Source organism: Camelus bactrianus, chromosome 11 (assembly GCF_048773025.1).
Source record: "Camelus bactrianus isolate YW-2024 breed Bactrian camel chromosome 11, ASM4877302v1, whole genome shotgun sequence".
Lineage (NCBI taxonomy): Eukaryota > Metazoa > Chordata > Mammalia > Artiodactyla > Camelidae > Camelus > Camelus bactrianus.
Genome location: NC_133549.1, coordinates 24,434,437 through 24,505,460, shown reverse-complemented (window position 1 = coordinate 24,505,460; position 71,024 = coordinate 24,434,437). Strand labels below are relative to the sequence as shown.

Here is a 71,024-nt window from a genome sequence, read left to right as displayed (position 1 = left end):
TCTAAGAGCAAGTTAGTATAAAGGATGCCAAGTGTGTGAGATGTGCCTTTTTTGTCTATTTTAACACAGAGAGGCTCCAGCCTCCCTCCTGTGTGGGAGACATGCTGGTGGCCGAGTGAGGATGACAGGGTGGGGATCAGGTCTTGATTAGAAGAGACGGGAGCCCTCAGCAGGACTGTGACAATTCGAGGTGCACTTTGCCCACAGGAGGTGGAGATGGACGCCTCTCTCCCCTCTGCTGGGCCTGGAGGCCAAGCTGGGGTTGCGGGGCCCCATCTGACAGGGATGCGGAGGGTGAAACTGGAGTGGCATCACACACTCCTGTCTGGGCCCCTCACTTGACACAGTGGCTGTTGCCCAAGGAAACATTCCACAGGGTTGTCTCTGTTGTGATGCTTGAGGGGCCTGAAGGACAGTGGCTCCTGAGCCCAAAGTCCTGCCTGGACTTCCCTGGATCCCAGGAGATGAGGCAGTCACCTGCAGCCCAGGTGCATGGGAAGTCCTCTGGTGGAGGTGGGAGGGTCTTGGGTGACCATCCTTTTTTTTAGAATGATGACTCTCCTTCCCTGTGGCACCAGGCCTGGAATGTCTCATGAGCAAAGCTGTGAGACTGTGTGCAGGCCCAGGTCGGGGAGGCTGCCTGCAGGAGGGACCATGATTCCAAACGTTGATGTCTGCCTTTCCTTCTGCCCCAATAGCCTCAGCTGTAATGAAGATTATATGGAAATCCAAGACGGACTGCCAGGGTCTAGGAGCTATGGGAAGATCTGTGGAGGTTATGGCCTCTCCTATTGTTCTTCTTCCAACGTCATGACCATCAAGTACTACAGAAAATCCAACTACCCAGCATCTAAGTTTAATGTATATTTCTACGGTGAAACGAAAGGTAGATAGGATGGGCAGGGCGCCTCCTCTTGCTCTGTCTCCTGTCCGTGCGTGGCTGTGTGGCGAGTTGGACATGCGGCTATTTACATGAATGTTGAAATCAGGTTGAATCAAAGTTCTACTTGACCATCACTGAGTGGGCGAGAGTCACTGTGACCCAGCGAGCCTCTCCGGAAGCATCCACCAGCTCTGTTCCAACATTTCTGCATCCCTAGATCTTGGGGTTGGGAAAACCCAAACTGAAAATTGTCTTACAAATTTTACCTTTCCATTCGATTGTGTCCATATTGTTCTCAAATATAAAATTTCCCTCTCTTGGTCTTATAAAATCTTAGACGTTTTTAGTGTATTTATTTAAAATGTGTAATACACATAGTATTATACACATAGTACATACACAAAACACACATATTTAGCAGATATGTAGGTGTGTAGCAGATACATAGTATACAGAAGAATGTGTATATGGACCGTATACTACATGAAATGTGTATTATGTGTGCTATGCAAGTATTTATGCACACAAATATATATGTGTATCCATATATATGCATATGTGTATATATGTAAAACCTAGGGCAAACCAGACAGTCCCTCAAAATTGTTTCTTTTATGTCATCAATGATCAGGTGAACTCTCCCCCTACTTATTAACTGGAGGAGAATACTTGTGAAATTTGACTTAACTAAACTCTAGTTAAGCTGCTTGCCATTCCACAGAGGATTAGTCTTGGCCTCCAGCCTAAGGGTGTACAAGAATTGCAAATGAGAACAATCTTCCTTGGAGACTCTTCTGGAATCAGCTGACTATGGGGAGAGACATCTCCTGGTCACCTGTCAGATCACCCCTGCTCAGCCCATCCCTCCCCTCCGTACTTTTCAGCCTCTGTCTCTTCCTGCAAAGGAAGATCTCTTACTCCTGAGTTTCAGATGTTTGCCAATCTTGTGGTCGGATCATTCTACTTACTGCTAGAATCATTTTGAATAAATCCTCTTTACCTGAGCCTGGATTTTTTTTTTTATTTGTTTGTTTTTAGTTTGAAAGTTCTCATTTCACAGGGTTGGAGCCTCATGTATCAGTGAGACTGATTGAAACTCCTCTGAAGATCTTTAAATGAGAAGGATTCTCATTTGTCTGAGGTCTGTCTTGGGACAGGAGTGCTGTCTATTTGCTATTTCTCTCACCAGCACAAGAAAAAGCTCTATAAACACAGAGTAGAGATGTTGGCCTGACTTTCTGCTAAAGCTTCTGGCCATGTGGTTGATGATAAACAATATTTGATGAGATGTGTTAAATTTCTTCTGATTCCCTCTAGCCAACTATAAATTGTATCTCATCGGGAACGCTTAAAAAGTTCTGAAAAGAGTAAACACAAAGCTCACATTTTGGGATCCTCAGACTCAGGTTTTCTATGTTGCACTTTATCTGAGGCCGGGATGTTAGGAGGATCACAAAACATAATGTCCCCCGAATGACGCAATTCCATAGGCCTGGGAAGACCCTGATCTGCCTCCATGTCGTTTTGTTCTCTTTGGAAAGTTCGGGAAATAGAGGGTGTCTTCACAGACTTTGGGCAGGGTCATCGACTCCTCAGGAACGAGGCTACCTCCGTCTGGACCATGCTGATGAGGCCAACTCAGGATGTCACGATGGGATCTCCTTCTCTCAAGTGAGTTCTCTGGAGGTGGATTTTCTTTGCTGATGGTGAAGATTCTAGGAAAGATTCCATCCTGGTCTGTCCCAGTTCACCCTCTACCATCCAGCACCGGCATCTAAAACACAGTCAGACTCCGTATCCACTTCCTGCTGAAAGCCCTTCTATGCATCCCTGCCTCCAGGATAAAGTTTTATTTTTTAACTAAAATCTTTCCTGATCTGCTTCCCTCCCTTCTAACTTCTTCTGCCCTCTGCCCCTTCTCATTGATAAACCACCACACACTGAGCTGTGGACCCTGCAGACGTTGTGCAGCTCCGTGCCTGTGCTCGCACTGTCCCCTCTGCCAGGAATGCATCGTTCCAGCCCTTCCAGACTCACCTGTCCACCCCGAGGGTCCCCTGTTACATATGATGGTTCAGGTGAAGGGTTACCTCTACCTTAACATCCTCCTGATCCCTCCCAGGTGAGCAGATCTCTCTCCTTTTCCCCATCACTAACTTCGTGTAAATCTCTAAGTTGCTTAAATTTTCAGTATCATTTGTTTGTAAATTGGAAGGGTGTACCATGGTAGAACTCTAATTTTAAGGTTCCAAGTCGTAATTTTTAAGTGAATGAATCAGTGAATAAGTGATAGGACTGATGCAGGAAAACATATGTGGGGCATGAGGAGGGCCATGTCCCAGGTCTCGGCTGAGCCCCTGGGACGTGCCCCACCACGTGTGGGTCCTTGGCTTCACGCAGGAAAGAATTCAAGTGTGAGCCACCGTTGAGTAAAGGTGGATTTATTTAGAGAGGTACATACTGCATAGAGTGTAAGGAAAGAGGTGTGGGAATTGGGTGCTCAGGTTAAAGTAAAAGTAGGTACACACTCCATAGACAGGGTGCAGGCCATCTCCAAAGAGGAGGGAGTGAAAAGGGCCACCAGGCGTGCTGTTGTCAGTTTTTATGGGCTCAGTAGCTTCACAGGTCTACAGGTGGGATCATTGCAACTGCCCTGGGGAAGGGGCTGAGATTACCAGGAATTGGGCCACCCATTCTTTGGCCTTTTGCATTTAGACTTGGGGCTGTCATGGCGCCTGCGGGCATGTTATTTGATCACGCTGTTACAATGAGCACATAATGCAGCTCGAGGTCTACTAGAAGACAAACCTCTTAATCCTCAAGGCCAACTAGGAGGTGAATCTTCCACCGTTTTGGTGAATCTTCCACCATTTTAGTGTTAAATTGCTGTCATTCCTTGAGTGGCTGCGCCCTGCCTGCTTCCCTCCTGTCTCAGGACCACAGATACATTTTTAATGTTCCGGTTAGGTACTGCGTTTCTCTCCCAGACAGTCTTCAACAATGTTAACATGGGAGTCACATTTCTTTCAACTATAGGCTAAGTCAAATGCCAGCCATTAAGGTAGGTGATGTAATCTCTGCAGTGAAGAGCCTCTGTCCCTCCAGACCTGCTGTGGGGTAAGAATCTTCACTACATTACTTGGATTTTGCCCTAGGATGATGGGCACCTTGCTGATGGCTGCCTCAAAAACTGGGCTTTGGCTGTCTACTCAGACTTTGCTTCTGTAAGCTTGAAAAAGACAGTATGGTCAAGAATCAAGAAAGAGACAGAAAGAGAAAAAGACTGAGGACATTTCCCATGGGTCATATGATTTCTCAAGGGTTCGGACGATGGACTGCTCTTAGAAGACGACTGCACTGACCCCTTGTCCTTTGCAAAGACTTTTGGCTCTTCCTGTCCTTGCCTCTGAGAAAGCTCAGCTTGGGCAACAGTAAAACTAGTGCAGAAAGTCCTCATGCATGTGTCCCTTCTGGGTGTCTCCCCTTTGTCTTGCTGTATCCCCTAGAGCATCTAGCCTGTCTCCTATGAGCAGGGAACGTGCTCGTGGCTGAGTGAGGTTGAAGGAGGGAGATGAGATGTTAAGAGTAGAGGGGCTTTGAGGACCTGAGAGAGAAGAGGAGGGACAACCCTCCCCAGCAGTAGGAAATGCTACATGCTCTTAGTCACACGCTAGACAGAGATGAACATGACATTGCCCATTGCCTCTGCCTTGAGTCTCACAGGACAAGCTTGGCTTTTGGAGCCGTGCAGTCCCACCTCCCTGTTATCTGCTGGGGAGGGGCAAGCAGAAACCACGGAGTGGCGTCTACATTCCTGTCAGAAAACTCAGTGGCTGGTGGGACATTTCTGGCTGTTCAATGAAGATCCAAGAGAGCCTCAAATTCATGCATGTTGCTTGCCCTCTTGGGCTCTCAGGCAACTGGCTGTAGCTCCAGGCAAAGGACATGCTCTTCAAGGGAGTCTAGATCAGTCATTGTCCCTACAGGTCATTGTCCTGGGCCAGGTCTAGCCATGCTTTAGGGATGGATCCTGTAGGCTAGCCATGGATGGGACTATCTTGTGCCACGAGTCCCCACTAGTGACAGTATCCTGATTAGCCCTGAGGGTGATGAATGAAAGAAACCAGAGTCAAGGCAGTTTGGAGGTCCTGGACTAGGCTCCTGGGGGCACCGTGTGAGAGGACAGTGGAATCTGTGTGAAGTGATGGAGTGTGCAGGAGGCTGGACTGTGGCTGGACCACAGCGACCCAGGAAATGCCTGGTTCTGTCAACATGAAGGGCAGATTTCCTGGATGAGGTGAAGTTCAGGCACCAGCCCTCCCTGTGGATGCGCGTCCACAATGACTGGCTCTCCCATGATCGTGTCCATGGAAGGTGCAAATGTCATCTGCTCAGGTGTGCTTCCAAGACATTGGACCTCTGTGTTAGCGTGTGGTTTTCTCCAGGAAAGAGTTCTTCTTTGCCCTGGGCTCTCATCACCCTGAGCTTCTCTGAAAGATGGGTGGTTTCCTTTTTAACATCACCAATAGCAGCTGGTCCCTGAATTTCCTGTGTCTGCTACAGCACTTTCCTTAGGGAGACAAGGGGTGTAACGTAATACAATATGACGACGCTAAGGTTGTAAGAATGAATTCCCCCAAAACCTTTCTTTTTTTTGTGGAGACTAACATCTGAGGTTGACATTTAATATTCAGCTCTTCTGGACAAGTCCCAGATCACCCTTCTCCAGCCAGGGAGGGGCGGGCCCTCAGCATCTCTCTCAGGAGCCTGAAGGGTTCACTGCAGCACATCCTGGGCGTCCAGGCTGACCCTGCGTCCTCCTTCTTGCAGCTTCGCAAATCAATCCTACCTTCGGAGGTGCATCCCTGCAGAGCAACCCAGCAAGATTCCTCTCTGCAATCCCCCCTCTCAGTTCCCAGAAGGAGAAGGAGGAGGGCAGGCCCCTCCTGGGGAGGGGTGTCCCTGGGAGGACTCTGGAATTTGTTTCGGTGACCAGCTGAGTTCCCAGGACCCTGGCTGTCACTCAGCTCTGCCTGGAGGGCCCCTCTGGTCTCCTGTCATCACCTGCTGCCTCTGCTTCTGTGGGGGAACAGGATTTGTTCCCCTGGTCATTTTGGCTGACAATAACTATCCCGGTCGTCCCATGGAGCACTGTGACCATGTTACTGATGTGGCCAAGTAGCACTCCTACAAACGTTTGTCTGTTAAAGGATTCCCTCGCATTGAGAGCAATCCCCAAAATGATCTTCATGGCACAGCGAACATATCTGGTGCCAAATATGTTGGGAAGTGCTGTGTACTCCAGCCCATTTGGACCATCACAGTGTAAGTGGGAAAGGTCAAGGCTCTGAGAAGTCCTGCAAAGGAGAAGGATTTACTTTCTCTATAGTACTAAGGACCATGGAACTAAAATTTATCACATAATTTCCTTAAAATGCTTATTTTTATTAATAGACTTGTGGGATCCATCAATTCCAGTCACAAAGGGTAAGTGTCACGTTTTCCCACTTAAACCGCAGGACATGAGTTTCTTATCCCCAGGCTTGGCTATCTGTGCAGGACTTTTGGAGACTGTCCTTAGCTCAGGTCAGTGTCTGGTCCGTTTTTTTATTTTGGTCCCTAGGGTCAAAGAACAGATTCGGTTTGGCTGTAGGGGAGGCAAAAGTTGTCTTCACCTTCTCAGGGTTTTGTGTGGCTGGACCTGCGACTTCAGTTCATAGAAGACGACTCAACAGGAGAAAAGCACACAGGTTTACTTAATGCAAGTTCACGTGACATGGGAGACTCCATAAGGAAAGAAACCCCCTCAAACCTACTTGCTTTCAGATGTGGTTCAACAAGGAGAGGCAGCTGTGGAAAAGTAAGCACACTCTGTGGGAGGGAGAAGGTAAGAATTATTCCATCAGGATCTGTGCGTACAGAATTTTCTAGATATCAGTTCCTAGTCCTGGTGATAAGAATCTTCCTTCCTTCTGGCACAGAGAGGACAGGTTTCCATGGCATTTTCACCTCCTTATTTTAAGAAATGGAAAAAAGGTCAGAAAGTTACTCTTGGACTTGCTCTTTTTCATTCTCTTTTAATTCCAAATCGTCAGTGACGCCTGAGCCTACTGGGGTGGCATGTTCCAAAGTGCCTCAGGGCAAAAGGTAAAAACAGGTTCAAGGTTTAAAATGGCTTAGATGTTTTAGAATCTTAGTAATTTTCAAGCCTGAGAACCACTCAGGAGCTTTTGGTTGGCCGGGTGGAAGTGGTGGGGGGGTGGTGACAGTGGGGAATTAGCTACTTCAAGAAACACTCTTTTGACTTTAGGTGAAGAGGCTGCAGTGAGTTCCTGCTGGAAAAATCTCCCTGGCATTTGACACAAAGAATATGGATAACATAGAAAAAACACAAAAAGTTCACATGGGTTTAAATACAATAGTGTTTCCACAGTCCAGAAACGTTGATGAAACAAAGATGGCCAGTGCTGTAAAACTCTGGGGCCACGTGAGACCTGGGACCCCTGTGTCTCCCACTGACAGGACGTGTTGCAAGGGCCAGGAGCCAGCCAACCAGGCAGGGGCTTAAGTACATAGACCCACCCAGCGACCACCCGCTAAGGGAGGCTGATGGAAATCTTCTGCTGGACCTGGGGCCACTGCCATGGGAGGCGGAAGACAGACCCAGCCCAGGCGCTCCTGGGTCTCTGACTAGATCTCTGACTAGATCTGCCCTTTCCCCAGTATCTCTGTAGGAGGTTCAGATGGTTTTGGGCTCTGGGCCCAGGAAAGAGCCACGTGGAGGCAACTGTCAAACCAGTAAGACCAGGAGAGGAGAGCGCGGGGGTGGAGCACGGGGCCAGGGCCAGGGGAGGGGGTCAGAGAGACACAGAGATTCATTAAAACATCCCACTCCAAACGGACCTGTCAAACTAAATTACAACACGTGAATGAAATGCTAAGCATGTTGCCAGCGAAAGCAAAAACTGGAACAGAAATTCACTCTGAATTAGTTTGTTCGGGGAAATTTTTCTAACAAAATGAAATGTACATAACATAAAATGAACCATTTTAAACTGTACTTCAGTGGAATTTGGTATAAGCACCATGTTGTGCAACCACCACCTCTATCTAGTGCCAATGCCTCTTCACCAGCCCTAAATGAAGCCCCCACTACCCTAAATGGCCGTCTCCTTTCCCCTCCACCCCCAGCCCCTTGCCACCACCAGTCTGCTTCTGTCTTGGTGGGTTTACTTTGTCACTTCACACTAATTCTAAGAACAGTCTTGCAAAGACTGAAATAAGAACCTTGATGGTAGCCAATGGTGTCATTGAAGGTATAACTTGTTATTTTTTCTTAAATAATTTACTGTGAAATATTTTCAAACTCACAGAAGAGATGTAAGTATCACACAAAGGACTCTCGCATCTCCCTAAAGCAGGTCCCCTAACTAGCCCCTCACTGCATTTGCTCCATCATCCTGTCTCCATCTCTATTTATTCTTGTTGTCATTAGTAATTTTCTAAACCATTTGAGAGTAAGCTATCGACAAGATGCCCCATTACTCCTCAATAAGTCAGAACAAAGTCGCCTTTCTGCATCATCACCAATTCAAGAAATCAGTGCTGGTAAGAGCCTCTCGTCCAGGCCACAGAACTCATTAGGATTTTACCAACTGTCCCCTGAACGTTGGTTTCATTTTCAGCTGAGGCACCACCCAGCAGCACATACAGCATTCAGGGCTCATGTCTCTTAAGTATCTGCCAATCTGACAGATTCCCTCGTCCTCGCCTGCCTTTCATGTCCTTGATGGTTTTCAAGATGCAGGACTTGCAGGCTACAGAGTGGCTCTCCGTCTGGGTCAGAAGATGTTTCTTAGCAAGATTATCACAGGAGTGGTGCTCTGCTCCTTCAGTGCATCACATCAGGGGACACATCAGGCTCACCCATACCCCCCACAGTGACCTTGACCTTGTGTGTCCGCTCATGTCGGCAGCTGTCTGGTTTCTCCAGGGCAAGGCCACATCTTTGCCTTTGTATTTGCTTACCATTTTGTGGAAAGGTGAGTTGAGATTTTTTTTACTATGCTTCTTCTGTTTAAATCTCTCTCAGTAGTATTGGTTTCTACTGACAACTCCTGCTTGAATTCGGACAACAGGTGTCTGAAATCCAAGAAAACTAAGATCGTTATGAAATGATTTTTTTATTTACATCACTTCCTCCACAATTATTCCTTGGCCTTTTACTCTAAGGGAGCGTTTCCCCTTTCTGCTTTCTTATTTATTGTTAATTTTCTGCTTAATACCGATATGCACTCATTATCTTCTGTTTTATCTATGGTTTTACTTCGTTATTATCATTATCTATTTTGATATTCATGTTGTATCATATTTGACCATGGGGGCTGCTTCTAGCTGGCTCCTGAGTCCTTTGAACATATCCCCATCATTCTTTGTGCATTGCTTTATTTTCTAATAGAAGATGATGTCCAGGTTCGTCTTGAACTTCCCCTACCTCAGCCCTTGCAATGAGCCATTTCTCCAAGGAGTAGTGATTCCTTTAAGCAGGGCACACTTTTTAGAAACCAAATTGTGGTGCTTGGCGTGCTCATTGCTACTGGGATCATTACTTCTAGGTCCTCTCAGAGGGCAGAGCTGGGAAATATACTTATGTACATTTGTATCTTCACACACATCATATACATACATCTATAACTCCTTCTATATCAGTGTTTCTATACATACATCCGCATATATGTATCACTATGATGACATATGCTAATTTCAATTTTATTTCAAACATCTTAGATCTGTCTATGATTTCTACATTTATGTTTGTAAATACCTTTGGTTTTCCCTAATATCAACATACTTACTTACTCAGCTTACTAATTTGCTCAGTTTTACAGTCCCCAAACAATGCCAGTTTCTTCAGCTGCCATCACCTTCCCACCACAGCCTCAGCGTCCTATGAACTTGAGCCAGCAGGCACGCTGCCTCCGCGCCTCACTGCTCCTCCTTCTCCTTCAGCACTCTGTGTCCCCAGGCACTGCTGGACACAATGCTGAGGTGCATCTCTGTGGCACCCCTCCCAGTCACCTCTGACTGTCCTGACTACTGCACACCAGGAAGAAATGAGAAGCAAAGAATGGGTAGGAAGAACAAAGGTGCTGTAAGTTTTATTCTAAGAGAAAAAAATTAGTTGCTGCACATCAGCAAGAGAACAGGTGGCTGAGCAAAGAAATTAATTAGAAATGTCAGGAATGAAAAGTATAGTCATGGAAATAAAAACTGGAATACACGGGATACAGTATAGGCGGTACATGGTCCAAGATCAAATGAACGATTCAGAGGAAATTTTGGGATTAATGTACTGCTACAAGAGAAGATAAAGAGTTTCTTTTAATGAAAGAAATATGGAGGATGGGCTGAGAGACATCAGAATTCATTCTATAGCAACTCACAGGGAAGAGGGGGATGGAATTCAGATAAGAGATACTTGATGAGTTTTGGCAAAATTTTCTAGAGTAGATGGAAATTATGAATCCTCAGACTGGAGAGGCTCTGAGTAAGATCGATTCAGAAATAAAAATAAATGTCCTAAGAGATGCACTGCATTATAACTCTAAAAGTTCAGATTAGAGATACAGATAGTATACAAAGAAATGGCAGCTAAACAGTTAGCTTCTCATTGGCAATCACAGGAGCCAGAAGACAAAGAAACATCACCTTCAAAGGGCAAGAAAAAATAACCAGAACGCTAGAACTTCAAACCCAACCAGAGTGACACGACCAAAGACAAAATGTGCTCACCATCCACTGACTTCACTAGGAGAATTATTAAAAAATAGCATTCTGAAAGAGGGAAAGTTCAGAGAGAATATAAGAACAATAGTGAGCATAAAATTTAAGACAATAGCTTATCTTTAATTATGCATTGACTGCCCAAAGACTAACTTTGATGGGTTAAATGATCAGTTTAAAAAATCTCAACATGGTAACAAGACGGGAGTTACTCAGTGAGTGGCTATTGCGTGCTCAATTCTGTGTATTTTGAAGGACACTCTAGATGTGAAATAACTGTAGGCTTTACTAGAAAAAAACTATAATATGATAGTGTTTTTTAAATTATTAATGTAACCACTAAAAATGTAAAATTCTCTCCAAATCATTAAAAGAAAATAAAGAAAAACAGAACTCTTTAACAAGTTAAGAGAAGGCATGAAGAGGACAAAAAAGAATTTAAGGAAAAGATTTAAAAAAAAAACACAAGAATGTAGGCAAAGTTCAAAATATGTATGTGATCATAAAAAATGGATTTTACTAAAATATAAACTTAAATACATAATTCAATATTAAAATATAAAATTAAAATGCAGATTATTATGTATAAGTGTTGGGAGGATGAATTGGTATAATCACTTTGGAAAACTGTTAGATAATATCTGTTAAAGTATAAGAGTGTGTATTATAATTCTTCTCACTATACAGCAAATAGAAATGCTTTCATGGGGTCACTCAATAACAGGTATTAGAACACTTACAGTAGCACCATTAAGCAGAATACTGAGCCAACCCAAATTCCCACCAGATCAATATGGTGGAAAATACTGTACATTCACATAAAGGAATACTATTCAACAACGAGAACAAATGGTTTGTGCTACACACAAAAAAAGCATCAATGAATCTCAGAAACATGATATAGAATGAAAAAAGCCAGATATAAAGGATACATCCTGAAGGGTTTTGTGTATATGAAGCTCAGAACACACAAGGCTAATTCATACTGCGCAAAGCCAGGGTAATGGCTAACTTGGGGGAGGTGCTTCAATGACTGGGAGTGGTCATTATGGGATTTCTTGGATGCTGAAAATTAGCTGCACACTTAAGATATATACACGTTTATATGTATGTATGCATGTAAATATTACACTGTAATAAAAATTTAAAGACAAATTAATTAAATAGAAAATATTTAAAAATCTAAATATATTCTACATTCCAAGAGGCATTCCCATAACAAAAGCACAGAAAGGTTTAAAATTGTGATGAGAATGAGAAACCATCTCTCCAAAGATATGATGAATTTGAAATATTAATACCAAATAATATAATGTTTAATGCACAGACAAATTATAAAGATACTAATAATAATGAAAACAATACTACATCAAGAAGCTATAAGAATCATAAACTGCGTGCCTAACATAATAACTACAAAGCAATATGATGGCACTAAGAGGAAAAAAAGGAATATGGTGGGGTAAAGGAGGAAAAATTTCTTTTCTTCCTTCATAGAATCTTCCACTGGGTCTAACAATTAAAGTGACATAAGACAGATTAACAGGAGAAAGCTTACAAATTTCATTTTATACCTACATGGGAGTCTCTGTAAGAAAGTGAAAGCCAAAAAAAATGGCCAGTCCCGAGTGCTTATGTACTAGGTGAGAAACAGTGTCAAGGGTAGAAAAGTAACTGAAATATAAGAGGAGACCAAAGGCAAGTAAGAGGCATTTTAACAAGGTCTGTTTGTACAGATTTCTCTCACTCTCAACTCCCTGTCTGATGAGAAGACTTCCCTTCCTCCAGGTAGGGGCAGGGCATCATTGTCATAGGATTTTCATCTTGTGCTTTCAAGAAGAGAAAGGAAAGTCTGAGTGCTTTTTGCATCTGCTCTTTCCCAAATTCCTTTAGTTCAAAATATTTAACATGTCAAAGCAGCATATTCTGGGGTAACACTTCCTGAAGTCCTTCATTTCTCCCATCTCAAACTTCCCCAGAAGTTTATTAAAAACTAAGTTGGGATCAATTGGGAGTTTGAGATATTTGCAGATACTAACTGATATATATAAAACAGATAAACAAGTCCATACTGTATAGCACAGGGAACTATATTCAATATCGTGTAGTAACCTATGGTGAAAAAGAATATGAAAACAAATATATGTATGTTCATGTATGACTGAAGCTTTATGCTGTACACCAGAAGTTGACACAACATTGTAAACTGACTATACTTCAATAAAAAATACACACACACACACATATATGTAATTGAGTTGGTAGCTGTGGAAAGAGATTCAGATTAGAATGTTAAAGTAAGAGATCAGTAAAAGGGAGAGACAAACATAGATTGGAATGAGAAGACAACAAATTATAGCACACCGTCCCAAAACTTACTGAATCATTCTCAGTCCCTAGAATGAGTCAGTCAGCTAGGCAGTTCTGTCTTATTTTAAGAGGTGGTGGTGCAGGTGAGAGTAGGGTGCCCCTCTAAGTTAGGGCTCCATGCGGGGTGAATAAAAGAGTAAAGAGATTGATTTCTCTAAAAGTAAGTCTTTTATCATCAATCCGTTCATTGGTTCTTTGACTCCATAAATATTTATTGTTTGCCTAAAAAATTAAATTAGTAATGAAAAGGTTTCTTCTCAAAAAGATGATAGTTCCAGACAGTTTGACAAGGAAATATCACTATCTTCAATGACTTTTAACTTATTGGAACTATCTTAGAGGAAGTGCAAAAGCTACCGAACTCACTGTATAGATTAAGAATAATCCGATATGGCTATAATCTGATCCTAGTAATGGACAAGAACAGTACAGGAAAAAACTGTAGGCAACCTAATTTTAAAGCATAGATGCAAAAATATGATTAAAAAATAGAATAGAGTATAATTTTTGAAATTGCATTTGGTAGTGTAAAAAGTACTCCTAAAACAAATTTAACAAAATTCAGTAACTATTAATGATATTAAGTAAAATTCTTAGAAATCAGTCCCTGAAGGGAACAAGCTTAATGTCATGTGCAACCATAAAAAACTTGCAGCAAATGATCTAATTTACTGGGAAGACTTCAGAGGAAATTCCACTTAAGTTCAGAGCAAGACAGAACGGCTGTCATCAACTTTAGTCAATCGTGCATTGGAAGCTTCAGTCATTTTCCGTTTTACGCCACGAGAAGCACAGAGATGGAGCAGGATTGCTCAGCTTGCAGGGGAAAGGGGCTCAAACAGAACATAGACTGTTCCTCTTTTAAGTCTCTCTAAGGAACCTTTTAGAATCGCTATCTGTCCTTGGATTAAAGGACCTTGAAGGACTGAGGATGTTTGTGCTGCATGTGACAGAAACCCCATCTCACATGCCTTACAGAACAGAGCAGGGGATGACCCTGCAGCTGGGAGAGTGCAGGCTGTGGGGGTGAAGGTGCCCGGTGGCTCTGGACTGGCATCCCCACCATCCTCTTGCTCTGCCTCCCTTGTGAGCTGGCTTCACTCTCAGCGGGCAGGAAGCGGAGAGCAGACATCTCCACCTTCCCCTGCAGCCAGACCTTTCCTTCACTTCACTGGCCTGTTTGGGGGACATGCTCCTTCCTGCACCATCACTGAGCAGGACAGGGAGCCTCCTGGTGGCGCTCACACCACCTCCTCCACCACTGAGGCCAGTTCTCAGAGCTGGGTCTGGGCTCAGCTTCTCCCAAGGCCCATGGGACAGGCAGGCGGGAACAGAAACTGAATGAAATTGTGGTTCTCTGTCAACACGGAGGGAATCCATGCTCGGGGGCAGCTTACACACTGCCCAACACACCCTTCAGTCCTTCCGTGAGAGTGAGAGCCTGGTGCTGGGGAGGAGAGAACACCCATCCATGGGACGGTGCAGAGAGAGAGTGACTGGAAAGCTCTGACGGGATGGAGGACACTCAGGGGCAAAGTGGAGACAACTGCTGCATCTCACGGAGGAGAGGAAAGAGGGGCAGGGGCCGTGCGCAAGGGACGAGCCTAGAAGGGGAGAAACCGGGCTGGTTCAGGGCCCTCAGAATCTAGGTGCAAATTTAAGGGACAAACATCCAAGGGACACAAAATCTCAAAATCTGCTGTTGACCTGTAAGTGTCCTCCAGAGGATGTTGTGACTTTAGGAACCTAGGACGTTGATTCCTGAGTGTCCCCTGGCAAAGGGACTGTGCCTGCTTTTTCTCCCCAGGTGGCCACAGCCCTGCTGGGACGCTGCTGGGAGGAGCAGGCCTGACACGCTGGAGCTGCAGGCAGGCTCCTTGGGCTGGGATGGAGGATGAGGAGCTGCCTTCTCCCCGTGGTTCCCCTGTTTGCTCCATCCGGGCATTTACCCAACTGGGGAGACCCTTTGTCCTCCCCGCAGACCAGGGCCAGGGAGTGTTTTGAGGGTAAGGGACTGTAAGGAGATCTTGCAAAGATTAGGAAAGGGAGATTCTAAATTGAAGGGGAACTGTGAGGAAATATGACATATTCTAGTAGTAATAAGCAGGGAGCTTAACCGCTGAAGCAGAATTAGCCTTGTATTCTGAGAGGGAAAAACTTCCAATTTGCTTCCTCCTTTATTCATCAGCCAGGGGAGCTTTGAGTGACGAGATGGCTCAAGGCAGCTTCCCTGTGTTCTAATTGAGCTGGAATCTTCTTCACACTGTGAACCCATTAGGGCCTCTGTAAAGAAAGATATGGGTTGGAGAGGACAGGAAGTCCTCCATAATCTGTAAGAAAAAGCTCAGTGATGCAATAATAATAGAAAGTTGGCCAAAAGATATGGATAAATCGGCATTTCACGAAAGAGCTGCAGTTGGACTAGAAACAGGAAAAGTGGCCAAGTCCGTTGGCACCTGGAGAAACGCGTATTCTTAAAAAAGATAATATTTCAAGTATTTTTAATCAGCAAGATGTTTTGAAAGAATCAGTAAAACCCAGAGTTGTTTAGATTTAGATTTCAGAAAAATGGACTCCCGTGTGCTGCTGGTTGCTGTGTGACTGGCAATGCTCCTTGGAAGGCAGTTGGGCTGTCATTGCTTTTTATAGATGAATGACTTCCATTGTATGGACGGAACATGGTTTATGTATCCATCCATTAGTGGATGGTCATTTGAGTTGCTTCTCTCTTTGACTCTGATGAATAAAGCTGCTATGAATATTCATGCACAAGTATCTCTTATGGACATATATTTTCATTTCCTTGGGTAAATACTTAGTGAAATGCTGGGCTTATGGAAACTCTTTTTAACCAGTTGGGAAACTTCAACTCTGTCTTCAACAGGGGCCTGAACGGATCATGCGGTCTTGTTATTTTAAAGAGGAAAGTCGACTGTGTACACGTGTCATCCTCGTGGATACACCCACTACGGCTGCCCCCTCAGCTCTGACTCCCACCCAGAGCAGACGGGGGCTGTTTATGTGCTTTTGCCCCGAGTGACACAGGAGGGCTCCCAGAGACACCAGGCAGCCAGGAGGTCAGACCTCATCCTGGTTCTGTCACTGTCACCCTGTGACGTGGGCCTGTCCCTTGGTCTCTGGGTCCCCGTTCCTCCCCTGTCCAAGCTGTTGTGAGGCTTACGCAGGTTCATAGAGGTGGAAGTGCTGGACCTTAACCCCAGGCGGGAGGGTCCCCAAACAGGAGGGCCCGGTGGCCTGTGGCCAACTTGTCACCCTTCACCCAGGACCACAGAAAGAGGAGAGGAGGAGAAGAAACTGGCCACGCTTCCCAGTCCAGGTGAGAGAGGACACAGGGAGAGTCTGAGGGAGACGAGTGGTGACAGCAGGTCCCGCCCTTCCCTCTGAAACCAGGGCTCCCGCGGGGCCCTGAGCTCCTGCAGCACTGCTGGCCTGGGCCCCGGGGGGAGGGGCGGGGACCAGGTGGCAGCAGCTGTCTATATAGCCTGGGCCCAGGGCCAGGCTCCCTCCTGGGGCTGCTGCCAGGCCTGCTGAGATGAAGCTGTCCCGCGCCATCCCTTGGGCCTTGCTGCTCAGTACAGGTAAAGCCTGGCCCCGAGTCCCTGGGTCCTGGGCCCCTCTCTGCTTCCTGTCCAGCCTAGGGATTCTGTAGAAATTGATTGATGCTGACAAAGAAGCTCTGGGAGTGATAGTCTTCAAAATACTCCACTCCAACAAACTGCCTCCCTCACCCTGGGCAGCGGGGGAGGGGCCAGCAGGATGCCCAGGATCCAGGGGCTGAGGCCACCAGGTCTTATAAATATTTTCTGAGCTCCCCTGTCCCTGTTTGGATATTTGTTTCATGGGCCTCCCTGGCTCCCTGCTTCCCTCCTGCCTTAAGCAAAGGCACCCTGGGATGTCCTGTGGGGCAGCGGGGCACAGATCAGACAGGGATGAGGTCAATCAGATGTGGCTTTGCTGTGGAGGTGTTTTCTGAGGTGTGACTGGGTGGGTGCTGGAGTGGGGACCCTGGCTTGAACTGAGTTGGAGGGGTCACCTTAGGGGGACATGGGGTCCCTGGAGAAGCCCCACAGCAGATGGGATCTCTCTGCCTCTGTCCCCAAGGACTGAGACATGGCGGCAAAGCAGGTTCAGGGATGAACAGCAGGAAACAGCAGCTCCCAGCAGGGGCTGAGGGTGTCCTGGTGTTATGGAAATGACAGGCCAGCCAAGAAACAAGCACCACTCAGAGGGCTGGAGTACTCAGATTTATTACGCCTGCGGGCTCAGAGGGGCTTCTGCTCCGAAGCTCTGAGCACCTCCAAGACGTGCACATGAGGTTTTATAGGGTTAATTACAAATATGGGGCTATTAGGCAATAAGGCTCAAACAACAAAAAGCAAGGAATCAGTACACTGGAGCTTATCAATTTGGAACAGATCACGTTACTGACACTTGTTGAGCTTGGATTTACGAGTTAGCTTGTTAGCCCAGTAAACTGACACTAAACTTCAGATTTATGAGTTAGCCCGGCAGAACTTAGATCAGTAAACCAACCCTTATCACACTTAGATTTGTGACTCAGCTTGTTAGCCCAGCTGGGCTTTTCCTTCACACTGGCAGGAGAGGCACTCGCCCTACAGAGAGCTGGGTGCTGGGACTGCAGTGAATTCAGCAGGGGGACCAGCTCTGATTCCGGATGCTGGGAGGGAAAAAGGCGTCCATTTCTTCAGGGAAACCTTGATCTCTTTCTCCCTCGTTCGCTCTCTCTGTCCTGTTCTGTCCTTCTTTTCTTCCTTCCCCCTTTTCTCTCCTGCTCCTTCTTTCGTCCTCTTCTCACTCATCTGCTGTCCCTGCTCCCCTCACCCTCCCCTCTCCTCCACTCCTCTACCCACCTGGCCAGATACATTCAAAACCCAGTGCCCTCCTCTGTCTGCCCTCCTTGGTGAAGGCTATTAGCCAGATGGGGAGGACCGTCACCTGTCCCTCCCAGATAGCAGCTTAAAGGCTTTGGTGCAGATCAGCGCAATCCAAGGGGCCTCCAAACCACAGACCACGGCGCCCTGACGCCGTGGCTGGAGGCAATCACACATGCTTTATTGTTTCGGGTGAGGTCAGCAGCAATGGGCAGCTTGCTAAGAAGTAGGGGGGACTGGCTCGCAGCCTGAGAGACTCAACGCTGTGCGACCTGATGAAGTCCCCGGGCTCTCTGAGCCTCTGCTGAGGGCTGACAGCGCCCTGGGGGCCGCTGGGCGGGCTGCCAGAGCCCTGAGAGGCCCGTGGATATACACCGTGTGCAAACGTGGGGGCGCTCACGGCGGAAGCAGGAGTGTCCCCTGAGGGGACTCACAGCCTGAAGGGGGGTTTGGCTGTTAATCTGAGCTGCAGGGGAGGAAAAAGCTCTCCTCCTCCCTCTCAGGGTCTCTGCGGAGCCTAAGAATTAAGGTGACTTAGTAGCACAGGAGAAGAGCGCACATTGTACCAAGTCTTTCCTTGTCCCTGGGCCCGGGGTCTTCACAAACCAGGAAGAGCTGGAGAAGCGACCAGAGTAGGAACCCTTATGCCTTTTAGACATTTGGGAAGAAGATGACGGACAAAGGGCTGGGGCTGGGGGCGGTCGGCTGTGGGCGGTGAGGGCTGTGCGGGGGGCCGAGAGGAGGAAAGGGGGAGGCGGGCGGGGCGTGAGCGCAGACCCCGTCAGCCGCCCGCGGGCTCCTGCGTCCTCCCCCGCTGGTGCAGGCCGGCCGCCGCGCCCCCGCTCCCGGGAGAGGCCATGCGCGGCTTGCCGGTGGAAGCGGTGCGTCACAGCCCTTCCTGCATCTGCTGTGTTTCAAGTGCCTTCTGACAAATCGTCAGTACGCGAAGGTGGCACGTTGTGGGGTCCCACAAGGGGCCTCATGTTCTCCTTGTTTCAAAGCCTGGACGTCAGATTCCAGATCAAAGGAGTTCCCCGTAGATGAGGGTCCAGGACGCAAACATCCCGGGAAGTGACACGGGTGTTTGGATTCTTCCCGTGAGGTCTGCCTTCACGCAAACCTCTGTTTATATCTTTCCAAGTAATATTGATGGACACCCTGGGGTGGGGAGGTTTCACTGGGCCCCCCAGTCCAAAGCTACCTCAGGGTCCAGGAAGGGCAGCTGGAGAGGCACTTCCAGTGTCCTGGTTGACATTCATGGTCAAAGAGTTTCCAGAGCATTTGTTGATTCCTATTTACTGAGGAAAGAAGTATCTGGTTGGGGGAGGAAATGATTGTCATGAAGCGCTGACAGTGGCGGGTAACTTAGCGAGAACGTCCCCGGGCTGGGCACGGAGCCAAGTACGTATGGATTATCCTCCAGAACCTAGCAGGGCAGTTACTATTAAATTCCCATTTTACAGATGAATGGACTGAGGCTTAGGGAGAGTAAATAAATTGTCCAAAGCCATCTAGCTCTCGTGGCCACAGGGCTGTGACCCAGGGCCCTCTGATTCCTGAGCTGTGCTGTGTCCACTGGTCAGTTCAGGACAAGCCTCATGGTATGTCAACCCTGGTAGGGGTGTGATTGTCATCGGGGTCTTGATCCAAGCACCTGACTCAGGTCCCTGATACAGTGAAACTTTCTTACATTAAGATGGTTCATTCCTCTTCAGCTGAAAATTTTATTCAATTCATTGTATCCATCACCAAGTTGATCATTGATCTAAATAAAGAATTTACATGAAAAGTTCAGGTTAATTAGGGTGATCAAACGTCTTGCTTTGGTCAGGACTGAGAGGTTTCTCAGGAGAGGGGACTTACAACACTCAAACTGGGAAATTCTGGGGAAAACTGGGACTCGTTAATCTCCCTCCTCAGAGCCGACTTCTGACTTGGCTCCAGACTGAACCATTGCAGTAGACTCAGTGGGGTTGGAGAAATGAGGAGAAAGGAGTCAATTGAGCGAGTCCTTGACGGCTGAGCGCCAGACCCTCTTCCTGCCCTTCCCCTGTGGGACCAGGTTCTTCTGGGCTGGAGGACAGCCACGCTCTCTCCTCCCGGTCTCAGCCCCATCCCTTGAAACTCAGCCCCTCCTCACAGCTTGGGCATGGTCTGTGCTCAAGCCTTGATTCATCAGTAACTTCCAACTTTTCTTTTTGTTCTTCTCTTTTGATGTCTTTTCAGCCACAGCGATTTCAAATGACTGGTACCCCAGTAAGTGCAGACACACTATTTCACCATTTCCTGCTTCCCACACAGAGATGTGCTTTGGGACTGAAGTTCAAATGACTCTCCTGGAAGCGCGAGTATCTGCTGGCCTTTTTGGTCAAGAGAACTTGGTGTTTCTGAACCTGACCGTGTGCTCCACTCTTCTCAATCCCTAAAGTTCCCTCTCCCCTGACTTCTCAGGGCTTCCACCCTCCCCTTCCCCCCCCCACCACACCTCCTCCGCAGCCCAGGGGGCCTCCTCTGCCCTCCTGCCCACGGCCTCACCAGGCAGGGAAAGGAGCCACCTCTCCACGGAGCAGGTGTCACAGGAGGATGGAGCCTCCTCCAGATGGCTGGAGTCTGGTGGGGGCTGAAGGGCGTCACATCTTCAGTGTCAGGACTGAGCGCATAGACTGGAGAGGGAGTGAGTGCAGAGGAGGGATGCTGGCCAGAGGGGAAAGGTTTCCTCCTAATGTGGGTGCCTTTTCAATAAACTGACTGATTTACATCATGATCTGCAGGTCGAGGCATAAACATGAACTCATTTGATCCTAAACACCCCGGAGGAACCTGCTGCTTTTATCCTCAATTGATGAAACTTATTTTTTGATGAGGTGTTCAGTTCTTCCATTTTCAGCTGTCAAAACAAAGTGTACTAATGAATATGGGTCCCTTTAAGATTCTGAAAAGAACAAATATGAGAAAAGAAGAGAAAACCATATTCTGTGGATTATCGGGCTTGGATCTTGGATGCTGGGTTGTGATCAGGGGACTGGGAAGTTAGGATGACCCCCAGGGGTGCGGGCCCCAGGGGTGGCACGGTCCCCCATGGGCTTGGTTCTGCTCCCGGGCGCCCAAGATCCTTCCTTCCATCGTAGATTACCATGACTGTGGGGGCCACCTCAGAGGCCAGTACGGCACAATCTCCACCTATGAGGGGCCGGAAACTGAGTGTGTCTGGACCATCCAGGTGGACCCAGGTTACCAGCTTCTCGTGATAATACCCTTTCTCAAGTGAGTGTTCAGGTGTATGAGTTTTCTCTTCTGATGTTATAGTTTTACGGGAAGGTGTCCCTCCTGGCCTCTTCCAGTTGCCCCCGTACCATCCAGCACACACATCTAAACACATCCTGGCACCATCTCACTCTCCGATGAAAACCCCTCGATGGCCCTGTGCTATCTAAATAAGTTTTAGTCTTCTTACATGGCATTCAAATCCCTTCCTGATACAGCTGGAACTCCCCTCCCTTCTAACCTCTTTTCCCCTCTGCCTGGAACGCATCCTTCTACGTCTTCCAGACTCACCTGCTGCTGCATAGGGGCCTCATTTGGTATTTCATGATTTAGCTTGAGGATGGACTTTTCCATAACATGTGAAATTCCTTTTTTGACCGTGCCCACATGTGGGCAGATCTTTCTCTGATTTTTCCCCCATCCGTTACCCCATGCAGATTCTGGGTGGAATTTACAGCATAACATCACTCCTGCCTACATCTGAGTTTCATGTACAAGAAAGGGGGTGTATTTTTTTTAACTAATAAGTAAATAAATAAATAAAAGAATGAATAAATATTCAAAAGAGTGAATGAGGTGATACAGGCACAGAAGGCAGTTCTGACGGAGCAGTGAGTGGCAGCATTTCTACAGCAGATTAGTCTTCATAGATTTTAACACCGGAGCCCCATTTTGGTAAATTGCAGACCAGGTGGCACACATCCCACAGTGGGGTTGGCATGGGTGATGCTATCTTGTGAGGAAGGGGCTGCTGCGCCTCCAGAACTTTCGCTATGTCAGGACTTCCACCAGTTCAAGAGCTGCTCTGTGGGAGGAGGGCAACCTAGAGGTGCCTGCCTCACAGTAGGGTTTGGACCCTCTACCCAAACCACAGCCCAGGGGTGAAGAATTTGGGCATTTCCTGCATCACCATTTCTAAGTTCTTCTGTAATCTCCCCATTTTGTCTCTTTGACCTTTACAAAGATCAGTTTTGCATCTGACTGTCCTTGGCACCAGGGAAGGAATCAGTCTGGCCCAGAGTAAGCTAGTGTTAAGGGTCTCAGGTGTGTCCTGGTGAGATATCCCTCCTTTGTCTTGTTTTCAACCAGAGAGGACTGGTGCTCCCTCCTGTGTGGGAGACATGCTGGTGGCCGAGTGAGGATGACAGGCTGGGGACCAGGTCTTGATGAGGAGAAGGAAGAGATGGGAATCCTCAGCAGGACTGTGACAATCCAAGGTGCACTTTGCCCACAGGAGGTGGAGAGCGACACTCCTCTCCCCTCTGCTGGGCCTGGAGGCCAAGCTGGGGTTGCGGGGCCCCATCTGACAGGAATGCAGAGGGTGAAACTGGAGTGGCATCACACACTCCTGTCTGGGCCCCTCACCTGACACAGTGGCTGTTGCCCAAGGAAACATTCCACAGGGTTGTCTCTGTTGTGATGCTTGAGGGGCCTGAAGGACAGTGGCTCCTGAGCCCAAAGTCCTGCCTGGACTTCCCTGGATCCCAGGAGATGAGGCAGTCACCTGCAGCCCAGGTGCATGGGAAGTCCTCTGGTGGAGGTGGGAGGGTCTTGGATGACCATCATTTTTTTCAGAATGATGACTCTCCTTCCCTGTGGCACCAGGCCTGGAATGTCTCATGAGCAAAGCTGTGAGACTGTGTGCAGGCCCAGGTCGGGGAGGCTGCCTGCAGGAAGGACCATGATTCCAAACGTTGATGTCTGCCTTTCCTTCTGCCCCAATAGCCTCGACTGTGGTAAAGAGTACGTGGAAATTCTAGACGGACCACCAGGATCTGAGAGCTTTGGGAAGTTTTGTCAAGGTTTAAGCATCACCAATCGTGGTTCTTCTACAAACATGACGGTCAAGTACAGCAGAAATCCCAACCATCCAGCCTCTTCCTATAAGATAGTGTTCCTTCGTGATCCACTAGGTGGGTAACAGGGGACAGGAACCTGGTGCTGTGCGCTCTTGCCTGGGCACAGCTATGTGGGAGTTGGGCATGTGGCTGTTCCCATAACTCTTGAAATAAGCTTGACCAGCGCAGGGTGAGCGAGAGTCAGTGTGGTGCAGTGAGCCTCTCCAGAAACATCCGCCAGTTCGAGCTCAGCATTTCTGCATCCCCAGATTTTGCCGTTAGAAAGACCTGATTTGCAATTCTTTTACTATTTTATTTTATTTTATTTTATTTTTACAAATTTTATTTTTCATCTAGATGATGTGGCAATTTCCTCTCAAATATAAAATTTCTCTTCTTGATTTTATTATACCCCTTTGGCATTTTCCAGTGTATTCATTTTAAATGTGTTGTACACGTAGTATACTACACAAAATGTATATGTATATCACATATGTAGTTACATAGCAATTATATAGGTTATATATAGAGAAAGAGAATAATGTATAAATATAGTATACTAGAGGAAATTTATATTATGTTTGCTATATAAATAATCCTGCACACAAATATATGTATGTAACCTAGAACAAACCAGACACAGTCCCTAAACATTGTTTGTTTGTTTGTTTGTTTGTTTCCTCATTAGTGACTACCTGAAATTTTCCCACACTTATCAAGTAGAAGAAAATGCTTTTTAAATCGACTTAACTAAGCTCTGGTTAAGCTGTCCTCCATCCCGCAGGCTAGCAATTGTTGCCTCAAGCTTAAGGTATACAAGCATTGCCAATGAGAACAATCTTCCTTGAAGACTCTTCTGGAATCAGCTGACCTCGAGGAGAGACATCTCCTGGTCACCTGTCTGATCACACCTGCTCAGCCCCTCCTGCCTCTGCATCCTTTCCAGCCTCCGTCTCTTCCTGCAAAGAAGAATTTCTTGCTCCTGAGCTTTAGATACTTGCCAGTCTTGTGTTTGGATCATTCTACTTACTGCTATGACTATTTTGAATAAAGTCTCTTTACCTGGGTCTGGATTTGTTTTTTTCAGTGTGAAAGTCCTCATTTCACAGGGTTGGTGCCTCCGGCATCACTGACAGTGACTGAAACCTCTTCTGAAGACCTTTGAATAAGAAGGATTCTCATTTGTCTGCAGCCTGTCTTGGGATGGGATCTTGCCAATATGTGATTTCTCTCATTTGCACAGGAAAAATCTCCACAGACACAGAACTGAGACGTTGGCCCGGCTCTCTGCTAAAATTTCTTGCAATAGATAAAGCATATTAAGTGAGGATGTGTTAAGTTTATTCTAATTCCCACTAACCAACTATAAATTGCACTACATCAGAATCTCTTTTAAAGTTCTGAGAAGAGTGACACGTGAAGCCCACACGGTTTGTGGGGTCGTCAGACTCAGGTGATGCTGCCTTTATCAGACCAGGAGTTAGGAGGATCCGAAGTCACAGTGGTCCCTGTGCGTCACAGCCCCTCATAGGCCTGGCACAGCCTCCATGTCCTTTATTCTGTTTCAAGAATAGGGGGGAGGTGGGGTCTCTCCGCAGACTTCGGGCAGGGTCAGAGGGTGGCTTGGGAACAGCACTACCTGTGTCTGGACCACCCTGGTGAGGTCAGCTCAGCAAGCCACACTGGGATTTCCTTTCCTCAGGTGAGTTCTCTGCAGGAGGGTTCTCTTTGCTGATGTTGCAGATTCGGGGAAAATTCCATGCTGGTCTTACCCGCCTGGCCTTCCTCTCCCTTCTCATCTCTTCTCCCCTCTGCTCCCTCTCAGTGCTGGGCCATCACACACTGAGCTTTAGACACAGCAGACTGCTAGGCAGCTCTGGGCCTCTGCGCACACTGTCCACTTGCCATGAAAGCATCATTCCAACCCTTCTAGTCTCACCTGCCCATGGCTGAGGGTCCCCTGTTAGTATATCCTGGTCCAGGTGATGGGCTGCCTCGACCGTCACAGCTTCCTGACCCCTCCCAGGTGGACAGATCTCCCTCCTTCATCCCATTATCTACGTCCTGTAACCCTCTAGGTTATCTAACTGCTGAGTATCACGTGTTTGTTAATTCGATGGGTCTACCATTAAAAGACTCTTAACTTCAGGGTCCAAGTTGTAATCCTTAATGAATGAGTGGATGAGTGACAGCCACAGATGAGTTTTCAAAGTTCCAGTAAGGTGCTGCATTGCCATCCAGACAATTGTCATTGATGTTAACATGGGAGTCACATATCCTTGAACTGCAGGCTAAGTCAAACACAGCCCATAAAAGTGGATGACGTAATTTGTGTGTGTGAGGGTCCCTGTCCCTCCGGGCCAGGTGGTCCAGACACAGGTAGTGCTGCTCCCAAGCCACCCTCTGACCCTGCCCGAAGTCTGCGGAGAGACCCCACCTCCCCCCTATTCTTGAAACAGAATAAAGGACATGGAGGCTGTGCCAGGCCTATGAGGGGCTGTGACACACAGGGACCACTGTGACTTCGGATCCTCCTAACTCCTGTTCTGATAAAGGCAGCATCATCTGAGTCTGACGACCCCACAAACCGTGTGGGCTTCACGTGTCACTCTTCTCAGAACTTTTACTTTTAAAGTGATTCTGATGTGGTGCAATTTATAGCTGGTTAGTGGGAATTAGAATAAATTTAACACACCCTCACTTAATGTTCTTTATCATCAACCACAGTGCCACAAAGTTTAGCAGAGAACTGGGCCAGTGTCTCCCGTGTCTGTAAAGGTTTTTCCTTCACAGGAGAGGGAAACAGTAAAGAGACAACAACCCCATCCCAAGACAAGCCGCAGACAAGTGCAATTCCTTCTGATTTCAAAGACCTTCAGAAAGGGTTTCAACCATTCTCAGTGATGCCTGAGGTCCCAGCACAGTGAAATGAGGACCTCCAAACTAAAACAAACAAGCAAAAAAACAAATCCAGACTCAGGTAAAGAGACTTTATTCAAAATGGTTATAGCAGTAAGTAGAATGATCCAAACACAAGACTGGCAAGTGTCTAAAGCTTAGGAGTAAGAAATTTTTCTTGGTAAGGGAGGGACAGAGGCCGGAATGGATGGAGGGGAGGGACGGGATGAGCAGGTGTGATCAGACAGGTGACCAGGAGATGTCTCTCCTCATGTCTGCTGATTCCAGAACAGTCTTCAAGGAATGTTGTTCCCACTGGCAGTGCACCCTTAGGCGTGAGGCAGAGATCGCTAACCTGTGGGATGGAGAGCAGCTTAAATAGCGTTTGGTTAAGTCAATTTAACAAGCATTCTCTTCTGATTGCTATGTGGGGGACAATTTCCGCTAGTCATTAACGAGGGAAAAAAATTCACTTTTGAGGGACTGTGTCTGGTTTGTTCTCACTTACATTATATACATGCATTCATATGTATGTTTGTATCATTAATATTTTTATAGTGAATGTAATATAAACTTCCGATAGTGTACTACATTTATGTATTCTGTATATCTATACATATATCTGCTATATAGCCACCTACTTCCTATATACCTACATGTGTGACACATACATACATTTTGTACAGTATACAATGTGTAATACACATTCTAAATAAATATACTGGGAAATACCAAGGGGATTTTAATAAGATCAAGAAGGGATATTTTATATTTGAGAGGAAACTGTCACTTCATCAAGATGTAAAGTCAAATTTGTGAAAGAATTTTCATTTCAGATCTTCCCATCCCCAAGATGTGAGGATGCAGAAATGCTGGGTTAGCAATGGTGGGTGTTTCTGGAGAGGCTCCCTGGGTCACAATGACACGCTCACCTAGTGATGGTCAACCTTATTTCAAGAGTCATGTAGACAGACTCAGCTCCAACACAGCCATGCGGACAGGGGAGGGCACGTCAGTGGAATGCTGCCCCCTCCTACCTACCTTGTGGATTCTTAAAGAAAATGATCTCATAGGAGGAAGCTGGGTGGTCAGATTGTCTGCTGTACTTGACTGTCATGACATTGGAAGAAGATCTATACTCCAAGTTTAGACCTTTACAAATCTTCCCATAGCTGTTAGATTCTGGTGGTCCATCTAGAATTTCCACATACTCTTTATTACAAGTGAGGCTGTTGGGGCAGAGGAAAGGCAGGTGTCACCTTTTGGAATCATGGTCCTTCCTGCAGGTGGCCTCCTCGACCTGGGCCTGGACACAAGCTCACAGCTTTGTTCACGAGACATTCCAGGCCTGGTGTCCCCACGGAAGGAGAGTCATTTTCTGAGGAAATAACAGTCACCCAGGACCCTCCCACTTCCACAACAGGACTTCCCCTCCACCTGGGCTGCAGGTGACTTCCCCATGTCCTGGGAAGCCCTCTTTAGGGGTCAGGGAAGTCCAGGCAGGACTCTGGGATCAGGAGCCACTGTCGTTCTGGCCCCTTGAGCATCAAAATACAGCCAATCCTGTGGAACGTTTCCTTGGGCAACAACCACTGTGTCAGGTGAGGGGCCCAGACAGGAGTGTGTGATGCCACTCCTGTTTCACCCTCCACATCCCTGTCAGGTGGGGCCCCACAACCCCAGCTTGGCCTCCAGGCCCAGCAGAGGGGAGAGAGGCGTCCATCTCCACCTCCTGTGGGCAAAGTGCACCTTGGATTGAACAGTCCTATTGAGGGCTCCCATCTCTTCCTTCTCCTCATCAAGACCTGATCCCCAGCCTGTCATCCTCACTCAGCCACCAGCATGTCTCCCACACAGGAGGGAGCACCAGTCCTCTCTGGTTGAAAACAAGACAGGGGGGACAGCTTACCGGGTCACACACCTGGCACTCTTAATACTAGCTTGCTCTGGGCCAGACTGATTCCTTCCTTGGTGCTAAAAATACTGAGACTTGAAATCATCTTTGAAGAGTTCCAAAGGACAATGAGAGGAAATTTTCAGAAGAATCCGTCCTCAGAAATGCCTGATTCCTTCACCCCTGGGCTGTGGTTTGGGTAGATGGTCTAAGCCCTATTGTGAGGCAGGCATCTCTAGGTAGTCCTCATCCACTGAGCAGCTCCTGAACCTCGTGGGAGTCCTGACCCCGTGGAAGGTTTGAAGGGGAAGGGGCCCTTAGTCACAAGATAACATCACTTGTCACAGCCACCACCATGAGCTGTGTCACTTGATCAGCAACTGATGGGAGTCTAGCTCTCCTGTTCAAATATATGAAGACTAAATTGTTATAGAAATGTTGTAATTTATTGCTACATTGGAAATGCCTCCAATGGCGGTATCACTTCATTCACTTTTTCCATCATCATTCATTCATTCATTAGTTTAAAAAAATTACTTGACTCCCCCAAAGAGAAGACTCCCTTTATCATACACACAAACTCAGACATAGGCAGGAGTGATGTTATGCTGTAAATTCCACCTGCAGTTTTGCATGGGTTAATGGATGGCACACAAATCAGAGAAAATCTGTTCACCTATTGAGAGAGTCAGAAAATGTGTTATGGAAAAGTTCATCTTCAGGTGAAATCATGATACAAAATGAGGCCCCTATGCAGCAGCAGGTGAGTCGGGTGGAGGTGGAAGGATGCATTTCAAGCAGAGGGCAGTGTGGGCAAAGGCTTGGAGCTGCCCAGGGGCCTGGTGGGTCCACAGCTCCGTGTGTGATGGCTCAGCTCAGAGATGTGGCAGAGGGGAGAAGAGATTAGAAGGGAGGGGAGACTCAGCTGTATCATGAAGGAATCTGAATGCCACACAAGGAGACTAAAGTTTATTTAGATAGCACAGGGACATTGAGGGGTTTTCAGCAGCGAGTGATATGGAGTCAGGATGTGTCTAGACGTGTGTACCAGATGGTACAGGGAGAACTGGAAGAGACCAAGATGGACACCTTCCCATAAAACTATAGCATCAGCAAAGAAAACTCACAGCCTCAGCACTCACCGGAGATGTGGTATGTCCACAGCAACTTGGAATTCTGGGTCCATCTCGATGGTCCAGACACATTCAGTGTTTGGTCCGTAATAGGTGGCAATAATTCCATATTCTGTTTTGATGACTCCCCCACAGTCACGATGTCCTCCAAAACAAGAAAGGACTCAGGTGCCCGGAAGCAGCACCAGGGCCACGAGGACCTGTGCCATCCCTGGGCCCCGCAACCCTGCTGATCATCCTCACTCTCTAGTTCCCGCCACCACAACCCAACACCCACCATCCAAGTCTGGTGACGCACAAAAAGGTAGTTTTCATGTTTCACTGTTTTCAGAGTCTTAAAGGGACCCAGATTCATCACTACACTGTTTTGACAGCTGTAAAATGGAAGAATTGAACACTTCTTCAAATACATTTTTTAACGAATGAGGATTAGACAGTATTTCCTCTGGAGTGTTTAGGATCAAATGAGTTCATGTTTATGCCTCGACCTGCAGATCATGATGTAAATCAGTCAGTTTATTGAAAAGGCACCCACATTAGGAGGAAACCTTTCCCCTCTGGCCAGCATCCCTCCTCTGCACTCACTCCCTCTCCAGTCTATGCGCTCAGTCCTGACACTGAAGATGTGACGCCCTTCAGCCCCCACCAGACTCCAGCCATCTGGAGGAGGCTCCATCCTCCTGTGACACCTGCTCCGTGGAGAGGTGGCTCCTTTCCCTGCCTGGTGAGGCTGTGGGCAGGACGGCAGAGGAGGCCCCCTGGGCTGCGGAGGAGGTGTGGTGGGGGGGGAAGGGGAGGGTGGAAGCCCTGAGAAGTCAGGGGAGAGGGAACTTTAGGGATTGAGAAGAGTGGAGCACACGGTCAGGTTCAGAAACACCAAGTTCTCTTGACCAAAAAGGCCAGCAGATACTCGCGCTTCCAGGAGAGTCATTTGAACTTCAGTCCCAAAGCACATCTCTGTGTGGGAAGCAGGAACTGGTGAAATAGTGTGTCTGCACTTACTGGGGTACCAGTCATTTGAAATCGCTGTGGCTGAAAAGACATCAAAAGAGAAGAACAAAAAGAAAAGTTGGAAGTTACTGATGAATCAAGGCTTGAGCACAGACCATGCCCAAGCTGTGAGGAGGGGCTGAGTTTCAAGGGATGGGGCTGAGACCGGGAGGAGAGAGCGTGGCTGTCCTCCAGCCCAGAAGAACCTGGTCCCACAGGGGAAGGGCAGGAAGAGGGTCTGGCGCTCAGCCGTCAAGGACTCGCTCAATTGACTCCTTTCTCCTCATTTCTCCAACCCCACTGAGTCTACTGCAATGGTTCAGTCTGGAGCCAAGTCAGAAGTCGGCTCTGAGGAGGGAGATTAACGAGTCCCAGTTTTCCCCAGAATTTCCCAGTTTGAGTGTTGTAAGTCCCCTCTCCTGAGAAACCTCTCAGTCCTGACCAAAGCAAGACGTTTGATCACCCTAATTAACCTGAACTTTTCATGTAAATTCTTTATTTAGATCAATGATCAACTTGGTGATGGATACAATGAATTGAATAAAATTTTCAGCTGAAGAGGAATGAACCATCTTAATGTAAGAAAGTTTCACTGTATCAGGGACCTGAGTCAGGTGCTTGGATCAAGACCCCGATGACAATCACACCCCTACCAGGGTTGACGTACCATGAGGCTTGTCCTCCTGAACTGACCAGTGGACACAGCACAGCTCAGGAATCAGAGGGCCCTGGGTCACAGCCCTGTGGCCACGAGAGCTAGATGGCTTTGGACAATTTATTTACTCTCCCTAAGCCTCAGTCCATTCATCTGTAAAATGGGAATTTAATAGTAACTGCCCTGCTAGGTTCTGGAGGATAATCCATACGTACTTGGCTCCGTGCCCAGCCCGGGGACGTTCTCGCTAAGTTACCCGCCACTGTCAGCGCTTCATGACAATCATTTCCTCCCCCAACCAGATACTTCTTTCCTCAGTAAATGGGAATCAACAAATGCTCTGGAAACTCTTTGACCATGAATGTCAACCAGGACACTGGAGGTGCCTCTCCAGCTGCCCTTCCTGGACCCTGAGGTAGCTTTGGTCTGGGGGGCCCAGTGAAACCTCCCCACCCCAGGGTGTCCATCAGTATTACTTGGAAAGATATAAACAGAGGTTTGCGTGAAGGCAGACCTCACGGGAAGAATCCAAACACCCGTGTCACTTCCCGGGATGTTTGCGTCCTGGACCCTCATCTACGGGGAACTCCTCTGATCTGGAATCTGACGTCCAGGCTTTGAAACAAGGAGAACATGAGGCCCCTTGTGGGACCCCACAACGTGCCACCTTCGCGTACTGACGATTTGTCAGAAGGCACTTGAAACACAGCAGATGCAGGAAGGGCTGTGACGCACCGCTTCCACCGGCAAGCCGCACACGGCCTCTCCCGGGAGCGGGGGCGCGGCGGCCCGCCTGCACCAGCGGGGGAGGACGCAGGAGCCCGCGGGCGGCTGACGGGGTCTGCGCTCACGCCCCGCCCGCCTCCCCCTTTCCTCCTCTCGGCCCCCCGCACAGCCCTCACCGCCCACAGCCGACCGCCCCCAGCCCCAGCCCTTTGTCCGTCATCTTCTTCCCAAATGTCTAAAAGGCATAAGGGTTCCTACTCTGGTCGCTTCTCCAGCTCTTCCTGGTTTGTGAAGACCCCGGGCCCAGGGACAAGGAAAGACTTGGCACAATGTGTGCTCCTCTCCTGTGCTACTAAGTCACCTTAATTCTTAGGCTCCGCAGAGACCCTGAGAGGGAGGAGGAGAGCTTTTTCCTCCCCTGCAGCTCAGATTAACAGCCAAACCCCGCTTCAGGCTGTGAGTCCCCTCAGGGGACACTCCTGCTTCCGCCGTGAGCGCCCCCACGTTTGCACACGGTGTATATCCACGGGCCTCTCAGGGCTCTGGCAGCCCGCCCAGCGGCCCCCAGGGCGCTGTCAGCCCTCAGCAGAGGCTCAGAGAGCCCGGGGACTTCATCAGGTCGCACAGCGTTGAGTCTCTCAGGCTGCGAGCCAGTCCCCCCTACTTCTTAGCAAGCTGCCCATTGCTGCTGACCTCACCCGAAACAATAAAGCATGTGTGATTGCCTCCAGCCACGGCGTCAGGGCGCCGTGGTCTGTGGTTTGGAGGCCCCTTGGATTGCGCTGATCTGCACCAAAGCCTTTAAGCTGCTATCTGGGAGGGACAGGTGACGGTCCTCCCCATCTGGCTAATAGCCTTCACCAAGGAGGGCAGACAGAGGAGGGCACTGGGTTTTGAATGTATCTGGCCAGGTGGGTAGAGGAGTGGAGGAGAGGGGAGGGTGAGGGGAGCAGGGACAGCAGATGAGTGAGAAGAGGACGAAAGAAGGAGCAGGAGAGAAAAGGGGGAAGGAAGAAAAGAAGGACAGAACAGGACAGAGAGAGCGAACGAGGGAGAAAGAGATCAAGGTTTCCCTGAAGAAATGGACGCCTTTTTCCCTCCCAGCATCCGGAATCAGAGCTGGTCCCCCTGCTGAATTCACTGCAGTCCCAGCACCCAGCTCTCTGTAGGGCGAGTGCCTCTCCTGCCAGTGTGAAGGAAAAGCCCAGCTGGGCTAACAAGCTGAGTCACAAATCTAAGTGTGATAAGGGTTGGTTTACTGATCTAAGTTCTGCCGGGCTAACTCATAAATCTGAAGTTTAGTGTCAGTTTACTGGGCTAACAAGCTAACTCGTAAATCCAAGCTCAACAAGTGTCAGTAACGTGATCTGTTCCAAATTGATAAGCTCCAGTGTACTGATTCCTTGCTTTTTGTTGTTTGAGCCTTATTGCCTAATAGCCCCATATTTGTAATTAACCCTGTAAAACCTCATGTGCACGTCTTGGAGGTGCTCAGAGCTTCGGAGCAGAAGCCCCTCTGAGCCCGCAGGCGTAATAAATCTGAGTACTCCAGCCCTCTGAGTGGTGCTTGTTTCTTGGCTGGCCTGTCATTTCCATAACACCAGGACACCCTCAGCCCCTGCTGGGAGCTGCTGTTTCCTGCTGTTCATCCCTGAACCTGCTTTGCCGCCATGTCTCAGTCCTAGGGGACAGAGGCAGAGAGATCCCATCTGCTGTGGGGCTTCTCCAGGGACCCCATGTCCCCCTAAGGTGACCCCTCCAACTCAGTTCAAGCCAGGGTCCCCCCTCCAGCACCCACCCAGTCACACCTCAGAAAACACCTCCACAGCAAAGCCACATCTGATTGACCTCATCCCTGTCTGATCTGTGCCCCGCTGCCCCACAGGACATCCCAGGGTGCGTTTGCTTAAGGCAGGAGGGAAGCAGGGAGCCAGGGAGGCCCATGAAACAAATATCCAAACAGGGACAGGGGAGCTCAGAAAATATTTATAAGACCTGGTGGCCTCAGCCCCTGGATCCTGGGCATCCTGCTGGCCCCTCCCCCGCTGCCCAGGGTGAGGGAGGCAGTTTGTTGGAGGGGAGTATTTTGAAGACTATCACTCCCAGAGCTTCTTTGTCAGCATCAATCAATTTCTACAGAATCCCTAGGCTGGACAGGAAGCAGAGAGGGGCCCAGGACCCAGGGACTCGGGGCCAGGCTTTACCTGTACTGAGCAGCAAGGCCCAAGGGATGGCGCGGGACAGCTCCATCTCAGCAGGCCTGGCAGCAGCCCCAGGAGCGAGCCTGGCCCTGGGCCCAGGCTATATAGACAGCTGCTGCCACCTGGTCCCCGCCCCTCCCCCCTGGGGCCCAGGCCAGCAGCGCTGCAGGAGCTCAGGGCCCCGCGGGAGCCCTGGTTTCAGAGGGAAGGGCGGGACCTGCTGTCACCACTCATCTCCCTCAGACTCTCCCTGTTCCTCTCTCACCTGGACTGGGAAGCGTGGCCAGTTTCTTCTCCTCCTCTCCTCTTTCTGTGGTCCTGGGTGAAGGGTGACAAGTTGGCCACAGGCCACCGGGCCCTCCTGTTTGGGGACCCTCCCGCCTGGGGTTAAGGTCCAGCACTTCCACCTCTATGAACCTGCGTAAGCCTCACAACAGCTTGGACAGGGGAGGAACGGGGACCCAGAGACCAAGGGACAGGCCCACGTCACAGGGTGACAGTGACAGAACCAGGATGAGGTCTGACCTCCTGGCTGCCTGGTGTCTCTGGGAGCCCTCCTGTGTCACTCAGGGCGAAGGCACATGAACAGCCCCCCGTCTGCTCCGGGTGAGAGTCAGCACTGGAGGGGCAGCTGTGGTACATATCAGCCCGTGTGTGGTGTGTCCCCAGGTAGGACATGCGTACGTATTTGCTCTATACTTAAAATATTGAGACCACAAGGCTCATTGCACAGAGTGTCACACACACTTATAACCCAGCAGAACTGCCTGTGGCAACAGTCTGGCAGATTTTCAACAGTTTACACAACACTCTCCGTGCTGCTCCGTGTTCCAGTAGGTGTCTACCCAAGGAAATGAAAACGTATGCCCACGCAGAAACTTCTGCATAAATATTCATAACAGATTTATTTATAAGAGACAAAGAGTGGAAACAACCCAAACATCCATCCACTGATGAATGGATACATAAAAGGTGGTCTGTCCATACAGTGGAAGTCACTCAGCATAAAAAGGAAAGGCGACCTAATTGTCTTGCAAGGAGCATTACGAATCACACCCACCGGGAGTAGGTGAGTGTCCCTGTTCCTGACATTAAAGAAGTCTGAATTTTACCAAATCTTTCAAAACTCCTTGCTGATTAAAAATGCTTCAAATATTTTTTTAATGGACGTTTCTCCATTTGCCAGTGGACTTGGTCTCTCCCTACATTTCTAGTCCCTCTGCAGCTCTTTGTGAAATGCCTGTTCATCCAAATCTTTTGGCCAACTTTCTGTTGTTACTGCATCACTCAGCTTTTTCATACAGATTTTGGAGGACTTCCTGTCCTCTCCAACCCACATCTTTATTACAGAGACCCTAATGGGTTCACAACATGAAGGAGATTCTGGCTCAAGCAGAACACAGGGAAGCTGCCTTGAGCCATCTGGTCACTCAGAGCTCTCCTGGCGGATGAATAAAGGAGGAAGCAAATTAGAACATTTTCTTCCACTGAGAATACAATGTTAACTCTACCTTAGTGGTTAAAGTCCCTGGTTATTACTACTGCAAAATGCAATAGTTCCTTGTAGTTCTCCTTTGATCTAGAATCTCCCTTTTCTGATGTTTCCAGGCACTTCTTACAGTCCCTTGCCCTCAAAACACTCCCTGGCCCTGGCCTGCGGGGAGGACAAAGGGTCTCCCCAGTTGGGTAAATGTCCAGATGGAGCAAACAGGGGAACCACGGGGAGAAGGCAGCTCCTCATCCTCCATCCCAGCCCAAGGAGCCTGCCTTCAGCTCCAGCGTGTCAGGCCTGCTCCTCCCAGCAGCGCCCGAGCAGGGCTGTGGCCACCTGGGGAGAAAAAGCAGGCACAGTCCCTTTGCCAGGGGACACTCAGGAATCAACGTCCTAGGTTCCTAAAGTCACAACATCCTCTGGAGGACACTTATAGGTCAACAGCAGATTTTGAGATTTTGTGTCCCTTGGATGTTTGTCCCTAAATGTCACACTAGTTTCTGAGGGCCCTGAACCAGCCCGGTTTCTCCCCTTCTAGGCTCCTCCCTGTGCACGGCCCCTGCCCCTCTTTCCTCTCCTCCGTGAGATGCAGCAGTTGTCTCCACTTTGCCCCTGAGTGTCCTCCATCCCGTCAGAGCTTCCCAGCCACTCTCTCTCTGCACCGTCCCCTGGATTGGTGTTCTCTCCCCCCAGCACCAGGCTCTCACTCTCACGGAAGGACTGAAGGGTGTGTTGGGCAGTGTGTAAGCTGCCCCCCAGCATGGATTCCCTCCGTGTTGACAGGGAACCACAATTTCATTCAGTTTCTGTTCCCGCCTGCCTGTCCCGTGGGCCTTGGGAGAAGCTGAGCCCAGACCCAGCTCTGAGAACTGGCCTCAGTGGTGGAGGAGGTGCTGTGAGTGCCACCAGGAGGCTCCCCATCCTGGTCAGTAATGGTACAGGAAGGAGCATGTCCCCCAAACAGGCCAGTGAAGTGAAGGAAAGGTCTGGCTGCAGGGGAGCGGGGACATGTCTGCTCTCCACTTCCTACCAGCTGAGAGTGAAGCCAGCTCACAAGGGAGGCAGAGCAAGAGGATGGCGGGGATGCCAGTCCAGAGCCACCGGGCACCTTCACCCCCAAAGCCTGCACTCTCCCAGCTGCAGGGTCATCCCCTGGCCTTGATGTTTAAGGCATTTGAGACGGGGTTTCAGTCACATGCAGCGCAAAACATCCTTACTCCTTCCAGGTCCCATGTATCCAAGAACAGAGAGGACATCAGAGAGTCATTAGAGAGACTTTAGAAAGAACACTCTATCTTTTGTTGGAGCCCCCCAAGCTGAGCAAATCTGCTCTTGCTCTGACTTTCTTGTGGAGAAAAATCTGAAATGAAAAAAGCCTCCAATACAGTGTTGACTAAAGGTGACGACAGACATTCTGTCTCGCTCTTAGCTTTAATAAAATTCTTCCTGAAGTCTTCACAGTAAATTAGACCTTTTGCTGGGTGTTTTTTATAGTTGCACCTATGGCATGAAGCTTGTTCCCTGCAGTGACTGGTTTCTATCCGTTTTTTTTTTTAAATATCCATAATAGCTATTGAATTTTATTGGTTCTCTTTTTAATCCATTGAAACCTTAATATAGATTTCATGTTTATTCTGTTAATTTAACACATTACTCGTAAGTGATTTTTTTATTTTGAATTATTTCTGTACTCGGGATAAATCCTTACTTCTTAAGGACATTTTTTACACTACTAAGTGTAATTTCAAAAATTGTATTTTATTTGATGTTATGTTTGTTCTATGTTCTTAAATTTAATTGCCCCCAATTTTCTGTCCTGTCCTGTACTTGCTCATTATTTATATCACATTATCTTTATATCAGATTATTCTAAATTTGTAAAGTAAGCTGGGTCGCTTTTTCAGTTCCTCAAGGATATTATGAAAAAGGTAAAGGTTATTGAAAACACTGATCATTCCTTGTTAAACTGTCTAGAACTATCAACTTTTTGAGAAGAATGCTTTTGATTACTAATTCCACATTTAGGCAAGCGGTAAATATTTATTGAATCGAAGAACCAATGCATGGATGAATGGATAAAAGACTTACTATTAAAGGAATCAGTCTATTACCCATGTGTAATATATTTTGTTGTTGCTGTTCGAGGGGAGGTAATTAGGGTTATTTATTTTTTAATGGAGGTATTGGGGATTGAATCTAGGACCTTGCGCACGCTAGACATGCACTCTACCACTGAGCTATACCCTCCCGCTGCCTAATGATATTTTTGTAGAATTTTAGGTTCACAGCAAAATTCAGAGCGAGATATGGAGGATTCCCACCTACCCCATGTGCCACTCACGCATAGCCTCCGCCTCGCTGATCATTCTCCATGGAGTGGCGCATCTGCTACAACTGATGAACTAACATTGAAACATCATAATCATCTGAAAAGCATAGTTTACGTTAGGGTTCACTCTTGATAGTGTACATTCTACGGGTTTAGACAAGTATAATGACTTGTATGCATCGTTCTAATGTCATACAGAGGGTTTTCACTGCCCTACAATTCCTCTGTGCTCCACATACTCATCTCTTCCGAATTCTCAACCCCTGGAAACCCTGCACTTCTTACTGCCCCTTTAGTTTTACCTTCTCTAGAAGGTCACATACCTACAATTGTACAGTATGTAGCTTTTTCAGATTGGCATCTTTCACTTAGCAATATGCATTTAGGAGTCTTCCACATGAGTTTTCATGATTTGATAGCTCATTTCTTTTTAGTACTAGATCATATTTCATTGTCTGGAGTATCACAGTTTATCTATCTACTCACCTACCAACCATAAAACATCTTAGTTGCTTCCAAGTTTTGGCAATTATAAATAAAGCTGCCATAACATTTTTTTTTTTTTTGCAGGTGATTGTGTGAATATAAGTTTGCAACTCCTTTGGATAAACACCAAGAATCAGAATTGCTGGATGTATACAAAAAGTATATTTAGTTTTGTAAGAAACTGCTAAACTGTCTACCTAAGTGGCTTTTCCACTTTTCATTCCAACCAGCAGTGTATGAGAGATCTTGTTGCTTTACATCTTCAGTGTTGTCAGGACTCCAGATTTAGTCTCTCTTATAGGTTTGTCATGGTATCTCACAGTTGTATTAATTTGCACTTCTCTGATGACATATGCTGTGAAGCATCTTTTTGTCTGTTTCTTTGCCATCTGTATATCTTCTTGGTTTTTCTGTTAAAGTCTTTGGCCCACTTTTTATTTCTTTGTTGAATTTTAACAGTTCTTTGTATGCTTGGAGAACAGTCCACTCTCAGCTATGTCTTTTGCAAACATTTTCTCCCAGTCTGTGGCTTCTCTTCTCATCCCCTTGACATTGCTTTTCAAGTGGCACAAGTGATTAGTTCTAATGTAGTCCCTCTTATCGATTATTTCTTTCATGAATTATAGCCTTAGCTATTTCTTCTAAAACTCATCCCTGTGCCCAGGGTCATCCAGCTTTGCTCCTGTGTCATCTTCTAGATCTCTAGTTCTGCCTTTTGTATTTAAATCTATGGCTCATTTAAAGTTGATTTTTGTGAAGAGCTTTGTGAAGGTCTGAGTCCAGATTTTTTTCCCCCTTTAGTAACTGGACATCCAATTGTTCCAATGCCATTTCTTAGAGAGACTACATTTGTTTCATTTTATTGCCTTACCACCAGATTTCAAAGAAAAATCTATACAAAGAGACCTTGTTAAAATAACTCATCGTGTTTGGTGACCTCATATATTTTAATTACTTTTCTATTCCTGACACTGTTTCTTCTACCAAGTACACAAAGCACTCAGGACTAGCCATTTCTTTGCATTTTCATTTTCATACAGAAACTCCCACGTAGATTTCAAACAAAATTTGTAAGATTTTCTCCTGTTAATCTGCCTTATGGAACTTCAGTTGTTACACCCAGTAGAAGAGTCTGTGAAGGTAAAGGAGACAATTTTCCTCCTTTAACCCAAAATATGCATTTTTTTCTTTTTAGTGCTATTGTATTTGCTTTGCAGTTATTATGTTAGGCACGCAATTTATGATTGTTATAGCTTCTTGCTGTAGTATTGTTTCCATTAATTTTAGTATCTTTATAATTCATCTGTGCATTAAATATTATAATATTTGGTATTAATATTTCAAATTCATATTTACAGAAGGATGGTTTCTCATTTTCATCACAATTTTAAACCTTTCTGTGTTTTTGTTATGGGATTGCCTCTTGGAATGAAGAATATATTTAGATTTTTTAAAATTTTGTATTTAATAAACTTGTCTTTAAATTTTTATTACAGTGTAACTTACATGCATACATACATATACGTGTATATATCTTAAGTGTGCAGCTAATTTTCAGCATCCAAGAAATCCCATAATGACCACTTCTGGTCACTGAAGCACCTCCCCCGAGTTAACCGTTACCCTGGCTTTGTGCAGCATGAATTAGCCTTGTGTGTTCTGAGCTTCACGTACATGAAACCCTTCAGGATGTATCCTTTATATCTGGCTTTTTTCATTCAATATCATGTTTCTGAGATTCATTGATGCTGCTTTGTTGTGTAGCACATACCATTTGTTCTCATTGTTGAATAGAATTCCTTTATGTGAATGTACGATTTTTTTCACCACTTTTCTCTGGGTACGAGTTTGGATCAGTCTGGTTTTCTGCTCATGGTGCTGCCGTAAGGGTTCCAATACCATTTCTGAGTGATCAGACGAAAGTATTTCTATTTGCTACATAGTGAGAAGTAGAATTATAATGTACACTTTTATCATTTTAACAGATACTGTCTAACAGTTTTCCAAAGTGATTACTAGAACCGTTTATCATCCCACCACCTATACATAATAATCTGTATTTTAATTTTATATTTAAATATTGAATTAAATACTTGAGTTTATATTTTAATAAAATCCATTTATTTTTACTATGATCACATATATATTTTGACCTATTTCTTCATTCTTGTGTTTCTTTTGAATCTTTTCCTTAAGTTCTTTTTTGTCCTCTTCATGCCTTCTCTTAACTTTTTAAAGAGTTCTATTTTTCCTTATTTTCTTTTAATGACTTGGAGAGAATTTTACATTTTTAGTGGTTACGTTAATAATTAAAAAAAAACACTATCATAATTATAGTTTTCTTTCTAATAAAGTCTACAGTTATTTCACACCTAGAGTGTCCTTCAAAATACACAGAATTGACCACGCAATAGCCACTCACTGAGTAACTCCCATCTTGTCACCATGATGAGGTTTTTTAAGCTGATCATTTAACCCATCAAAAGTTGGTCTTTGGGCAGTCAATGCATAATTAAAGATAAACTATTTTCTTAAATTTTATGCTTACTATTGTTCTTATATTCTCTCTGAACTTTCCCTCTTTCAGAACTCTTTTTTTTTTTTTTTTTTAATAATTCTCCTAGTGAAGTCAGTGGATGGTGAGCACGTTTTGTCTTTGGTCATGTCACTCTGGTTGGGTTTGAAGTTCTAGCGTTCTGGTTATTTTGTCTTGCACCTTGAAGGTGATGTTTCATTGTCTTCTGGCTCCTGTGATTGCCGATGAGAAACTAACTGTTTAGGTACCATTTCTTTGTATACAATCTGTATCTCTAATCTGAACTTTTAGAGTTATAATGCAGTGCATCTCTTAGGACATTTATTTTTATTTCTGAATCTATCCTACTCAGAGCCTCTCCAGTCTGAGGATTCATAATTTCCATCTACTCTAGAAAATTTTGCCAAAACTCATCAAGTATCTCTTATCTGAATTCCATCCCCCTCTTCCTTGTGAGTTGCTATAGAATGAATTCTGATGTCTCTCAACCCATCCTCCATATTTCTTTCATTAAAAGAAACTCTTTATCTTCTCTTGTAGCAGTACATTAATCCCAAAGTTTCCTCCAAATCGTTCATTTGATCTTGGACCATGTACCGCCTATACTGTATCCCGTGCATTCCAGTTTTTATTTCCATGACTATACTTTTCATTCCTGACATTTCTAATTAATTTCTTTGCTCAGCCACCTGTTCTCTTGCTGATGTGCAGCAACTAATTTTTTCCTCTTAAAATAAAATTATAGCACCTTTGTTCTTCCTACCCACCTTTCCTTCTCATTTCTTCCTGGTGTGCAGTAGTCAGACACAGGTCAGTCAGAGGTGACCGGGAGGGGTGCCAAGGAGACACACCTCAGCATTGTGTCCAGCAGTGCCCAGGGACACAGAGTGCTGAAGGAGAAGGAGGAGCAGTGAGGCGCGGAGGCAGCGTGCCTGCTGGCTCAAGTTCATAGGACGCTGGGGCTGTGGTGGGAAGGTGATGGCAGCTGAAGAAACTGGCATTGTTGGGGACTGTAAAACTGAGCAAATTAGTAAGCTGAGTAAGTAAATATGTTGATATTAGGGAAACCAAAGATATTTACAAACATGATTGTGGAAATCATAAGACAGATCTAAGATGTTTGAAATAAAATTGAAATTAGCATATGTTATCATAGAGATACATATATGCACATGTATGTATAGGAACATTGATATAGAAAGTTATAGATGTCTGTATATGATGTGTGTGAAGATACAAATGTACATAAGTATATTTCCCAGCTCTGCCCACTGAGAGGACCTAGAAGCAATGATCTCAGTAGCAATGAGCACGCCAAGCACCACAATTTGATTTCTAAAAATCGTGCCCTGCTTAAAGGAACCAATACTCCTTGGAAAAATGGCTCATTACAAGGGTTGAGGCAGGCAGGGGAAGTTCAAGATGAACCTGGACATCATCTTCTACCAGAAAATAAAGCAATGCACAAAGAATGATGGCGATATGTTCAAAGGACTCAGGAGCCAGCTAGAGGAAGCCCCCATGGTCAAATATGATACAATCTGAATATCAAAATAGATAATGATAATAACGGAGTAAAACCATTGAATAAAACAGAATTAATGAGTGCATATCAGTATTAAGTAGGAAATTAACAATAGATAAGAAAGCAGAAAGGGGAAATGCTCCCTTAGAGTAAAAGGCCAACGAATAATTGTGAAGGAAATGATACAAATACAAAATCATCACTGCATAACTACGTTAGTCTTCCAGGATTTCGGACACCTGTTGTCTGAATTCAAGCAGGAGTCGTCAGTGAAACCAATCCTACAGAGAGAGACTTAAACAGAAGAAGCATAGTTACAAAATCTCAGCTCACCTTCCCCCAAAATGGTAAGCAAATACCAAGGCAAAGATGTGTCCTTGCCCTGGAGGAACTGGACAGCTGCCGACATGAGCGGACACACAAGGTCAAGGTCACCATTGGGGGGATGGGTGGGCCTGATGTGCCCCCTGATGTGATGCACTGAAGGAGCAGAGCACCACTCCTGTGATAATCTTGCTAAGAAACATCTGCTGACCCAGACGGAGAGCCACTCTGTAGCCTGCAAGTCCTGCATCTTGAAAACCATCAAGGACATGAAAGGCAGGTGAGGACTAGGGAATCTGTCGTATTGGCAGATACTTAGGAGACATGAGCCCTGAATGCTGTATGTGCTGCTGGGTGGTGCCTCAGCTGAAAATGAAACCAACATTCAGGGGACAGTTGGTAAAATCCTAATGAGTTCTGTGGCCTGGACGAGAGGGTATTACCAGAACTGATTTCTTGAATTGGAGATGATGCAGAAAGGCGACTTTGTTCTGACTTATTGAGGAGTAATGGGGCATCTTGTCGATAGCTTACTCTCAAATGGTTTAGAAAATTACTAATGACAACAAGAATAAATAGAGATGGAGACAGGATGATGGAGCAAATGCAGTGAGGGGCTAGTTAGGGGACCTGCTTTAGGGAGATGCGAGAATTCTTTTGTGTTCGAAAATATTTCACAATTACTTAAGAAAAAATAACAAATTATATCTTCAGTGACACCACTGGCTACCTTCAAGGTTCTTATTATAGCCTTTTCAGGTCTGTTCTTAAAATTAGTGTGAAGTGACAAGGTAAACCCACTAAGACAGAAGCAGACTGGTGGTCACAAGGGGCTGGGGGTGGAGGGGAAAGGAGACAAACTTTTAGGGCTGCAGGGGCTTAATTTAGGGCTGGTGGAAATGCATAGGCAGTAGATAGAGGTGGTGGTTACACAGTACCATTATTATACCAAATTCCACTGAAGTACACTTTAAAATGGTTCATTTTATGTTATGTACATTTCACTTAGTTAAAAAATATTTCCCCAAACTAATCCAGAGTGAATTTCTGTCCCAGTTTTTGCTTTCGCTGGCAAACATGCTCAGCATTTCATTCATTTCATGTGTTGTAATTTAGTTTGACAGGTCCGTTTGGAGTGGGATGTTTTAATGAATCTCTGTGTCTCTCTGACCCCCTCCCCTGGCCCTGGCCCCGTCCTCCACCCCCACGCTCTCCTCTCCTGGTCTTAGTGGTTCGACAGTTGCCTCCACGTGGCTCTTTCCTGGGCCCAGAGCCCAAAACCAATGGAAACTTCTGCAGAGATACTGGAGAAAGGGCAGATCTAGTCAGAGATCTAGTCAGAGATCGAGGAGTGCCTGGGCTGGGTCTGTCTTCAGCTTCCCGTGGCGGTGGTCCCAGGTCCAGCATAAGATTTCCATCAGCCTCCCTCAGCTGGTAGTTTTTGGGTGGGTCTATGTACTTAAGCCCCTGCCTGGTTGGCCGGCTCCTGGTGCTTCCTGCACGTCCTGTCTGTGGGAGACACTGGGGTCCCCGGTCTCACTTGGCCCCAGAGTTTCACCACACTAGCCAATGATATTTCATCAGTGGTTCTGCACCTTGAAAGCGTTACTCCTTTATTTGAACCAATGTGAGATTTTTGCTTTTTTCCTATGTTATCCATATTGCTTTGTGTTGAATGCCTAGGACATTCGTCTTTACCTAAAGACAAAGGATTATTTCTCCAAGTGGCTGAAAAGCCACCACCTCACAGCAGCCTGGTGTCAGCCCCACCCTGCCCAGAGTGTGGCGTGAACAGTGGGTGCCTGTTCCCATTCCACGCAGCCTCTCTGAGCCCTTGTGCCTGTGCTCTGCCCGATTCCACAAATCAGATCCCTGAACTTGGCTCCTTGTCCCTGTCCCCAATGACTATGGCTTCTGACTTTGCCAGTCACCTGGACCTCACTGTCTCTCTTACCTATTCAAGTCGCCATAAAAACTCCATTATCCTGGCTGATTTGCCAGATTTGTTAGAGCCAGGTCTAATTTCCCAATGCACAGCAACCAAACACTAAAAATCCTAGTTTGCAACAGAGCAAAGCTTCATTCACAACGCAGTCAAGCGAGGAGGGAGGAGAACGAGTCTCAGATCTGCCTCCCCAAAGTGGAGGGTCTTGGGATTTTATGAATAAAGAGCATAGGGCAGTGGGAGATGCAAGGGAAGATGATCAGCAGCAGGTTCCTCTGAGCTTCCTGCTTCCTCTCAGGACTCATGCTCAGAAAATGGTGACATTAGCATAATGCGGGGATGGAGTTTTCAGCCAACTGACGTCCGAGTTCACCAATCAAACTCCTGTCCGTGCTCACATGAAGGGGAGGGGCTCCTAACTGGTCAAAATAGATAGAGGGCAGACTCCAAGTTCCTGAAAAACACCTCTAGCAGACACTTTGATACTCACACAACAGAGATCCTATCCATAGTGACTGTGAAGGGAGTTAATGATTATCCTCTGTTTCAACTCTTGCTTCCACTCAACTGTCCACACTAGACATCAACCAGCCTGGCTCCTGGAGGCTGTCACCTCCTCACCTGCACCCCTGCCATGGGATTTGGCTCTTCTCACCTGCGGATACTCCTTCCTTATGAGGCACCCGTGACACTGTCCCCCTGTAGTCTGCCCCAGCCCCCCACTGCTGGAGCCCCAGCTCCCACAGAGAGACTTGTTCCAGGGTAGACACATCCACACTGATTCTCAGAACATATACAGAGCTCCATTTGGGCAAGAAATGGGTCCTTAGCTGTTCCCTTAAGGGACAGCCCATGGCCAGGAGGGAGTCTGAACACGGAGCTCATCTGTGGAGGATGGCTGGCTCCTGAGGGGCAGGAGATGTTCCCAATAAGAGAGAAGATTCCAGGTGGAGTCTGGTGGGATCAAGTTTCTACTTTAACAAGGTAAGGACATTTGTAACCTCTCTTTGTATCCTCGGGCCAAGCAAATGGTCTGGCTTGGAGCCAGCAGCCAGTGGAATGAAGGAATGAATGAAGTCAGGACCCTGTGCTGGTTCCATCTTCAGACAGTTTGCAGGGTACGATGCCCAACTTGCTGCTCTGCTCCACCGTTGCGTATCTCAACCCCCCGTGCAGCCCTGATCGCTGCTTCTCCTGCGTGTGCTCAGATCCCGGCCGAGAGCTAATTTCTTTACACTGTCACTGCCCTTTGGGGAAGACTCCCAATAAGAAGACCCTCAGTGCTGTCCTCCATCACTCAGCCTGAAAGAGCAGGGCGACAGTGGTCAGGGATGGCGAAGACAGTGGAAACAGGAGAATTTCCTGGGCCCCAGGTGCCTCTGCCCCATGCAGGGCTCAGGGAGGCTGACAGGTGGCGTGGGCGGAGATTGCTCGCCCCAGTGCTCCTGGGCTCTCGGGCAGCACACAACTCAATTCTCAGCTGCCAGCTGGGACCACAGCTAGTCCCATCCCGAGGTGTCCCCTGCAGCTGCTGCCCTGCTGGGGTCTCATCTGCTCAAGCCACGCCTCTGAGTGAGGCTTACCTTAGCAGTTCCCCTTCGGGTCAGGGGTCTTCAGCCTGGCTCAGAGGGACGAATGCTGGCACAGCCAGGGAACTATTCATAGATCCCACTGTTCCCAAACTTTATGTAGGGGCCCAGGGTCTGGCTGCTCTCCCATTTTCTGGCAAATCCACTGTCTCCTTGGTAGCCACCCCATGCCTTTGTTTCTTCTGAGCTCCTGGGGGCGCCTGGCAATCCACTTCTCCCTGGAGACCACGTACAAACAAGACTCCTGGAGGCCCACTCTCCTCCCTAACACCTCACAGTCCTGGATATGTTGTCAAAAACCAGAAGATGCACAGATTCCTGGAGGAATGGATGCAGTCAGCTCGAATTTACAATTTATGATGCTCTTAGCATTCAGGTCTTTCTCTAAGCTTCACCCTGTGTTTCCTGCTTTGGGCAGAACCAAAACTTGTCAAGGGCATAGAGGACACCTTCCCTATTTCCTAGAAGGTTCTGGAGGCCATAGGGCAGGGCCCTGTGGCCTTTCTCATTTCTTCTGAGAGCCTGACCTGCCTGTCTGCTTAACTTGAAGGGATCCAGCGCTTAGGTGAGCCTCTGGAAACAGTGACCAAATCCACATTTGCTTTGAAGTAAGTTCTTTATTAAGCATGTGCTACAATAAGGAAAGGCTGAGATTCCACTATAGGTCTAAGAATCTGGCTCATTAAAGCTCAGGAAAGAAATTCTATCCAGAGAAAGGTCTGCTGCCACTAGTGAGGGGCTCACAGCTGCAGGCAGGGTTTTAGGTTCCGGCACCTGCTGGCCTGACATTTTATCCCACCACCACGTCTGTTTCTGGGAAAACCCTCTCCTATCATTCTCACCCACACCTCCACCTGCCCCGCGCCGTGCCCCTGGGCCAGAGTAAAGAGCGCTCGGTGCTCTGGGTGCCCTGGTTTCCTCCTTCCTCACTTGGGCTGCAGAGCCCGGGGGCCTCTGTCTGCTCTGTGTTCTCCTGCTTCACATCTCAGCGCTCAGAAGCTGGACACCAGAGGCACGGGTGCTTCTCCCCAGTATGAAGGCTGCCACGGCCAGGACCACGACCACGAAGGTCCCAATGGAGATGGCGGCACAGTGGTCGCTCCCCTGGGCGGTGGCCTACTCCTCCAGGGGGGACACAGGAAGGTCTGGGAAGGAGAGGAGAGCTGGGATCAGGATAAGCCCAGGAGGGAAGGGGAGGGAGACAAGTCAGGGTGGGGGTCCCTGGGCAGGGGACTGTTTGTCTGGTGAGGGGAGGCGAAGGGAGACGGGAGCACCTTTCACGAAACAGAAGCTAGACCACAAAGGGCAGCTGATTCTCTCTCTGGGAGAGTCCACAGTGTCTTGTCAGCCAACAAGAGCGGGGAAGGGTTCTGAAGAGGAAGTCAGAGTGGGGCTTTGTATAACTCAGCTGACTCAAGGCCCCGATGGATGGGAGGGGAGTAAGTTGGGGAAATGGGTACAAGAGTCCCAGCAAGAGAGACACAGGCCTTAAGTTACTGCAGCACTGGTGGGAAGAGACGTAGAGATGTCCCCATAGGCCCCTCTGCCCTCACCTGCCCCGTCTTCCTTCTCTCTGCGGCTCCAGCCCCATGGTGGGTACCATGCAGGTGACTTCTGTCTGCACTGTGTCCCCTCCCACTGGAATGGGGCAAGGATTTTGATCTACTTGGTTATATGACTCCTGGCACATAATAGGCCTTCAAAAGCTGCATGGAATGCTGAATATGTGAGGAAAGAACAGAAAAGCAGCCAGGCCAGGGGGAGGAGGGAGGGGGGAAGCTCTGAACACAGGCCTGAGGAGAGTGAGCTGTCAAAGATCCTACGGGGGTGGAGCCTGTGACTGCTGGACGGTTTGTGACAACTCCTGCTGCCCCACACCTGCCCCTGTCACCAAGGCCACCACATTTGTTGACCTGGCCTGGCCTGGACCAGAAATTGTAGGAGACTTTCTGCACACATTTGTGCATCCACACCCACAAGGCAGCACAGCAGGATCTCTGCTCCCCGTTCTAGATGAGGAAAATGAAACGGCTTTTCCAGTGTCAGTCCTGCCTGCCTCCCAAGGCCCTGCCCAGACCCTGATTTCACTGCAACGGGTCTATAGTTTGGTGTCATTATCATCATTAATAATGTTATCATGAAGGTTAATATAAATTATATTAATGTTATTTAATATCATTAATGTTAATAATGTGAATGTCAATAATAGAAACCAGAATCAGCGTACTTTGCACCCAGTGACTTGTAGCAGGTGGGGGCCAAAGCAGTGTAAATGACACTATTTTATGTAATTCTCTCAAAAGTCCTCAGAGGCAAGTATTAACTTGTTTTATGGATGAAGAGTGTGAGGCTGGGAGTTCAGAACGCAGAGGATAAAGGTGTCAGGTGTGTCTGTGTCCCAGGTCTGAACTCTCTCAACCAAACCCTACACATGCCTCCCCTCAGAGACCAGAAGCCCTTGGAAGAAGACGGGAACCAGGTCAAGTTCAACTCCGTACCGCCCAGCATAGCCCAATGTGCCTGGCACACAGGAGGTGCCCAGTTCCAGGTGGAACCTACGCCCACAGACACAACCCCAGTGCCCAAGGCTCACTGGCAGACGGTGGGGTGGGAGGAGGGACACCTACCCAGGATCTTCTTCTCAGCCTGTGGGGCATCCTCCAGTTGGATGGGTCCCAGGACAACGTCCACCTTCTCCTGGTAAGAGCCCACGTCCCTCTTGGACCTCACCACGCAACCTCTGTGGCAGCGGGAAGAGTAGTCATATGCCCTGCACACGACCATCTTACACTGCAGGTACACGGAGGGGAAGCGGTTCAGGAAGTGGAAGGAACTGAATTTGAAGCGGACCATGTGGGGCGATGGCGGATGGTACGACTGGTAGGTTTCATCCTTCACACACCTGGAAGGAGAGGAGAGGAACCGTCAGCTCTGGCCAAGGCGCTGCCTGCAGGAGCGGGACATGCAGGGCGTGGATCTTCACAGCCCGACCCTGAGGCCCACGCCTGCCTGCCTGCCTTCCTACTTTCGCCCCTCCCTCCCTTCCTGCCTTCCTTCCTTCCTGCCTTCCGTTCTTCCTTCGCAGCGCGGTTCGGACACCGCCTGCAGCCCCGCGGGGAGGTCCTGGCAGCCCTAGCACATGGGCAGCATCTCGAGGCAGCACCTCCGCCCAGGGGTCCACGTGGACCAGCAGCCCCCCTCCCTCCACCACAGCGCATGCTCAGTACCCGTGAGCTCAATACCGCCGCTGAGTCAGGGAAGCAGCCCGGCCAGAGAGAGGGCACGAGCAAGGGACATTCCCTTCCCTTTTGTGGTCTCAGGGCCTGGCTGGCAAGTGGCCATCGCCTGCTCTCTGGTGTGTTTGGTGCTCCCGTGTCTCTGGTCCTGCAGCTGCCCGGAGCCCCGGGCGGCGGCGTTTTCCACACGGGCCTGAGTGCCGTCCAGGGCCTGCTGCTCCAGTGCCAGCCACGTCCTCATTCCCTCAGGCACCTCGTCTCCCCGGTGTGCGGGGCAAAGCCACCTAAGAGTGCCCCGGGAGGTGCTGTCCTAGGGGATGGCCGAGGGCGGCCCCCAGCGGCCCCCGCGGAGGAAGCAGCTCGTGCTGACTCACGGGCGCCCCCAGCGGTAGGGCTGCGGGGACGCGGGCAGAGAGAAGAGCAAGGAAACTGGCCCGGGGGTGGGGGCGGAAAAGTCTGCGCTGGGTGGGAGCCCTCACCAGGGCAGCCTGACTCCGCTGAGAAGTGCGACCCGGAGCCCACGCCCTCACTTCCCTGTGCCTCTCAGAGCTCCCTCCTCCCCTGCACCCACGTCCTCTCCAAGCCCAAGTTCCTTCCCCCAGCGGTCACTTAGCAGCAAAGCTGAGAGGGGAAGGACCCAGGGACTCATTGGGACAGTCGTACACGAGGTCAGGTGAACCCGGGACCGCCGGGCAGGAACCGCACTGACGCCGCAGCCATCGGGGTGGCCTGTGGGGGCCGGAGCTTCGGAACCCAGACTGCACTTCACAGCCCCCGCGGAAAGTCTGAAAATAAGGCACCCGAGCCCCGGCGCAGACCAAATCTACAGAAGGTACAGGAGACGCCTGGACGTGGCCGGGAGTGGCTCCGGGTTATTGCCATGGGCGCCCAGGCAGCTGCTCTGCAGCCAGTGCGCCTCCGCTCCAGGGGCAGCTGGGACACGTCTACCCCCACGTGCACCTCCCCCTCCTCTGAGAAGAGTGCATCACGTTATATACATACACACGCCTGAATTTGACCAAAATGAACCTTGAGATCCAGAAAAGGACCAAATCTCTCACGCATCTGCATTAATCTCATTTGACATAAATTCACATGTGACCTTGTTACTCGCTGTAGAAAGAGGATGTGGGTAAGCTTCTGCGACATCTTTGCTGCCAGTGGGGCTGCTGTGAACTGAACCAAATGCCTAAACTGAGCAAGACAAGGATCCACATCTCCTCACCCACCTGACACAAATTCAAACTGTGCCTGGAAAGAGATGCTGTTTCTAGGATCTCCGGGAGATGTGAAATTTAACCTCCCAAGGCTCATTCCCAGCAGAGTCCCTCACCCTGTCAGCACCACTTCTATGGGAAGAAATTGTTACTGAGGTGCCAAGGTCGACGTGTAAGCCAAGAGACGGTGTGCACACCGATGGCCAGACAGGACAGGGCAGGGATGAGCGCTGCATGTGCCAGTGTCCTGGGACCCCTGTATGAGCTCAGAAGAGGCAAATCCCACTTCCCCAGAGTCCTCTCACCCAGGGAAGGAGGACTACGGTGGAGCAGCCCAACCTGGGCACCCCTGGCCCCAGCATGGGCACCACCGCCTCACCTCTGCGTCTCTTGAGCTTGGTTGGAACCATGGACTCTGACAACATCCATTCTCAGAAGATGGAGGTCAGGAGACCACCTGCTGCCTTCAGGCAACATTCGTGCCAGGCCTGCTCTTTGCCTGGGGCCCCATCTGCTCCTTCTCATTTAATCCTCCTACAGGCTGTGACATGGGCTTCACTAGGCTCATTTGATGGCTGAAGAAAGTGGCTCAGAGAGGTGCGACCCTCTGCCCAGAGTGACACAGCTAGTATGTAGCAGAGCTGGCATCTTAACCTCAATCTGCTTCAGAATCAATGTTTTTCCCACGACATGCATGTCTTTCTAATAGTGAGTCTTGCCTTAATATTCAGTTACCTGGTCCAGTTTCACTTTATAGCTAAACTGCTTGGTGACCACTGATAAGTCGCTGAATTCTTCAGACACCCAGAGATGATAACCTAACTGATTAAGCTTGAGCTATTGGGAGCAAATCTGCATTTCTTGAGGTCTGGGCTAGTGCTGTTTGAGTTATCAGATAAAGGTTGAAGCCTATCCCATGAAGACATGTCCTTACCCGCTCCGGATTAGATCATAAGTCAAAGATGTAAAGTCACCGGGATGTGGTGACGCTACACAGGTGTCCACAAATAAGGCCAAGGAGGTGCTGGAATGGATGATTTCAGCCTGAATGTACAAATTCTGGTTCAAGTCCACATAGTATGGGCTGCTGGTCACAGGATATAAGAATGAAGGGGACGTAAAAAAGGACACGTTCAAGTCAAAATTCCCATACTGCACGTTCTTGACCTTGATGGTGTCATTAGCAATGTACACTGTGTTCACCCAGGTGTTCTGCAGCATCTTGCAGCTGACACGGATGTGGAGGTCCTTCTTCCTCTTGATGACGCCACTTGAAACAGCCGCTCTGAGGAAGTTGGAATAGGTGATGGTGTCGTTGTCCACCTGGGAGAGGCAGGCAGGAGAGCAGTCAGGCAAATGTCCCGACTAAGGGCATCTCATTGCTGGTTTTGCGCAGAATGAGAGGGAAGTGATGGAACAAGATTTCATAACCCTCCTGGAACCACAAGAGATGGTGCATGACTATCGCCATGGTTACCGTTACCCGGGGACAGATACGCTTAACCAGCAAGACTCCCTCCTTCACACATCCCCTTTCCTCTACCACGTGATGGGGACCACAGTGTGAGCCAGGCATTGGCGCCTCTGGGAGCTGCTGCTCAGGGAAAGATGGGCGAGTCTGGATGAGCCCTACCCCTGCTGTACACCTAAGTTGAGCCTGGACTCCACGGCTCAGGGCCCTTCTGGCTGGTTCTGTTTCATTTGCACTGCTGCTGGGGGAAATCAGGGGAGGCGGTCACGTGGGAGAGGCTGGTGGGATCAATTCTCACTGCGCTGTTTGGATGGGTCAGTAGCTATTGCAGCCTGGTGTCCGGAGCCGCTGGAGCCAGAAGCGACAGAGACCCAGTTACAGCTGGGGTGGGTCTCCGACCTCTGGGTAGGAGCCTCCCCAGAGGCTCATATGGACCAATGGGTGAGCCATGGCAACGCTGGAGCACTTCCTGTCACACTTTGCTTTTTCACTCCCCAAACCTCAGGACCATTTCCTATTGTGCCTTTCACCAAGGACAGCTAACTCCTAAGAATGTTGGTCTCTCATGCTGTTTGACAGATCTGCTTGTAAGAGCGACCTTTCCAGAGACAAGAGCCTTGCACCTGGTGGTCTGTGAGCATCTCAAGGAAAGGGTATGTGTAAGCATCTCTCTTTTCTCAGGGCTTGATGTACTGTTTACAGTAGCATCAGTGGCATCAATACATGTCCAGGGAATGGAGGAAGGTCCAGGGGACAAGAGCCCAGCAAAAGTCCTCCAAGGAATGAAGGGTGGAGCCAGAAGCAGCCAGCCCAAATGGCCAAGAGGACACAGGCAAACAGGTGCCCCTGGAAACCCATGGTCATGACCATCTGGCCTCAGGTGAGCCAAGCACAAGAGCGGCATCACCAGGTGGAGACTGGGGGACTCTTCCCTCCCCAACGTTACGATGGTCAGACAAACTTCTGTCAGCCAGGTATGAGTTCCCACCATACCTGGTGCCTTTGCAAGAACAAACACAAAATAACACAGACGGGATGCTCAGATGTCAGAAGCTCTCGGCTGCACATCTAGAACCTGCAGGGTGGTCACCGTTGGTGTCCTCACTCAACTGACTAAACTCATGACAAACCAGAATCCAACATGTCTGATTCACAGGGTAGAATATGAAAGCCAGGTCAACCAGAACGTTTGCATGGCCTGACTCTTCTGTACCCTTCTCTGCCTGTGAGTCTCCCTGACCCACTCAGTTCCTCTGGGAAGGTGATCTCGTGTCTGCGGGGACTGTCGAGAGGGAGCTGGGTGACCCCAGTGGCGACTGCAGACCCTCAGGCCAATCTGGTTAGCTAATGAGTGCCCCTTCGCCTCCCGCTGTTTCTCCTGACCCTGCCAGCTAAGGAACAGCCTCCTCAGGGCGCCAAGCCTGGACCGCAGCAAACGCCCGGTGTGTCTTTGGTGAATGACAAGCCCTCTGAACGTGTGTGTCACACACCTTGCACAGACGCGAGCATTCCAGGGGGCACATTTGCTGCAGTCCTCAACCTGACAGAAGTATCTGCCCTGCATCTGCTCCCTGACTGACAAAATCTTGAAGTGATTACTGAGGTGGCAGCCAAAATTCAGAACTTAGGTTGAAGAATCGAAAATCTATGTACGTAAAATTCAATGCAGCCCCTGTCAGGGTACCGCTCAGTGAGCTCTGAGAGTAACCCACCTCAGCAAGATGCCCAGCGCCGCCACCGGCCCCCACAGTGCCACCGCGCCCCTCGCGGGCCGCCCCTCCCCGCAGGCGGGCTCGCCACCCTCAGACGCTGGTTCTGCATTTCTCAACGTTGTAAATGGGTCGCATGTGGGGAATCGGGCGTGTCTGGCTGCTTTCACTCAGCGTAACATCTTGGAGATTCTCAGACTCTGACGTCAGTCCTGCTGCTTCCTGGCTGAGCAGCCTCGGGCAACCTGCTCGCCCCCTCGAGGCCCAGTCTACCTATTTTTAAAGTGGGGTGATGATGAGAGGAGGGTGCACCGTCTTGGTGGGGCTTTGGGTGGTAGGACACGGGCTAACCTCAGGGTCTGCCACTTGTAGGGTGACAGGATCAAGGGGTTGCCTGGGACACGGGACTCCTCCATGCTGAAAACTGAGAGGTCCCAGGCTAACCAAGACAGTTGATCCCCTAGACGGTGACAGCTCAACACACGGCAGCTGCAGACACCGATTTCCTGTGAAGCTAATGACGCTTGAGCTTCAGGGTCCCCACAGACACGAGTTCCTCCAAGGCTTAGCAATGCACTGGAACAGCTGTGTGTTTATGTAAGATTTCTAAAACTAATGAATGTTTGCATTCTTTCCCTGCAAACACCCACCCCAACCCCAACCTGTGTAAGTGCCAGAACCATCCAAACCTGGAGCTGCCCCGGGAGCTGCTGTGGTCCTTGCCGACCTGATCACAGCCTGCCAGGCACCCTCTCTGCTAAAGGATGCTGGAAAAAGCCCCTGCTGAACTTCCTGCCTCCTCCTTTCTTCTACTTGGATGTGGCTACAAGGACATCGTGGCACCAAGAAACAAATTTATATCTTCATCCCAAATACATGCTAGTTATACCATAAGCATGCCTTCTGGGTCCCCAGAATTCAAAAAGCACAGCACACATCACTGTAAGAAAGCTCGCTCAGCAGGAGCTGGAGGGGAAGCCCCAGGCTCACCTGCTCGACGGTGCCGCAGCCGGAGTAGGGAATCGTGAAGGTCACCTGGCTGCTTGTTATCTGGGGCTGACACTGGCGGTTCCTGTTCCAGTTGGGAATGACAAGGTCGTGGGCAGTGTAGCCCAAGGATTGGAGGTAGTCAATTCTCACACTGGCTCGCATGTGATTTGGCAGGCAAAGCAGCTCTGGGGACCGAGGGTGGACAGTGCAGTCAGTCAGCGCCCTCCAAGCCCATATAAAGGTGCAGAGACCAAGATGGTGGGCAAATGGTCCCCTCAGGACCCGGTTCCCCGCCACCCCGCGTGCCCTGTGACCAAGTCAGTCTCCCTCTCACGACAGCCCTGGGAGGACACAAGGACTTAGGATTCCTCTGATGGAGAAATGGAGGCAGGATGTGAAATGAATGAAATGTTTTGCCAAGTTACCATTTATCCATAAAGTGAAGTAGCACTGGGGGGTGGGTTGTGGGGATGTTGTGAAATCAACATCCTTCGCTATGGACCTAAACATCGGTCCTTTAGCCATGGGGCGGGTCAGAGCTTAAAATCCTGCCTGCAAGAGAGCCAGCACAGCACCTGGCCCGGTCCCCGGCCAGTCTGGTAAATCAATCCATTTAACGGTTCAGACTGTGGCCCTTGGCCTCTGCCAGATGTGGCTGCGTGACCGGCTGCATTCGTCTTAGGGTAGCAGCCAGATGTGCTGGGTCTCAGGAAATGGTCTCAGTGTCTCTCACTCTGGGATGGTCACAAGGTCTCAAGCCATGTGGTCACCTCTGCCTTTGGCGCTGACATCTCAGTAGGTGCTGAAAGCATCATCTTGCCCCTTCTTCCTAGTCTCTGCTGACCACAGAAAGGCCAATAGGCCACCATCGGCCATTTCTGAGCAGCCACAGTGCCAAGACCCCCCGCTCTTGGCCCCTTTCTGTGCTGGATGGAGCCTTGGTGACCTGACAAGGTGTCTCTGGCTTCTTACTTCACAGCCACGGGGGGCTGAGCAGCGGAAGGCTCTCAGAGGAGCCCCATCCCTGACCATCAGGGACTTACTTGTGTTCTCAGGGAAAGCACTGGAGTAGTATTCAGCCTGGAACCCTCTCCTCGTGATGCTGCCATCGCTGACGAAGCGGATGGACATGAAGTTGGACGAGGAGGTGAAGGAGCCCCTTGCACTGTCACAGACCCGGGCGAGGAGCGGGGAGCTGTGGTAGGGGCCGTCAAACACTTCAATGTAATCGTAGTTACAGCCGCCTTCAAGCCTGCAGGGACGGAACACACAGGTTTGGCTTCACTTTTAACCAGGATTTGGTGCAGGGGATCAGATCGCCGTGAGAGCGGTCACACCTTTCTAAGGCAGAAACCCCGACAAAGTTAATCATTGAAAATAAGAGATTTCTTTTTTTCAATTGATCTACAGTTGATGTATAATATTATATGTTACAGGTGTGCAATATAGTGAGTCACAATTTTTAAATGTTATACTTCACTTATAGTTTTTATATAATTGTGGCTATAATCCCCGTATTGTACCATATGTCCTTATAGCATTTTTTATGCATAATAGTTGTGTACCTCTTAATTCCCTGCCACTAAATTGCCCCTTCCCCCTGCCCTCTCCCCACTGGTAACCACTAGTTTGTCAGATGTTCTTAAATCGAGCGGAGATTCATCTTCCCATGGCCTCCAGGCACGGGTCTCAGCCCTGCATTTTGGGGTCACACACATGAGGTCTGTGGCCCCTCCCCTGACAGCTCTCTGTATCATGTGAGAAAGGATCACATCCTGACTTAGACCTTTTCTTTGATCAAAAAGACCCCAGTTGGCCATAGAATAAAATAAACATCCATGAATTCTTACTGATAGAAACAAATAATTGAACAAATAAATATTGGGCAAGTCAAATAACCTCTGAAGATCGTTTCTTATTTACAAAGGTGAAATCTCCCTATCCACGTGCACGGAAGAGAGCTGTTGTGAGGCTCAGATGATACAACGTATGGATATAAATGATACAACACATGGCGGTGGTCACTGTTGTAAGATGCTGGCTAAAGAACCAGTCATGGTCAGCCTTCCTCCATAGGATCTCACCAGCCACAAGTGCAGTCCCCCAAATCCAAAATGAACTGTAAAACTGACACATTGGAATTGACTGTACTTCAATTTAAAAAAATTAATTGTAATCATGACGAGATTAAAATAATACTGTATCTTTTGCAAAACCTCAAATGAATTTCCAGCGCAGAGACTCCCAAGGCCACTGCAACCAGAAATCAAGAGTGAGAACTGTTTTGCTCAGTGATGGCTGTTCGAGAGCAAATGGTGGTCCCCTTTCCCTGGATGTTAGAAAACAGTGGTTCCCCAGTGAGGTCACCCCCTCCTTGAACCAATCATGTATCGATGTGGTACTGATGATGTCTCCTCTGCTTAAAACAGTGGTTCCCACTCTTCGCTGGATGAGGAGCAGATTAACCTAACCTCTCCAGCAGTGATTTCCCCACCTCTGCCTGCCCCCTGGAATTCACCCCCAAAAAAGGGGGGAGTGCAGACAAACGGGTTCAGAAAAACTGGTGTGATTGTTACTAGGATTCTGTGTGTTATTATTACTCCTAACAACAATCCCTTCCCTGGGATGACATTTTCCAGGTATTTTCATATACTTTCTATTGTGACCTTCCCAGTAACCAGTGAGGGGAGGACAGCAGCTATTTGATTCTCCTCTTTTAAGGCTCAGGAAGTTAAGTGATTTCTTGTGATCACATAGCAAGTTAGTGACAGAGCTGCAACTTTAAACCCAGGCCTTTGTCCTGGCCCCACCTCCATGGCTGCCCCTGTGCTCAGTCAGAAATTGAACCCCCCAAAAGTCAGCAGGGTACATATCTCTAGGTACCCCACACACACACTTACTGGACATCTGTGAAGACCAGGGTCACGCGGTAATTGTTTTCAACTTCAATGTCCCACACACACCTGGCGTTGTTCGGATAGTTCTCAGGGTAGAACTGGCTGTGGAAGATCCCTGAGGACTGGGACAGGAAGCCCCCGCAGGAATAATTTGCTGTTGGGACAAAATGGAAAGGCTGATGACCCACAGTACACGTTGCACAGTCACCTGGGGGAAATGTTTCCACGGTTCCCGAGACAGAAACCCGCCAGGAGGTGCCTAGACCCAGACGACCCACTGAGGGTCACATTGTCTTTAAGAAGACAATGCTTCTTAAAGACAATTTGGCCTTGCAGATATGCCCACCGGGAAGTTTTATTTCTTTACCAGGAAATAATTGAAGATAAGGCTGAAGTTTTAGAGACAAGGATATGCATTTCAGGTTTCTAAAAATATAATAGAGATAATATGATATAAAAATATTATGAAATGTAATTACCTAAGTATATAAAATATGATTAGAGAGAATTAGTTCTTCTTTTCTTGTAATTAGTAATTATTTAACGGAATCATGGCATATCATACAATTGAAAACTGTGTAGCCATTAAACTTTATGGTGTAGAAATCATTTCAATGACATAAAAATGCTAACTTTAAGGCCATCCAAAAAGTATTTATTACATAATACCTTCAGGGCACTCCTTCTGGCTGAAAGACATTTTGCAAAAAAAAAATTCACTGCCCTTGGAAGCCTCCCATAAGTGTCACTTCATAAAGAATTTCCCTGAATCCCCTGATCAGGTAAAGTCTATGCCCAGGGGCCTTCTTGACACCCTGAACTTCCCCTGTGAAGCCACTGTCACAACTGTAATTACATCATTAATTCAATATTAAACATTTAATATCTGAGTGAGGAGATGAATCCCTCTTTTTCAACATTCAGTGATTTTACCAGCATTCCTGATGGCGGTTGGACCATACACACAGCAAACACAGTAAAAATACTTAACATGAGCAGAGTTAGTATTTATTAAGTACAGTCTCACTCTGTGAAATTTAGTCCAGCAAATCTATTTCTTTTTCTAAAAACATTGAGGAGGTATGCAAAATTTATTTATAAAAACAGTCTGCATCAGAGGGTCATTTATCTGAAATGATGATAGGAGAAGCCTAGCGATGAGGAAAAGTAGCCACAGCATTTCTTAAGAGCAATAGAAAGCTACTGAACTCTGTCCACATCATGAAGTTAAAATTCCTCGTAAAAGCATGATTATTTGTAAAATTATCCATTTTTTCTTTGTCCTCCTTCTTCTTCCCAAAGCTTTGGAAATACTCCAAGAAATAAAAACCATGAAATCTATTCTTTTAAGAATCACTTACCTCATTCACTTCAAAGAAGAGGAAGGAGATTTCCTTAATTAAAACAAAAGTCCTCTCGGGGACAGGGGAGATGTGAAGGTTGAGCGTGTGCAAGCTCTGTGTTGGCCCTGGGTGGGGGCTGGGGTGTGGGGGAAGCCGGGGGGGGGGTGCAGGTACAAGTGGGCATTGCGGGTGTAGGCACCACTGCACGGACAGCCAAGCATGGGGATGAGAAACCCGTGCCCTACAGCTCAGGAGGGAAAATGTGACACTTACTCTCTGTGGTAGTAGTTGATGGACCCAGGACATCTAGAAAGAAAATGAAGCAATGTTAGGATATTGTTGGATAATTTTTTAATTCCATGGTCGATAGAGAAACTAAATCCTTTTCTTTCTGCAGGACTTCTCAGAGCCTTGACCTTTCCCAGTTACACTGTGGCAGTCCAAATGGGCTGGAGTACACAGCACTTCCCAACATATTTGGCACCAGATATGTTCGCTGTGCCATGAAGATCATTTTGGGGATTGCTCTCAACTTGAGGGAATCCTTTAACAGACAATCATTTGCAAGAGTGCCACTTGGCCATGTCAGTAACATGGTCACAGTGCTCCGCGGGACGACTGCAATAGTTATTGTCATCCAAGATGACCAGGGGAACAAATCCTGTTCCCCCACAAGGTCCCTTAAGGAACAGAGGCAGCAGGTGATGACAGGAGACCAGAAGGGCCCTCCAGGCAGAGCTGAGCGACAGCCAGGGTCCTGGGAGCTCAGCTGGTCACCGAAACAAATTCCAGAGTCCTCCCAGGGACACCCCTCTCCAGGAGGGGCATGCCCTCCTCCTTCTCCTTCTGGGAACTGAGAGGGGGGATTGCAGAGAGGAATCTTGCTGGGTTGCTCTGCAGGGACGCACCTCCGACGGTAGGATCGATTTGTGGACCTGCAAGAAAGAGGACACAAGGTCAGCCTGGGTGCCCAGGATGTGCTGCCGTGAACCCTTCAGGCTCCTGAGAGAGATGCTGAGGGCCCGCCCCTCCCTGGCCGGAGAAGGGCGATCTGGGACTTGTCCAGGAGAGCTGAATATTAAATGTCAACCTCAGATATTACCCTACACACACGCACACACACACGGTTTGGAATCCGTTCTTACAACTTTAGTGTCCATTACACCTTGTCTGCTTCAGGGGCCACTGAGAAAAGTGCTGCTTCAGACCCATGAAATTCTGGACACGCATGGCTATTGCTGATGCCATCAGGGCAACTGTACATCTTTCAGGGAAGCTCAGTGTGGGAGGAGCTCAGGTCAAAGAAGAGCCCTTTCCTGGAGAAAACCACACACTAACACGGAGGTCCAAAGCCTTGGAAGCACGCCTGAGCAGATGACACCAGCATCCTCATAGTGCCCACAGTTGTGGCTGTTCCAGCCCCTATGGGGGCAGCTCCACAAGGAGGTCTCATGCCCTGAGCAGCCCAGGTCATCCAGGACTATCGGCCCTGAGCCCTGACCATACCAGGCACTTCCTGGGGCTGACGTGGCCCAACCACAGCCCAGCTGCCTGCAGACCACGTTGATGTCACTGATGTCCCAGCTGTCGTCACACATGGCGTGCCAGGAGCCTCAGTACAGGACCTCCACCTGGCCCTGATACCTATCACCAGCCTCAGGGCCAAACTAGAATCAGACCTTGGAAGCAGACAGGAAAATTCACTCTCTTCTGTGTCTCCTGAAAGAAGAGGTCTTGAGGTCTCAGTGAGATTCAGAATTCTTCCAGGGAAAGACTTCTGAGTTTCATGTCGTATTTGCCATCAAGAGGACTTGACTGAAGCTTGTTCATCATTTATCCACAAGAAGCTGTTTTATAGAACCCTTGGGTGTGGGCTGAAGTGTGCATGTTTTTGATTAGTGACCCATAACACCAGCAATTCAGTAGCTGAACCCAGACTTGGGATTGAGGTGGGAAGAGGGGAAGCCCACAGCCTGCATCCCCAGGGGCCACTGGGATGGACTGAGCCCCTGCGGGAGCAGACCACCAGAGACAGCTTCCCAGCCCCTCCAAGGTGCCACCTCGCAGTTCACCCCTACTGGATCTAAGGTTGTTCTGAAGGCTCCCTTTACACTGAGCACTTCATCAAGTCATTTTCAAACCCAAAGCTTACCCAGAATCTGAAACAAACCATGGACCTACTGAATATCAGGACAGTGGGGAAGAGTAACTGTCATTGATCCTTAGCCCTGCATCCTTAGAGGTGCCTATTACCTGTAAGTGGGAAAAAAAATAGGGAAGAAAAATAGTAGACGTAGGCCCCCTTAGAGAAACATGATTTGTCAGAGATGCCACTGGACCAGGCATCGTGGTTCCTCAGTCTCACCTGGATCCTACCCTCTCTATTCTGGGAGCTGGGCCAGGGCCCTGGGCATGGTCTGGTCCCTCTGGCCCCCAGGCTTCATTTCTGAGGGCCCTGTTCTCCAGAGAATATATACACGTGGCCGACCAGCACATGAAAAGATACCCAGCAACATTAGTCAGTAGAGAAATGCAAAATCAAAAGCACAATGAGATATCACCTCACACCCACAAGGATGAAGATGATGAAAAAAGGCACAGAATAACAAGTGTTGGTGAGGATGTGGGCAACCTGAACCTTCACACGTTGGGGGGTGGGGGGCACATTAAATGGAGGAGCTGTGGGGGTAAGCAGTTTCATTTTCCCACAATAAATTGAAGAAAGAATTATCATATGACCCAAGAATTCCAGCCTAGGTATGCGCCCAAAAGAATTGGAAACAACTGTTGAAACAAAACGATTGTACATGAATGTTCCTAGGAGGACTAGTCGCAGTTACTGAAGCGGGGGAAACACTCAGATGTCCTTCAACAGATGAACAGATAAGCAAAATGTGGTCCATCCATACAAAACAGTATTCTTCAGACGTAAAGAAGGAAATCCTGATTCACTCACAGGAAATAACCAGAATAGGGAAATTGATAGACACAGAAATCAGATTCGTGATGGCTGTGGGGAGCGGACGGGGTGTGATGGACAATTCTGCAACTACTCGGTGGCACTGCTTGTAAAATTGTGGGAGTCTACTGAAAACAACTGCCTGTGCACGTTTGTATGGTAAACTCCAGCCTTGGGAAAGCCCAGAAAATGAAAGAGCAGAAGAGCAGGAAACGTTTGGCCCCTTTCCCTAGTCCTGCCTCATTGAGACCAGAATCCCTGCTCACGGCAGTGTCATAGTAAGAATGAGCCGCAACTCCAACTGTCCCCAAGGAAGACACGGCACCAGGCTGAGAGGGCAGATGGAGACACCTCAGTGTCAGTTCCAATGTTATCCCAGGCCAGAGGCCAGCTCCAGATTGAGCACAGACGTGGGCTGAAAACCTAGCAGAGGCAGGTCTCCGGAAAGCCACTGGGTCCCGGCAGACCAGCATCTGTTTTCTCCATGGCAAGGTGATAAGCTGTGTGTCTCGATGACTGAGTTGCCCCAAAACCCATAATCAGTCTCCGGGCTATTATTGGTCCACTGAGGCAGCAAGACTGAGGAGTCCTGCTCCAGGCCCAGATTCCATGTGTGATCTGTCAGAACCGACCACAGGTGATGACAAGGCTGTGCTGGGCGAGCCATGTAGGGGCCCCTGCCTTGCACACAGCAGACCAGGTGCCCATGTGCATCTCTGTGCTCTGGAGGGGGCTGCAGTCCAGACTCAGGAACCAACTCCTGGGCCATCTGCAGTCCTAGCCTATGACCTCCATTCAGAGAACCCCTATAGAACTTTTCTCCTTTGCCTCTGGCTGGTACTGTCACAGTGGAGAATGAAGGCTTAATTGTCACTGAGTAATGAGCATGGGCAATAGGACCTTCATAGAGACAGGACACCAAGCTCCACCTTGGAGGTCCTTGGAGATGCCTCTGCAGGTTGACTCCTCCTCAATCTCAGAGTCAAGGTCCATGGAAGAGACACCCGGTCAGGCCTTGTTCAGAGGCCGCCAGCCTTGAGAGCTGTGCACCCCCATCCTTACACCTTCTGCACATCTTCAGGATCAGAGATGATATTGTGAGTCACGTAGGGTGATGAGCCCACAGAGATCCCAGGAGACAAACATGTCCTTCTGCTGCCTGGGCGTCCCCTTCCCAGCACCCCCTGTCCCCCTCCTTCCTCTGACCACTGTCCCCGCTCCTTTGCTGATTTTTCTCCTCTCTCGGGACCTTCCCTACCACTGCTCTCCCAAGCACTGTCTTTGCCCTCTTCTCTTCCCCACCTGCAGGACCTTGTGTGCTCCGAGAGCTTCCCAGAAAGAGGACCCCCGAGTCCACCTCTCCAGTCCTGATCAGCCCTTCCCACCCCAGCCCTAGGCTCTAGACACACACTTTCAATGGCCTCCTGGATCCCACCCCCTCATCCCACAGGGAACCCAGTCTCTTCCCTCCATTTGGATCCACAGTGTCACCATGCTCCGTCCCTGTGTAGGAAATCTGGGTGTAACATTTGAGTCTTCCTTCTCCTCACCTCTTACACCCAGCTTGTCACCGAGGCTGTCATTCCGTTTTAGTCCCCGGCCATCTTGCTAGGTTAGCTCTTCCCGCTCTTGAACCTGCCTGCCCCAGAGGCCTGCCCTTCCTTTCTCTAACCCGTCCGCAGTCACTGACTCAACCAGCATTCATGAAGTGCCTACTCTGTGCCAGTTTCTGGACTGAGAAGATTCATCTGTCACCCCCAGACCATCCCAAGTTGTATCTTTACAAAGTACAGACATGGTCAAGTCACCTTCCAGTTCAAAATGCCTCAGCGTGCTCTCCACTCCACCAGGGTCAAGTCCAAGATGCCATCTGACCAAGAATGGGCCTCAACCTATCTTTCGAGCCTCCTGGGAGGGGCTTAGAGAGCCCAATTGCCACCACTAGGAAGACCCGAGACTGAGGGGTCAGTGGGCACCATGTTCCTGCCTGACGTGGTCCTGCTGAATCACCTACACTGATTACACAGGAAAACGGGCAGGTTTTGAGGGATCCAGCCCGGCATCCTGGCGTCGATAAGGATTTCTTGAGGCTCAGGTGTGTGCAGTGAGAGCGCTAGACTTGCTTCTAAAATGCCTGTATCCCCACACCTCAAAAGCACCCCCTCCCCGTGACAGCTCTTCTCCTCCCTCCCACACAACCGAGGGCACTGATTTTTAAAGCTGGATCGTGGCAGATGATTGTGAACATTTTCTGACCTGGGGTCTTTATATGTGTCATCTAATGAATCCTCAAAACAACCCCGTGGGGAAACTGCAGCTCAGATCAAGCGACTAGTAAGTGATTGGGCTGGATCTGCCCTCAGACAGTTGCTCTAAACCACTTCACTATTCTGCCGCTCGGTGTACATGTTGTTAACACTTGTATTATTTGGTGCAAATCACGGTCCTCACTTTCGCACAGGCAGGTGCACTTGTGCACACACAGGACTGCAGTAAATGAGGAATTAGTGAGCAGAAGGAGCTATCATTTAAAGCTTTGACTGACCAGGGATATTCGTTATTTCCCCAAGACCTGTTAAAAGATCTAGAAAAGAAGAGAAATGAGATTATATCCAGAAAGGCTCAGTTAGGTGCTGCTGTCCCCAGCTTCCCCTGCCGCCCTGCGGCCTGGGACCCCTGCTGGACACCCAGTGAGGGGAGCCTGGGGACAGACATCCTAGGACAGTAGTGTGGCCAGACAGAGACTTTGCCTGGCAACTCGGGCCTGTCTTATGGTCAATAAGGAACCTTGCGAGGAAGCGGCTAAGGGTCCAAGTGAGCCACATCGGAGGAGGCCCTTCCTGTCCTACATCTAAAACCCAGCAGGACTCTCTGCAGCAGCCCCTCCTGAGTCCTTGGGGGTGGCCTTGGGCCCCAGAGTTTAGGTGGAGTTACCAGAGCTGGCAGTCTGTGTCTCCCAAACAGCGGGTCCTGTGGTGTCTTCTATTGTTGGTATCACTGAAAATACAAAGAAAATGACAAAAATGAGGGCTTTTCTGAAAACAAACATTAAATCCAGACCCCCCATTAGCTAATTCGAGCAGGGAAGGGGGATGCATTACTCTTTGCTTTGAAGCGTAGCTGGACCGATCACTCACTAATTGATTCACTCAGGGAATCAGCCTCTGACCGCACATGAGGCCCTGAGCTAAAGTTCGGGGAGAAAGGAGGGATCCGTCATGGAGGGTAAGGCTCAGGCATCTGGAGCTCAGAGCCACCTGGCAGCCAGACTTGCTAACCAGTAGTTCTTGGTCTTGGCCAACGAGGAACACAGTGGAGGGGAACGGGAATCTCAGAGGAAGCGATTCATGGGCTTGGGAGAAGGGCAGGAGGAATCCAGAGAGGAGAGGATATTTCAGCAGGACCCAGGAGAAGGCATGGACACATGTCAAGAAAAAATGGGGTGAAGTCGAGTTGCTGGATGAAACACGGGAGGCCCAGATAAATCTGAATTTCAGATGAACGAAGAATACTTCTTATATCAGTATGTCCCCAATACCACATGAGATATATTTATACTTGAGAAAAAATTTTACCTGAAATTGGAATTTGACTGGGTGTATTGTATTTTTATTTGCGGTATCTGGCTGCTCTAAAGGAAAGGCATCCCATGGGTGGCAGTAGACAACAAGTTCTCCTCACTGACCTGCGTGTAGCCCCCAGCCAGAGCAATGGGGCTCTCTATCTTTCTGTAGACCTACTGAGCGCTAGGCTAGTGGGCTAACTCCCAGTACACGTGGCAACGCTCACGCCAGCCACGGTGTATTAGAGTCCGTTGTGAGTCCTGAACCTGCTTCTGCCAGTTGTACTTGGCATTAAATTAAAATAAATATTAAGTAAATTGATCAAATATAGATACAAAAAGAAGTATATCTTTCAATAACAATAATGCTGAAAGCTTTGGAAATAAAATCAATTTGCTAAAAAGTAATCAAGTGGGTCAGACAGCAAGAAGTAGAAGGATCTGTAAACAACAGAGCGTCTGCCCTCATCCTGCTTTGCAAATGTCTCTCATTTCATGCTCTACTTCAGAGGGACTAAATTAGAAATTATAGATACGCCAAGTGGGCGTAGTTTATGCAAGAAAGACGCTACAGAACTGCAGACGATCCCTGCGGAGAGAGACTCACAGCAAGAAATCGGCGAATCAAAGTGCATTTATATGTTTTAAGTTAAAAACAATGAAACATTTAAAACGTGTGTGTATCATATTTTATGATTTCCCGATTTTGAGCAACATTTTTGAAGAACCAACCACCAGTCCAAGTCACAAGAAAGAGCTCTTTTAGAACAATGGCTCTTCAAATGTTTCCAAGAACCAGTAACACAGGCCAGCACCTGGGAATTTAAAAACAATGCAAATTCTTAGCACCCCCCAAGCCCCCCCCCCAACTTGAGAATCAGGAACCATGGAGGGGTGCCCAACAATATGTGTTTTTAACAAGCACTCCAGATGATGAATCTTTTCACAATACACATATCAAATCACCACAAGGTACACTTTAAATATCTTATAAATGTATTGGTCAATCATACCTCAATAAAGCTGAAGTTTAAAAAAAAGAAAGAAAACCTGAAAAAACTTCAATCTCCAAACATCATGAATGCATGTTAAAATGTTCAGAATATAAACTAGAGAAAACATGTATATTAAATGATATCCCTTACATATATAATTTGAAAAGAAATACATATTTTAACAAAGGTGATCTCGGGTGATAGGATTATAGGTGTTTTTTACCGTTTCTCTGTGTTTTTCTCTAGTTCCTACATTTTCTAGACCAACTATACATTAAAAGCTGTGGTTTGAGGCTGAAGGTGGGAGATGAGGTTCTATAGGAGGCAGATCCTTTTAGGTTGGGAAGAAGTAGACTAAAGGAAAAGAACAAGGATGAAAAAGATAAAGAAAGTAAAGAAACAGTGAAGCTCAGGATAGAGAAAGCAAAGAGGGAGGAGGAGGCGAGAAAGAGAAGGGGAGACGGGAGGAGGGGGAGGGGACCATGTCTTTTATCAATTAGGGACATTCTGGGCATCGAGCTAAGTATTCTTCCTGCAGTATCTCATTTTATCTTCACAATATCCTTTATGGTAGAATTAGTATGCACATCTGTTTCATAGAAGAGAAATTCAAGGTTTAGGGAAGTAAAACAACTTGCCAAAGGTCACACAGCAATGACTCAGTGAAACTGACACCGGAAGTCAAGTGCACTGACCCCCCGCCAAGTGCACTCACAGCTCCCCTCCACTGCCTCCCGAGATTCAAGTGAAACAATGAGATTCCATGTCAACTTGTCAGAAAGCTAAATGTTCTGAAATAATAATTCTCAGTAGTGGAGAGGATGTGGTGAGTATTGCTCCTGATACAGTTTGCTCCCCATAAACGAGATGTAAGGGAATAGAAACACTTGTCAGGACCCGGCACAGGGCACAGCGGGGATGGTTCTCGGCACACACACCCTCTCTCCTGCTCTTCTGTTAGGGTCACCGGGAGCCTCCATTAGGCTCTCGGCAGTGCACGGGGTTGTGCCGGATACTAAGCAAGCAAGACGGGCTCCCTGCCCTCCAGGGACTCCCAGCATAGCAGAATCCCTAGAAAAATCTTCAGACAACTCAGTGCAAGAGTTAAGGTGCTGTGGGAGAACATGAGAAGCAACCATAGGATGACACACTGTGTGTATGCGTGTGTGTGTGTATGCGTGTGTGTGTGCATGTGTGTGTGTGTGTGTGTGTGCATATTTGTGCGTGTGTGCCTGGGTGTGTGCATATGTCTGTGTGTGTTGAGAGCACATGTCAGGGACAGGTTCCTGGACTGGCCTGTGTCCATGGTATTTAAAAACAACAGCTAAATTTATCCAGGTGAGGGGGTGGGGGCGGGGAGAATAAGACTGCATTCCAGGTAGAGGGAACAGCATGAGCGCAGGCACCACGGCAAGAGGCAGGGTTACTGGAGTGCACGGCATGGGAAGGACAGGTTGCTTTGTACTACGAGACATCCTGCTGCAAGCTATCCTGGAAAACAGGACAAAAAAAATCACAGGGTGGAAATCAGCATGAGACATGTGGGAAGTGACACCCAGGTGAGTGTTGTCAGCAGGGGGGGAGAGACACAGGGCTGGAGAAGACGGCTGGGTGGGGCCACGAGGTCCTGGGTGCCAGGCTGGGTGCTGGGACTCAGTCCCGGGCACCACCTTGGACTTTCTCCTCATTCTTAACATTCCACACCTAGACAAGACTGAGTCACGTAACACCCAGCGGGCAGTTTGTGCAATAAAGACAGGTTGAAGAAAAGATCGCTACTGGGGAGTGATTAGACATCTGTGTGGCCTATTTAGGTGACAAGAGAAGTGCTTCCCCCAGTCCAAATGTCACCCACATTAAAGACATTTCACAATGCCTGAAAGTCCCCCTCTTGGATCTCCTCTTCCTTTTCAAGGCGTTAATCACCGTCAGACCCCCAGTAAACATGGTAAGGGGAAGTACAAGCTTTAACAATTTGCTAGGAATTCATTTGTAAGCAGTTATTACTTTCTCATTTTGCAAAACATTAACTTTGAAGAAATGAGACCAAGGGAAGTTAAGTTAAAAAAATATTTTAGAATAACTTTATAGGGTTAGAGAGAAGCGCAGAGAATACAGAGCACTCCCACAGCCCCTGCGCAGGCTCCCCTAACGGGAACATCTCACCTGTTCGGAGCATTTGCCACGACCACCCAACCAACCCTGGAACCTTCCTATTCACTGAAGTCCAGGCTTTATTTGGATTTCACCAGCCTTTTCTTTTTCTGTTCTAGGGTGCAACCCAAGAGTCCACCTTGCATCTGGGAAGCTGTTAGGATTGCCTGGAAGAGTCACGGTGGGCGACCCTGAGGCGCCCTCCCTGGGCCAGGCCCTGCAACGGGGCCCTGGTGTCTACGACAACCCGAAAAGTGGGAACACAAGCCCGTTTTACCAACGAATAAACTGAGGCTTGCAGAGGCCCCATAGCTGGTAAATGGCAGAGGAAACACGTGGCTAGGAGCCGCAGGAGCTGCAGGTTTGTCCGGCCCACAACAAACCTGAGCTCCCTGACTTCTTCTCAAGAATCTGTGCAGAGACCAGAACTGAGAGGAGTGTCTGAGGCCTCGGCTCTCCAGGCACAAAGCTCCCCCGCAGGGCGCCAGCGCTGAGTGACGTTCACCTGCTCCGCTCTATGCAAAGGACAGCGGGGGCTCACAGGCCGAGGCGGCCACCCGGGTGCCAGCTGACCTCCTCCAGGTTCGACTCCGGGCCCAGCCACTCACCAGCTGCTGACCTTGGACAAGCCACGGAACCTGTCCCAGCCTCCGCTTCCTCCTCTGCAGTGTGGAAATGATGCTACCGAACTTGGGGGCTGTGAGCAGGTTTAGACCAGCGAGGAGAGGCTCCCGGTCCCGCACAGCGCCCGGCGCAGAGCAAACACTCCGCAGCGAGTTCGTCCCCACGTCCGAACTGCAAACACGGGCACGCGCGTGTGTGCGTGTGTCTGCGCGCTCGCGTGCGCGTGACAGCGTGTAAAACCACTTTCCCTCAAGACAAGAGCGCGGCTGCCTTCAGCCCCTTTGTGGATAGGACGGGGCAGTGCGCTGCCTGTCCTTTAAGGGATGACAGGCCCTCTCCAGAGCCGGTGCAAATCCAGGGCTTAACTCTGTACCGATAAAAGCTGGAGCCAAGAACACTGCCTCCATTTTCAGATATTCTGATGGAGACACGCTCTCCAGCCCCTGACTGTCCAGAGTCAAGACCCCCGAGGTCCTCTCGACAAGAAGGGAAGGTGGGTGTCCCTGGCAGCTGGCCCGCTGGCAGCCCCGTGCGGGGCACACACGTCACAGAGTGCAGGTTTACTCCCCCGTCACCAGGGCCATGAGGGCTTGGTTCTGGGGTGCTGCGTCCCTGAAAGCAATTTCCCAAATCATCCTTTATCCTCAGAGCTTCCCCTGGGAAGCGTGGGGGAACGAGAGTTCTGGAAGTTATCTGAAAATTAGGATACTTTTGCCCTGACTCCTGAAATTCAGAAATGTAGCAAAAGGTGACACCAAAGGGGAAAAAGGTGGGTGGGAAGAAGAAGGAAGAAATGCATGAAGGATGGTGGTGGGGGGAGAAGGGGAAGTAGAAGACAGATAATAGACACCAGAGAGATCAGAGAGAGAAGAGGAGAGACAGAGAGAGACAGAGACAGAGAAACAGAGGGAGAGATAATAGACAGACTGGCTAAGCGTCCTGTTCACTTAGCATCTCAGTAAAATGTCACTGACATTCAACGGTCTCACTGACTTGCCCAGGGCTCTTTCGTGCACATTTTATAACTTGACGCACTAAGAACACAAAGATATGCTTGAGTAACTAAGCTTCAAGTCATTGATCTAAAGCAGCGTCAGACATAAACTTGGAATCTTAGTGATCTTATGTGTGCTCAGCTACCTGATCTGATTCTGCTCAGTAAATATGGGTTAACGAGCCAGACACACCTGCAGAGGGAAATCCCATTATGAGCACTTACAGGGCAATCTTTTCTGCCCATTTTCACAAGTACACAAACTGTGTGCTTAACCAGCTATGACAAAGGTTTAGGGCCTCTTAACTGTACACCCTTTTCCTTAATTTCAGGAATTTTTCTAAGACCAATCAATCATTTCCTTAGCTGAGCAACTCACTGAAAACACTGACATAATGACTGACTTTTTCTAACCAGAATCTTGCATTTACCAGCTAGAAACAAAACAAAACATACTTGCAATTACAATTATCAGCAAAGAATTGTCTCCCCCTTGATACAAAACTCCCCTTGAGATGGAAAGTCTAGCACCAAGGAACAAGTAGATATAATTTGCCATGATTTGAATTTGCCACAGTGAAATGAACAAATATAACAATTAGATAGAATACCTGTGGATAGAACTTGACCCAGTAAAAGGCATAATTCAAGGATGACTGTGGAGATCCCCATTTTGCTGGGCTCTTCTCACTGAGGGAAAATGCCTTGACATTTATAGGTTCGTAGCCAAAAGGAGGCGTGTCCTCTGGGCGTATATGTCTATTGGTGCCATAAATCAATATAAAGGAAGTGAGGGACTTTTCTCACAATCGATGGTGACCTGTGGCAACATCTTAGGTGTTCTAGATGGACTGTCGCATGAACAGTCTGGCTCCCCCCCAACTGCAAAAGCACTGACATTAGCGATACACTTTCCAACTTCCTTCTAGGTGAACCTCTAAGACTCTGAAGAGCCCCCTGAACATAGGCTTGATTTTCATCTTGGAGAATCTGAATGAAGCTGTGGGACGTCTGCTCCAAGTTTCAGGGTACAGCAGGATGTGGGCTGCTGAGCAAACAGAGGACAGGGTGCCAAGGGGAAAAGCACGTCTTCAGGATG

General features: G+C 48.3%; 2 protein-coding genes across 2 annotated transcripts; both read right to left on the bottom strand.

The window, feature by feature from the left end:
• Positions 1-26,027: 26,027 nt before the first annotated feature.
• On the bottom strand, positions 26,028-33,615 carry SPADH (spermadhesin family member). The gene is made up of 5 exons (XM_045522611.2): positions 33,552-33,615; positions 29,979-30,008; positions 28,986-29,121; positions 26,991-27,178; positions 26,028-26,304 (listed from the first exon to the last, which is right to left on the bottom strand). The coding sequence occupies exons 1-5, from the start codon at positions 33,595-33,597 to the stop codon at positions 26,300-26,302; spliced, it is 405 nt and encodes a 134-aa protein (XP_045378567.2). The 5' UTR covers positions 33,598-33,615; the 3' UTR covers positions 26,028-26,299.
• A 12,756-nt stretch (positions 33,616-46,371) lies between these two features.
• Positions 46,372-70,666, bottom strand: LOC123617720 (scavenger receptor cysteine-rich domain-containing protein DMBT1-like). Its single transcript, XM_074373499.1, has 10 exons — positions 70,537-70,666; positions 64,531-64,593; positions 59,546-59,572; positions 58,911-58,943; positions 57,298-57,448; positions 55,441-55,649; positions 54,398-54,582; positions 51,162-51,550; positions 48,402-48,676; positions 46,372-46,919 (listed from the first exon to the last, which is right to left on the bottom strand). Exons 1-10 carry the CDS (start codon positions 70,595-70,597, stop codon positions 46,891-46,893), a joined length of 1,422 nt encoding a protein of 473 aa, XP_074229600.1. The 5' UTR covers positions 70,598-70,666; the 3' UTR covers positions 46,372-46,890.
• Between the last annotated feature and the right edge of the window lie 358 nt (positions 70,667-71,024).

Bases quoted from the DNA above. Each gene is read 5' to 3' on its own strand.
- LOC123617720 (XM_074373499.1), bottom strand. From the start codon at position 70,597: ATGGGGATCTCCACAGTCATCCTTGAATTATGCCTTTTACTGGGTCAA. The intron at 59,573-64,530 runs GTAACTCCACCT...TCTTTCTTGCAG, and splicing joins GACACAGACTGCCAGCTCTG to GTCCACAAATCGATCCTACC. The intron at 51,551-54,397 runs GTGAGCCTGGGG...TGCCTCTCCCAG, and splicing joins GCTGCGGCACCGTCGAGCAG to GTGGACAACGACACCATCAC.
- SPADH (XM_045522611.2), bottom strand. From the start codon at position 33,597: ATGGAGCTGTCCCGCGCCATCCCTTGGGCCTTGCTGCTCAGTACAG. The intron at 30,009-33,551 runs GTAAAGCCTGGC...ATGTCTTTTCAG, and splicing joins GGCCTTGCTGCTCAGTACAG to CCACAGCGATTTCAAATGAC. The intron at 29,122-29,978 runs GTAAGTGCAGAC...CTTGTTTTGGAG, and splicing joins TTCAAATGACTGGTACCCCA to GACATCGTGACTGTGGGGGA.